Raw genomic sequence first — 71240 nt, forward strand, 5'->3', positions numbered from 1 at the left:
TCACTTCAGAACCCGTGCTGTTGCTGGCTGGCTCCGGCGCTGCACCTCTCTGACGCCCATGCTGTTGGACATTTTTTATTATGTATTTTCTGGCCACGTGTGTTGCTTCTTCTGTGAACTGTGCCATGTGCTCCATCCACCCATGGGCCTGTCCTTAGTCCTTTCTGTTTCTTGGCAGTTATGCCTAGACTCGCAGCGAACCTGAGGACACAGGCGCCTTTGACCTCCGGCTGTCGTGGCCGCTGGTGGGTACAGGAGGGGTTTCTGGATCTTACGGTGCTCAGGAGCAAGTGAACCTCTTCGAGTGCTTGTAGGTTGACGACTGTAAGTTTACTAAAAGTTATCAAACTATTTTATGCTAAAACAGGTGAGTCATATGATACGTCAATTACTCCTCAATGGTATAATTAAAGGAAAAATTAAAGGGTAAAAACCCTACTCTGTACTTTTTATTTTTTGTGGTTCTGGCAATTGAACCCAGGGGCATTCTACCCCCGAGGTACACCCCAGCCCTATTTTATTTGAAAACGGGGTCTTACTAAGCTCCTGAGGGTCTCACTAAGGTGGTCCTCCTGATTCAGCCTCCCATATACTGGGATTACAGGTGTGCACTGACCTTGAGTTCCTTCTCCAGTACCTGAAAGAACTCGGTCAGCAGGGGGAGCTGTTAGCAAATCTAATGTTCAGGTGTTTGGGGGTGGGGCTTCTTACACTTTCCTTCAGAACTATGTCTTTTTTTTTTTAATTTTAGTATTAGGGATTGAACCCAGGGCATTCTACTTTCAAGTGACATTATCAGCCCTTTTAAAAAAATTTTTCTTTTGCTGGGCGTTATGATGCATGCCCATAATCTCAGTTCTTGGGAGGCCGAGACAAGAGGATTGTGGGTCCAAGGCCAGGCTCAGCAATTTAGCGAGGCTCTCAGGCCTGATTCAAAAAAAAAAAAAAAAAATAAGGCTGGGAGTATAGCTCAGAGAGAGAATGCTACGGGTTCTACCCTCAGTACCCCTGCCCCACAACACACACACACACAATTTTTGAAACAGTCTCACTAGGTTGCTGAGTCTTGCTAAGTTGCGGAGGCTGATTGAACCCGTGATCCTCCTGTCTCAGCCTCCCAAGGACTGGGATTATAGGAGGGCATCACCACGCCCGGCTGAGAACTGTGAATTTCATTATTTATGGTGCCTGGGATCGAACCTATGGCCTTGTGCATGCTGTGAACACTCTGCCAGTAAGCCACAGCCCCAGGCCCGGAAGCCTGACTGTATCAGTATTATCACCGTCGGCAGTCTGGGGCTCTGAGCAGAGCACTTCTGTGGGCCTTGGGGAGGAGGAGCGCGCGGAAGCAGAGCCCAAGACCAGCACAGTTTCTCTGCTTTCTCCTGATTGATCTAAAAAAATTAATGCAAACACTACATTCTGCTCCACAAAATAGCCAGCCTTATTTTAATGTTAAAGTGATGTTTTATACTGGGCATTTAAATTATGCATATCCTGCATCTCTCATCACCCCACCCTGCTCTAACCTTTGGGTGTAGTTGAAGCCCCGGGAGGATTCACAGTTACTGCGAAGGTGACGTGTGCTCAATCTCAGGAGACCCAGCCATCGGGCCCCCCGGGCAGCCTGCCTCCTCCTTATCCTAGTGGGGTACATTCCAAGACGTGGCTTGGATGCCTGAGGCCGTGATAGTACCAGACTCTGTACGTAACTGTCCTCTGGGACTCCCAGGATTAGTTCCAGGGTACTCCTCCTCACCCACGGACAGGAAACTGCACGCTAAAGTCTCTTAGATAAAATGGAGTTGGATTCGCATGTAACTCATGACATTCCGGCTTTCCCTCCCTCCCTCCCTCCCTCCCTCCCTCCCTCCCTCCCTCCCTTTTCTTTCATTTTTGTGGTGGTGCTAGGGATTGAACACAGGGCTATTTTTACCTTCAAGTCCACCTCTGGCTCGTATTATTCATATTTGGAAACAGGATCTTGCTACATTGTTGAGGCTGGCTTTGAACCTGAAACCCTTCTGTTTCAGGCTCCCAACTTACTGGGATTACAGGCATAAACCACCACGACTGGCTCCCTGTATACTTTAAATCATTTTTAAACTACTTACAATAGCTAATGCAGTGTAAATATTATACAACCGGTGCATATATTGTACTGCTTAGAGAAAAGTGGAGACGAAAGAAAGTCTGTTCAGCATAAGCATGATTTTTTTTCCTGTGGGTGTGGACCATGTGGACACCAGGAGGTGAACTATATACTATGTTTTTCCTATCCATCCACAGCTATGATAAAGTTTATATCTTAGGCACAGGAGGCTATTAACAATGATAAATAATTATAAAATAGACCAATTAGGACAGAATGTTATAGTGAGTTATTTAAAACTTTAAAAAATATTTTCTTCGTGTGTGTTTATTATATATATATATATAATATATACATAATATATATAATATTATATATATGTTTATTGGTGCATTTTCTGTCTTTTTTTTTGGTACTGGGGGTAGAACCCAGGGGCTTTCTACCTCTGGGCTATACTCCCAGACATATTTCATACTTTTTTTGGAAATAGGGTCTCACTAAGTTGCTGAGAGCCTCACTCAGTAGCTGAGGCTGGCTTCGAACCTGTGAGATCTTCCTGTCTCAGCCTCCCAAGCGCTGAGATTACAAGCATGCGTCACCACGCCCAGCTATTTAAAACTTTTGAGTTGTTTACTTCTGGAGTTTTCCATTTAGTATTTTCAGACTATAATCTGGGCATGGTGGCACACGCCTATAATCCCAGTATTAGGGAGGCTGAGACAGGAGGATCGCGGGTTCACAGCCAGCCTCAGCCACTTAGCGGGAGCCTCAGCAACTTAGTGAGACCCTGTTTCCAAAAAAAGAAATAAAATCGGGGTCGGGGTATAACGTGGAGATAGAATGCTTCTGAGTTGCATCTCCAGTACCAAATAATAGTATTTTCAGACTGCAGCTGCTCATGGTAGCTCAACTGAAGCCTAGAAATTGAAACCAGGTAATGGTTCTCTCCGTAGACAACTGGTAACAGCCGGTAACACCTCCTCGCTGAAGCACCGTCTCTCCTGGCTGCGCCCTTCTTGCCCATCTCTCCCGGAGCCCCAGGCTCTTCCTTGTCTCTTTCTTTCCCTTGTTTATTTTCTTCCTTACCCTTTTCTAACTCTCCAGAGGCTGTTTTACTCAGTGTTTTGGTATCAAGTACTTTTATATACAAATGACTCCCAATTTACCTCTCCAGCCCTACCTTTCCTCCTGTAGCCCGTGTCTATCTACTTAGATGGTATTTTCACTGGTGTTTGCAATAACCAGGCCACCTCCGCTCCACACATCTAACGCAGAGCTCCAACGAGCCTTTCTTTGGGCTTTTTCATTCATTGTGCCGGGTGCTCAGTGAGCCCTACAGTCTGGGTCTTGAGTTTATTTCTTGGATTTTCTTATCCTGTTTTTTGACTTCTCCTGGAAGTCTTCTGATTCAGATAGTTTCCTAAATGGATTCCCCAATTTTCTTGTTCATTTATCTTTTGGTCCCACTTTCTGTGAGAATTCCTGAACTTTATTTTATTCCTGATTTTTCTTTTTTTGTTTTTGCACTGGGGATTGAACCCAGAGGCATTCTACTTCCAAGTTATACCCTCAGCCCGATCTTATTTCTTATTTGGAAACAAGGTCTCACTAAGTTGTAGAGGGCCTCGCTAAATTGCTGAGGCTGGCTTCACACCTGCAATCTTCATCTCAGCCTCCCAAGTACTGGGATCATAAATGTGTGCCATCATGCCTAGCTCATCCCGGCTTTTATTTCCGGCCAGCTTGTTCTCATTCTGTTGTTGCTTTTGTGACAACATTCTGTTCTTGTTTCATGGATGTAATACTTCTTTGCCTGTCAGAGGACTTAGGTTATTGTTCTTTGATGTCAGCTCACACATTCCTTTTACCTGGAGGTATTCTGCAGGACTATTGAGGGCCTTTGGATTCTTCTCGTGACCTAGAGGCCTCTCCTGTCTAGTTGTCTCTTCTCTTGGTTGCTCCTCTTTTCTGTGGTTGTCCATTATTATTTTTGCTGCTGCCAGGGAATCATTACATCTGTCTCCCCAAACGACTCTTTGCTCGCCAGCTACTTAAAATTTGACTGAGAGTGACTGAAGGAGATCACACTGCCTGGTGATAAGTAAAATGAACTCAAAGGAACTCTACGCGCGTGTGGATGTGGCTCCGGCTCTGTCTTTCCCGCACAGCGGGTGGTAGGTGCTGCAATTCAATTGCTCTTCCTGTGGGGCCTCAAGAGTCAGCTTGAACGCCCTGGTGGTCTGGATCTGGGGTGCTCTCCAAGAGCCCCAAGGCCCAGGTGTGGAAGGGTCAGAGGTGGGGCTTCTAGGCATTGAATTGGATCGTTAGGGCTTTGGCCTCATTAGATAGGTAGATGGCTGGATGGAACTGGAGGAAGCAGGTCGCCGGGAAGGTGTCCTAGAAAGGTATATCTAGATATAAAATTGTAAATCAGTACAACCATTATGGAAATCAGTTTGGAGGCTCTTCACAAAACTAGGAATGCTCCGCCATATGACCCATCTGTAGGACTCCCCGATATCTTTCCTCAAGAAGCAAAGTCAGACAGTTAGAGTCGAGCATGCACACCCATGCTTACAGCAACACATCCACGGCAGCCAAGTCCTGCTGCCAGCGTAGCCGCCTGCCAACAGGTGAATGTGTGGACACACAGCGGCGTTTTCCTCAGCCTTAAAGAGCAAAATTATGTCATTTGCAGGGAAATGGATGGAACTAGAGAATATTATGCAAAGGGAGATCGGCCAGTCTTGAAAGCCAAGGGTCATATGTTTCCTCTCATTTGTGGACGCCAGGGAGAAAACAGGAAACAAGGACTTTAAACAATGCAAAGACATGAAGGGTGAGCCAGGGAAGAGGGAGGCCTGGGGAAGAACCGTTCAAATGATGCTCCAGAAACACGTGAGCCTATTACCGCTGGTCACACAGATGTGGGTGGGAGGGAGGGGCGTGGGGCGGGATGTGGCAGAGAAATACACAAAAAGCCGTGTGCACGTGTGCTTTTAGCACGTGGAACCTCACCATGATGGACAATCGCAATGTGCCAATAAATCATAATAATAAGCCGGGCGTGGTGGCGCACGCTTGTCATCCCCGCGCTTGGGAGGCAGAGACAGGAGGATCGCGCAGGTTCGAAGCCAGCCGCGCGCGGTGGCTTAGGAGACCCTGTTTCCAAATAAAAATGTAAAAATAGGTCTGGGAGTGGAGCCCCGAGGTAGAAGGGCTTCCAGGAACCCCAGTACCACCAAAAAAAATTGTAAACAATAAATCATAATAAAATGAAATTCCATAACAAAAGTTCCTAATTACAACAGTGAGCTGAATGCATTTTGCTGTCAAGCAAGAGACTTTTCTAGCTGGCTTTTTTTTTTTTTTGGTGCTCAGGATTGAACCTAGGGCCCCGCATGCTTGACAGGCACGCCACCACGGAGCTACGTCCCCAGCCCTGTTTCATTATTAGCCAAGGAAGTGGGCAGGCTCAGGCCCGCTGCTCTGATGCTGCTCCAGGTTCGGCTCGACCCTTGGTCCCTTCTAAACCGCCAGCACCCAGCCGGACTAGATTTTCCATTTAGCCTCTCTCCTGTGAACTGGACACACTCCAGGCCAGCCAGCCACACTTGATTGGAGCTGATCAAAAATACGTGATCGGTAAGAGTCAGCTAGGGCCATGTTGAATTTCTCTAAGCAGAATTCATTCCTTCATTATTAGGATTAAAGGATTCCTGGAATTGGGTCCTAAGGCTGCCTTGTGAGCTTCAGTAGGCAGCCACGGCCTGCAGGTCAAACTTGGCTTGAAATTGTGCTAAATGGTTTAAAATCCTAAAATCTGCAATGTCAGATGGAATAGTTTTAAAAATCTCATAAATAAATGTGGCGATTCACCATTCCCTTTTACTTAAGTGACCTGCAGGCAGACTTAACTGACTTCTCATATGATTTTTTTTTTTTTTTCGGTACTGGGCATTGAACCCAAAGGCATTCTACTTCTGAGCTACTGTTCCAGTCATTTTTTTTTTTTTTGAAACAGGTCTAACTTAGTTTTGGGGGTCTTGCTAAGTTGCTGGGGCCTTGAACTTGCAATCCTTCTGTTTCAGCTTCTCAAATTCTATTAATTATGTTTCCTTCAATATTTTTTCTCGCAGTGCTGGAGCTTGAACCCAGGGCCTCACGCGTGGTAGTCGTGCCCTCTTCTACTCAGCTAATCTCCCACCCATTTAAACTTTTGACCTCTTCCCCGCCCAGATTTGTATAAGTTAAAGTCTATCCCATAAAGAGCTCTAAATAGGGAGACCTCTCAGGTTCTTAATAAATAGCAATAATATCTCAGACATTTCAATTAATTTCATATCTTAAAATCCACTCTTAAGCTAGGCATGGTGGTGCACGTTTGTAATCCCAGCATTCGGGAGGCTGAGACAGGAGGATCGCGGTTCGCAGACAGTCTCAGCCACGTAGTGAGACCCTTTGCAACTCAGTGAGACCCTGTTTTAACATAAAGAATCAAAAATAGGGCTGAGGGTGTAGCTTGGAAGTAGAATGCCCCTGGGTTCCATCCCTAGTACTGCCAAAAAAAAAAAAAATCATTGTCAGACACAAATAAGTCTTTAGATAGTAGAGACGCTCATTCTGACTATGGGAAAATATTTCTAGTGACAAACATAAATTATTTCTCTGGGAAGTCCAGCCATCATGAACATTTTGATCTTAGTTTACAGCTTGCCAGAAGGCACTGAGTATCAGTATTGATATGACACATGGAGAAAAACCAAATTGGCCCGTGGGCGGTGGAGAACCATCGTCATGACAGAGGCTAGCTTTGGAATCGCGAGCTCACACCCGACGGAGGCGCAGCTGGCGCTGGATTCAGCCCTGAGGGGTGAAGTGACAGGGGTCCCTGGGAGACACAGGCTGCCAGCCAGAAAACGTGTCCCCGTGCTGTGGTCTGCAGCCATCAGAAAACATTTTATTTTCAGATAGGACTGACTTGAGCAACTTTGTTCAAAGTGTTTAGGGGAGGGCTGAACACTAGTTAAAAATTTAGAGAAGCAGCCACATTGAATTCAGAGGTGAGGCAAAGGTCCAGTTTGCTCCATCCATCCGTTCATCCATCTCCACCCGCCTCCCACCCACCTACCTATCCATCCTTTTTTTTTTTTTTTTTTTTTTTGCAGTTTGGGGATGGAACCCAGGGGCATTCTAACTCCAAGCTATACCTCAGTCTTTTTTTTTTTTTTTTATTCTTTATTTTGAAACAGGGTTTCACTGAGTTGCAGAGGGCCTCGCTAAGTAGTAGCTGAGGCTGTCTGCGAACCGCAATCCGCCGGTCTCAGCCTCCCAAATGCTGGGATTACAAGCATGCGCCACCACACCTGGATATCCATAATTTTTAATGTGGCACTGGGAATTGAACCTAGGGGCATTCTACTCGAGCTATACCCCCAGCTCTTTTTATTTATTTATTTTTACTTAGAAACAGGGTTTTGCTAGATTGCTGAGGGTCTTGGTACCACACTGAGGCTGTCCTCAGACCTGTTCTCCTCTTGTCTCAGCCTTCCAAGTATAGTTCCCAACTACCCATCTTTGATTTTTTTGTTTAAATTAAATCTTGAATTTTTCCTTCCTTCCTTCCTTCCTTCTTCTGATTGAACCAGTGGCTTTCTACCTTTGAATTACACCCCAGCCCTATTTTTTTATTCTCTATTTTGAAACAGGGTCTAAGTCACAGAAAGCCTCACTAAGTAGCCGAGGCTGGCTGTGAACCTGCAATCCTCCTATCTCAGCCTCCCAAGTACTGGGATTACAAGCGTGCACCACCATGCCCGACCCCGAGTTTTTGGTTTCTCACTTGAAAATTTATACATAGAAAAAATATCACATTATAGATATAAGTTATAAAGAATTAAAAAAGACGTTTCAGCTCTACTCTGCTCAAGCACGTGGCTTCAATAGGATGCTGCTCCTGCTGGTCCACTTTTTAATTTAGAATTAGCATGAAGCTGGCATGGCGCTTCACACCCCTAACCCCAGTACTTGGGAGACTGAAGCAGGAGGATTGCAGGTTTGGGTCCAGCATAGAGTAACTTAATGAGACCTTGTTTCTATATAAAAAATACAAAGGTGTGTGTGTGTGTGGGGGGGGGGGTTAGCCCGAGGTAAAATGCCCTAGGTTTAGTTCCTAGTACAAAAAAAAAAAAAAAAAAAAAGAGGTGCCCCTTGTCCTGGGGAGTTGTCAGGAAAACCTGGGACACATTAACCCGCTCTGTCGGGATGGCCGTTCCCATCATGTGAGGACAGGTTCTCTGGTGCTAATGTTTACCTGCAGTATTCTGAGGGTCCACTGAGTGACCGTGGTGGGGACGGGAGGACAAGAGTGAGCCAGAGGCAGCGCCGGCGCCTCGATCCGCGAGTGCAGAGGCCCCGACTCCTCGTCACGCGGCAGGGAACGGAGCCAGCAGCAGGCACGCACGCGCACACGCACACGCACACGCACACACACGCACGCACACGCACACACACACACACACACACGCTGGGACCAGGAGCATTCTTCTTCCAAGCTCCGCCCCCTGCCCTATTTTATTCTTTTATTTTTGCAACAGGGCCTCACACGACGTTGCCAAGGCTGGCTTCACACCTGCGATCCTCCTGTTTTAGCCTCCCAAGTACTGAGATTACAAACGTGGGCAGCCACACCTGGCACAGAAAGCATCTTTTGCGTTTGCAGCTCCGAGTGGTCAGTTACCGTGTGCCAGATGTCTGGCGCGGTGTCACTCGCCTTAGGTAGGTGCTGTGGCCAGCACCATCTCCCAGGTGAGGACGCGGAGGCACAGCCAAGCCGAGTGCCCTGGCTTTGCACGCCTGGGCGTGTTCTAGAGTGAGCCGTCTTACCCGGTATGTTTGGCCTGCCCCTAGTGGAGGGCTACAGCTACTCTGATGGCCTCTTGAAGTTTTATTTCCTTTGGTCCTGGGGATTGAGCCCAGGGACAGTCTACCTCTGAGCCAAACCCCCTACCCTATTTTATTTTTATTTTGAAACAGAGTCTTGCTAAGTTGCCGAGAGTCTCACTACTTGCTGAGGTTGTCTTCAAGCCTGCGATCCTCCTGTCTCAACCTCCCAAGTACTGCGATTACAAGCGTGCACCACCAGGCTCTGCTGGGACTTTCCCTTCTAAAACCTGCTGCTGGTGGACCGTTCCTGCTCATTTGTGAGAACAAGTCAGAACAATCACTATGTTAAAAATCTCCACACCTTGCCCATGGGAGTGCCATCTTATTCCCATGGGGACCTTATTCCCATCGGGATCTTATTGCTTCTAAAGTGAAGCAATAGCTTCACTTTAGAACGACCACTGGGTTAACTGGAGGTAACTTATGAAGGAAGAAGAAAAGGTCGGGTGGAAAAGGACAGACAAGAAGGGCAGCCAGTCCAAACACAAATGTTTATTTGGTGATACTCTGTATCAGGCAGTGCTCTGCATGAACGACATATAGTCCCTTTGAGGCACCCGCCACTTAGTAGGAGACAGATACAAAAAGCAAGTGACGCTGCAGTGAGAGAGCCTCCACGGAGAACACCAGGGGCAAACCTGGCTTCTGGGAGGCTGGAGAGGATCGGAGGAAGCCAAGGGATGGAGACTTAGGCCCTTCACAACCCAGACCCTGTTAAAAAAAAAAAAGACTAAAAAATAGGGCTGGGGGTGTAGCTTGGAGGTACGTGCAATGCCCTTAAATTCCACCCCCCAGTACCAAAAAATAAAGACAATTTATTCCCCAGATTTCCACTTTTAGGGTCTCCGTGGGTTGCCTGTATCACCGAGCCGGAAGTTACTGCTCTCTTTGGACCTCCTGACATAGTTCTTTCAGTTTCTCTTTAGTGACTGCTTTCTCCCCTGGCCCCACTGGATGTAAGAGATAAAAAAAAAAATTACCTCATTGTTTCTAATCTGGGGGTATTTTTATTATCCCACAATCCCCTTCAGTGCTCAACTCTTTCAGAATAATCACTATATTAAAATTCCCACATGGTACCCAATTTTGGGGTCAACTTAATGCTCTTGGCACTCTGATGAAAATAATGGTCATGTCTTTATTTATTTATTTATTTATTTATTTATTTATTTATTTATTTATTTATTTATTGTACTGGGGGTGGAACCCAGGCGCTTTTCTACCTCCGGGCTATGCTCCCAGACCTATTTTATATTTTATTTGGAAACAGGGTCTCACTAAGTTGCTGAGAGCCTCACTAAGCAAGTAGCTGAGGCTGGCTGAGAACCTGTGCGATCCTCCTGTCTCAGCCTCCCGAGTACTGGGATTACAAGAGTGCGCCACCGCACCTGGCTTTCATATCTTTATTTTAGTAAAAATGGCTTAGGTAGCAGAGAATATGCATTAGAAAGGGACACAAGAAAGATAGCGCAGAGATCAAAGAGAAAGACAACACGGCAGAAAGAAGAAGATATGCTTCTGGTGAGAGAGGACTGGACCTGACATGGACTTTTTACTTATTTTTATTTTTATTTTTTATTGCTAATTTTTAGGATTTCTAGTTGGAATATTAATATACCTTCAGATATAACATTTGGAAATATTTTTATCCCATTCTATCAGTAACTTTTATTTTCTTTTAATTGTGGCACTAGGAATTGAAACCAGAGGCATTCTACCTCTGAGCAAAACCCCCAGCCCCATTTTTATTTTTCATTTAGAAACAGGGTCTCACTAAGTTACAGAGGGTGTCACTGATTGTCGAGGCTGGCTTCGAACCTGTGGTCCTCTTGTCTCAGCCTCCCAAGTACCAGGATTATAAGCGCGCGCCACCACGCCCGGCTCTGAACCATGGACGTTAGGGTGGGAAGGAGGAAAGCACAGACATTCAAAGACAGAGTCATTCCAATTGGTTCAAACCTCTTAACCAAGCAGATTCATCCTCATCGAACACTAGGTGTCTTAGTCCATTTTTTCCATTGCTAGAAGAGAATACCTGAGATAAGTAACTTTTATAAACAAAAAAGTTAATTTGGTTCACAGTTCTGATATGTGGGAAGTCTGAGGGCCCGGCGGCATCTTCTGATGAAAGATGTGTGCTTTGTCCCAACTTGGTAGAAGGGCGCTTGAAGGTCAGGCAAAAGCAGGAGGAGGAGATGAGACCAGGAGCGTCCCACAACCCAGCCGCCTCCCGCTAGGCCCCGCCTCCCGGCCCCGCCAACCCGGAGACCAGCCGCCCAACACGGGAGCCTGGGGGCACGCGCCCGAGCCACGGAGTCAGGTAAGGGGAGCGGCTGTCTTGTAGTCTGTCTCGTATCAGTTTAAAAAGTGAGGATTTCCAGGCAAGTAGAAGAGAGGCGAGCAGGACAGCCACCCCCCAAGCTTTTAAATACCGGGGCTCGGAGGCACCGGGCACGATCCGAGTTTTCAGCGGCTTCATGGTCCTGTCCCACTGGGTCAGAATGGCATGCCTGGCTCCATCCCACTTCCCGGGGCCCACAAGGCGGTACTGGTAAGGGGTACAGGGTCCAAAGAACACTTCCCAAGCGAGCCTGGGGTCCCGGAGGAACAGAAGTGGGATGCTGGGCTTGGCGCCGATGCAGGAGGCGAGCTCGTCCAGGTAGGTGATGAAGTTGAGTTTGTCTTGACTGGTGTCCTTCATCACGCCCCTGGCAGCAGGAGAAAAGGGCCGGCTTGGCGTCACTCCTGCCCCGGCCCACAGCTCCCAAGTTACAAGACCTGCTCTCTATCCGCCATTTGCACCTTTTGTATTGTGTGGTGTCAGAGATGGAACCCAGGGCCGCTCTACTTCTGAGCTACATCTGCAGCCCAATTTTATTTTATTTTTTGTTTTGAAGCGGGGTCAGGCTAGGTTGCTGAGTCTCATTCCTTGCAGAGGCTAGCCTCGAGCCTGTGATCCTCCTGACTCAGCCTCTTAAGTACTGGGATTCCAGGTGTTTTGCATAGCTTCTTTTTCAGAACCCAGCTGTGTCTTGGGGATACATTTCCAACTTGTGTATTGCTTTTTTTTTTTTTTTTTGGTGGTACTGGGGTTCCTGGAAGCCCTTCTACCTCCGGGCTACACTCCCAGACCTATTTTTGCATTTTTATTTGGAAACAGGGTCTCCTAAGCCAGCGCGCGGGGCTAGCTTCGAACCTGCGCGATCCTCCTGTCTCTGCCTCCCAAGCGCGGGGATTACAAGCGTGCGCCACCACGCCCGGCTTGTGTATTGCTTTTTTAGGAATGGATTTTATGATAACAGAATTCTTTGTTGGGGGGTGGGAGAGGACAGATTTATTGGCAAGTTTTCCCTAGAGTAATCTCTAGTTCATACCTTTTAATGAGCTGTTCCTTCTCAGTGGCGTCTGCCATCAGTTCCTGGGATGGAGGTATCTCACAGAGTCCTACGAGAAAAGTCAGAAATCAGACTCAAGTCACACCTAGCTTTTCCTTGACTGAATTCTCCTCCCTCTATTCCTAGTCTCTCAGCGCTCCGATTCAGAACTTCGCGTGAGAGCCAAAGCTTGGCGTACAATCGGGCTGCAAAGAGACAACAATCCCTCTTTTTATGTCACCAGGAGACCCTGGGGCCAGACCGTGAGCCGGACACAGCCACGGCCCACCGCAGCCTGCGCTGGCACCAGACGACCACACGTGCGCCCGAGCTGGGCTGCCGGCTCCGCGCTGCCCGTGCTCTCTCCCCACTCACGCCCACACCGCACAGGGGCGCGGAAGCGGCTGGCTGCCTAAGTGGGAACCTGGAGGTGCCTCTTCTTCAGACCTGGCTTCGGCACATCTCCAAGTTTCTTTTGTGTTTTGTTGTTAGCACCAGGGGTTGAACTCAGAGGCGTTCCGCCTGCAAGCTACACCTGCAGCCTTATTTTATTTTATTTATTTTTTATTTTTTTGGTGGTACTAGGGTTCCTGGAAGCCCTTCTACCTCCGGGCTACACTCCCAGACCTATTTTTACATTTTCATTTTGGAAACAGGGTCTCCTAAGCCAGCGCGCGGCTGGCTTCGAACCTGCGCGATCCTCCTGTCTCTGCCTCCCAAGCGCGGGGATTACAAGCGTGCGCCACCACGCCCGGCCAGCCTTATTTTATTTTGAAACAGGGCCTTGCTGGGTTGCTGAGTCTTGCTCAGGTTTAAGGCTGGCGCATACCCGCGATCCTCCTGTCTCAGCCTTCCAAGTACTGGGGTTACCGCGTGCCCGGCTCAGGGCTGAGCTCTGAAAGAGGGGCTCGCAGGGCTAGTGAGCTCTGGCTTCAGGGACCCTGCAGAGGTGACTGGAGTGCCTCGAGCTTGGCAGATGTGCATAAGCATTTTTTTTTACCCACACTATGCATTATTCCAACATCTTTCTTTGGCAGCAATAAAAAATTCTACTTCTAGCAATAATTGGAATTGAGAGGAAGTATACAGGCTAGAGTAGATTAGTGTGTGCGTGTGTAGGAGAGAGAGAGAGACAGACAGACAGACAGAGATGCTGGGGACTGAACCCAGGGAGAGCATTCTACTTCCAAACTACACCCACAGTCTATTTTATTTTTTATTTGGAAACTGTCTTGCTAAGTTGCTGAGAGCCCCTCTCAGTTACCGAGGATGGCTTTTTTTTTTTTTTTTTTTTTTTTTGGTGGTACTGGGGTTCCTGGAAACTCATCTACCTCCGGGCTATGCTCCCAGACCTATTTTATACTTTTTATTTGGAAACAGGGTCTCTTAAGCCAGTGTAGCTGGCTTTGAACCTGCGCGATCCTCCTGTCTCCGCCTCCCAAGCGCGGGGATGACAAGTGCCCACCACGCCGGCTCCAAGGCTGGCTTTGAACCTGTGGACCTGCTCTCTCAGTCTCCCCAGTACTAGGATTACAAGTGTAACCTACACCCGGCCTAGAATAGATTCATGAAGCTTCCATCATAAGTTCAGCAAATCTGAGGAATCTGATTACATTCTGTTCTCCAAATTTACCCCCTCCCCAGAGGGCCGTCTCTTCTTGCAGCAGATGGAGTGACATACGCACTCACATGATGTCAGTACACACACGCGGCTCACTGCTCACTTAATGTTTTCTAATGTTTGCGTTATTTCCCCTCAAACATGTTTGATTTTAGCTAAATGGTCGGGAGATTCAGTTATGACCGGGTGTGATGGCTCACAACCCACAATCCCGGTATTTGGGAGGATCACAGATTTCAAAGACAGCCTCGCCACACAGAGATTCTCAGCAACCCAGTGAGAGCCTGATTCAAAATAAAAATGAAAAAGGGCTGGGGTGTAGCTCAGAGGTAGAATCCCCCTGGGTTCAATCCCCAGCCACACACACACACACACACACACACACACACGCACACACACTCTCAGCTGGTCATGGAGGACGTAAGCAGTCGGGTACCTTTGAATACTCTCGTGGCCCACCGTGCTTGGAGCTCTGTGCCGGCCAGGATGGACCCGCTGAGGCCAATGAGCCCGATGACAGCCAGCGTGGCCCGCTCCAGGCCCGGGGGAAAGACCCGCTTGTACAGGAACAGTTTCTTTGCGCAGAGGCTCCTGAGAGGCTCCTCAAGAAAGGGAAAAGAAAAGGTGTAGCCCGTCGTGAAGATCACGGCGTCGATGTTGGCTTCCACGGTCCCGTCGTCAAAGATGGCGGAGGTCTCCGTGAGACTCTTCACGCTGGTTTTAATGGTAACGGTTCCACAGAGGATGCAGTTTGGCAGCTCGTCGTTCACGATGAATTTTGGTTTTTTCCTGGGACACAGCGGACAATATTCACTCTAGTTACGTCTGTGAATTGTCTAGCAAATGCGTCCCTCAGTTGAGGGGGGGTGACCTGCCAAGCCAGGGTGCGCACTGGCCGGGGCGCTCAGGGTGCTAGCACGCGCTTTCCTTCCCCGTCCTCAGCAGGCCGGTGGGAAATGGCAAGTCCTCCTCTCTCCTGACTCAGTTTGCAATGCTCTCTCTCAGAATTAATTTTGTCTCTTTGTTTTCTTTTTGGTACTGGGGATTGAGCTCAGAAGATTTCTACCTTTGAGCTACAACCCTAGCCCTATTTTATTTGTTTGTGTTGTTTTGAAACAGGGTCTCACTAAGTGGCAGAGGGTCTTGCTACGTTGCCGAGGTTGGCTTCAAATCTGCCATCCTCCTGTCTCAGCCTCCCGGGTACTGGGATTACAGGTGTGAGCCACCCACCAGGCTTCACAGTTTTCTTACAGTGTCAGGGTACAGCATACAAAACCATTTGCTGATTCGTTTGGGCCTTCATGTCATTGGAGCTTCCAGAAATGACATTATGCAAAGGGGAAATTGGCAAGGAACTCTTTGAATAAAAGAAAATTGGAATCTGCCAGGTATGGTGGTGCTGTACTCTCGGTACCTGGGAGACTGTGACAGGAGGATCGCAGATTTGAAGCCTGCCTCAGAAACTTAGTGAGGCCTTGTTCAAAATAAAAAGTAAAATAGGACTGAGGGTGTACCTTGGAGGTAAAACACCTTGAGGTCAATTCCCAGTAAAACACACACACACACACACACACACACACACACACACACACACACCACAGAGTCAAAATCTTACACTGATAAATATTTTCACTGTGAGCATCATTCTACCAAATCACAGAAGACATGCTGTTTTTGTGAAATTTATATATAAAATCATCCTTAACCAATGTCTTTTCTTATAAGCTAAAATATATCTTAAAGAATACTTGGGTCAAACATATAAGAAAAACCACATTTCATGACTTTACGTGCATTTCAGTTTTCCCCTTCTTTGCCAACGCACAACTTTCTAGGGAGGTGTGTTAAAATATATTGTTTCAGGAATTGCTGTTCTAGATGGGGGCTGCTAACCACTCGGCCAGGAAGTTAATGTCATTAGGGCCCAGGAGAGCCGAGCCCTGCACTCGCCGGGCGCAGGCGCTGCTTTTGTAGCTGGCGGTGGAATGGCGGTTATCCCTCATTATCCTCCAGCTTCAGGACTTACTACTTTTGTTATTAGACAGACGATGCTCCAGTTTCATGGAATGCGGCAGTACCTGATGGGCATTGTTTTTGGAAAATGCCTTTCTAACAGGACAAACAAAGGCAACGTTATAATTATTAAACATCCCGAGTTCTGAATAATATAGAGTGAGAAATATTGATTTAAAAAATTTCCAGCCGGGCGTGGTGGCGCACGCTTGTAATCCCAGCGTTTGGGAGGCTGAGACCGGAGGATCGTGGTTCGCGGACAGCCTCAGCTACTTACGCCCTTTGCAACTCAGTGAGACCCTGTTCCAAAATAAAGAAATAAAAATAGGACTGGGGATAGCTTGGAGGTAGAATGCCCCTGGGTTCCAACCCCAGTACCACACACACACACACACACACACACACACACACACACACAAATTCCTATGAGAAACACAAATGAAGACAGCAATTACATACTTTCTCACCTTAGTTAGAATGTCTTATTAAACAACAACAATACACACACATATCAAGTGCTATATTCTTTTCTAGTCTATAGATAAGAATGTAAATTGGTACAGCCATTATGGAGAACAGTATAGAGATCCCCCCCCCAAAGCTAAAAATAGACCCACCAAAGATGCAGCTATCCCAGCTGTGAGTATGTACCCAAAGGAAGTGAAATCAGCAGACCAAAGATTAATGGCACATGCTAGTCAATTGTTAGATTAAATGAGCCATCCTTAAATTAGTAGTTACTGGATTAAGCAGCACACAGCCTGCTTATTTTGGCACTGCTCAGCGCAGCTAAGATACAGAATCAACCGAGAAGCCCAGCAACCGGCAAAGCGATGAACACTGGAGCATCGTTCGGCCACAAAGAAGAATGAAACTGTTATTTGCCCCCAGGCGTGTGGCACGGGAGGATACGGTGTTAAGCGAAACCAGCCAAACACTGAAAGACAAGTAGCACGGGGTCTCTCAGGCTGAGGGTAAAGAATGCGCGGCTGAGGGTGCAGGGAAAGGCGGTGCTGAGGGAGGGCTGGACCACAGAGGATGGATAGGATCAGGGAACGCTACAGGCTTGTCTGGAAGTAACACACGGGACTCTGTTTTTGTGCTACTAGGGATTGAACCCAGGCGCATTCTACCTCCAAGCTACATCTGCAGCCTTATTTTTATTATTTACTTATATTTTTTCATGGTATTGGGGGTGGAACCCAGGGGCTTTCTACCTCCGGGCTACACTCCCAGACCTATTTTATATTTTATTTGGAAACAGGGTCTCACTAAGTTGCTGAGAGCCTCACTCAGTAGCTGAGGCTGGCTTTGAACCTGTGCGATCCTCCTGTCTCAGCCTCCCAAGTGCTGGGATTACAAGCATGCGCCACCATGCCTGGCTTTATTTTATTTTTTATTTTGAGACAGAGTCTAAGTGGTGGAGGCCCCTGTTAAGTTTCTGAGGCTGGTCTCGAACTTGCAATCCTCCTGTCTCAGTCTCCAATGCCTAGGGCTATTTTAATTATAATTAATATATGTCATTAACATTATACTTAATATATGTCAACAAAAAATAAAGGATCTAAATAATATTTTCCTATGAAATAAAGGAAATCAATTACCCCTTTGCAATATTTAATCCATAATTCTCATGGTTTAGTCTTTTATTCATTTGCCTCTCTTGAGTCCAGTTGAGGAGGCGGGATGGTAGCCACTGCATCATGAAGTTATAGCATCTTCTTGTACTCATCATATTTAGAGGGTAGCCCCCGCCTGCAGAGCGGCTGATAACCCATGTGCCAGTTCTGGTACTGAGAAGTACCTAAAAAGTAAGGCGAGAAGGGTTAGTTACACGCCTGTTGTTTCACAGTATTTTTCTTTAATAGGTTTCAAGTGGTTTTATAATATTCCGCTATTCTAACAGAACGGTTATAAATGTGTTCATACATCTTCATATGACTGTGTGTCCCTAGGGCTGTCTTCATTCCTGAAAAGCCCCTGCTTTTCACAATGTTTATAGCGTAATATTTGTAGATCTGTAGTATTGGTCTGGCAATATTTTATCTGTAGCTAATACAGAACTCAACATGAGGGTTTGGAAAAACAATTTTATTTTTTATTTTTTTATTTTTTGGTGGTACTGGGGTTCCTGGAAGCCCTTCTACCTCCGGGCTACGCTCCCAGACCTATTTTATATTTTTGAAGCAGGGTCTCTTACGCCAGCGTGGCTGGCTTCGAACCCGCGTGATCCTCCTGTCTCCGCCTCCCAAGCGCGGGGATTACAAGCGTGCGCCACCACGCCCGGCTGGAAAAACAATTTTAATCGAATCAAATACAAGTCTCTTCTTTCTAGAGCTAATCAGTGTCCTGTCATTTATGCTAATACAGAATAGATTTGTAACTTGTGACTACAATTTAACTTCCTAAAACCATCATGTGCGCTTCCTGGGCAAAGTAAGAGCCGCCTTCATCACAAAACAAGAGAAGCATCTGATTTCTACTAGACCTCTCAGAGACATTCAGAAAGCAGTCTCCCCTTTCCACCCTTCCAGGGGGAGTTTGCCAGAATTACAAAGGTGACTCTAGGAGAAAGGTAACTGTCCAGTTTACCCATGTGGCCTTGTTCCTGAAGGGACACTGCTGAGGAAGGCCCTGTGGCCTGGCATCCAAACACTTTTCCTAGACTTGTTTTTGGAGACAGTTCAATTCTGTAAAAAGTGGCTTTTTAAGCAGTTCACAGGAGCCCAAGAGTGGCTTTGAGGATTTTCAGGAATTGTTTTCACTTAACAGCTAATTTAGGAACTAGCCAAAGTATTTTTTTTTCTTTTAGCAGCAGTAGGGAGTGCATGTTATGTAAGCACTCCACCGTGGAGCCACACACAGCTCAAATGTTTTTAGGTAGAGGTGGGCACAGCTTCAGAAGTGGTGGACCAGCTGGGCATGGTGGTGCACGTCTGTAGTCTCAGTACTTGGGAGGCTGAGAAGGGAGGATTGCCGGTTTGAGGCCAACCTCAGCAACTCGGCAAAACCCTCAACAACTCAGTGAGACCCTGTTTCAATACAAAAATAACAAGGGCCGGGGGTGCGGTAGAACGCCCTGCGCAAAGAGGTGGTGTACCTTTGCTGCTGTTCGACTGAGCTCTACCGCAACATCTCCTCCCGTGTTGCCAAGGCCAACCACTAAGACACGCTTGCCCTGGAAGGCTTCTGGGGTCCTGTACTCTTGACTGTGCAGGATCTGGCCTTTGAACTCATGGATTCCTAAGGGGGGAGAGGATCAGACAATCTGTAACACTGAAAGCTGTAATTCCCCAGCCCTCAGGGACAGGGTCTCTGGGAAAGGGCCATCCTAGGAGTATGGCAGCCCTGTGCCTCTGCCGCTGGCTTCAGGAAGGAGAAGACACGCGTGACACTCCCCTTCTCAGAAACGCAGCAAGCCCAGACACACACTAAAAGCAACTTGCCTGGCCGGGCGTGGAGGCGCACGCTTGTAATCCTCGCGCTTGGGAGGCAGAGACAGGAGGATTGCGCAGGTTCGAAGCCAGCCGCGCTGGCGTAAGAGACCCTGTTTCCAAATTAAAATATAAAATAGGTCTGGGAGTGTAGCCTGGAGGTAGAAGGGCTTCCAGGAACCCCAGTACCACCAAAAAAAAAAAAAAAAAAAAAAAAGCAACTTGCCTGGTTAAAAATACTGGGCGTGGTGGCATGTGTCCGTAATCTCAGTGTTTAGGAGACTGAGATAGGATCACAGGTTCAAAGACAGCCTGGGGAAGTTAAGGGGATCCTATTTCTAAATACAAAGTAAAATGCAGCTGGGGGTATAACCTAGAGGTAGAATGTTCCTGGGTTCATTCCTCGGCATCCTCCCCAAATATGGATGTATATGTTACTCTATATACTTATTCCATATGAGTGCTCCTAATTACAGCTATTATACTGGGAAATTGAACTCATTGCAAACACTGAGAAATAATGAATATCCCAGGCAATAAGCACATTATTTCTAGTTCAACATTCTAACACCCTCCCTCCCTACATTATTATATTCAACGACAATTTCTGCTGACTGCTATATTCTTACATCCAACTATGTATTTGACGGCTTTAGGATACTAAATAAGCATCTTGAACTAAAAAAAGTCACTGATGTGTGCTATTTTACCCAGTAGATATATTCTTAAAGAATATGATCCTAATACTGCACTGAGCAAAAGATGAGAGTTTATGACCACTAGATCTGTCCTGCAGGAAATGCTAAAGGGAGCTCTTCAAACTGAGAGAAAGGGACTGATGAGTAGTAAGAAAACACCAGACACTCACTGGTAGAAGTAACCACACAAGCAAATTTATTTATTTATTTATTTTTATTTATTTATTTTTTTGGTGGTACTGGGGTTCCTGGAAGCCCTTCTACTTCCGGGCTACACTCCCAGACCTATTTTTACATTTTTATTTGGAAACAGGGTCTCCTAAGGCAGCGCGGCTGGCTTCGAACCTGCACGATCCTCCTGTCTCTGCCTCCCAAGCGTGGGGATTACAAGCGTGCGCCACCATGCCTGGCCACAAGCAAATTTAGAATGCTCTAATATAGTAAGCATAGTTCAAAAAACATTCAAATTTTTGATATGAAGACTAAGTGCTAAAATAAATAAAAATAATAACTACATCAATCTATTAAGAAATAGGCAATATAGACAGATGTAAAATAGGATATCAAAAAATTTAAATGTGGCCAGGTATGGTGGCACATGCTTGTAATTCCAGTACTTGGGAGGTGGAGACAGGAGGATCATAGGTTTGAGGACAGCCTTAGCAAGTAGTAAGACTCTTGTCAACCTATTTCAAAATAAAAATAAAAATAAAAATAAAAATAAAAATAAAAATAGGGCTGGGGGTAGAGCTCAGAGACAGAATGTCCCTGAGTTCAATCTCCAGTACCCAAAACATAAATAAATAAAAAATTAAATGTGGGCAGTAGCAGAGTGCAATTGCAGAATGCTAAATTAGCATTTCTGTTTTTTCTTTTCCTATTTTTTTCTTTTTCTTTTTTCTTTTTTTTGGTGGTACTGGGGGTGGAACCCAGAGGCTTCCTACCTCCGGGCTATACTCCCAGACCTATTTTGTATTTTATTTGGAAACAGGGTCTCACTAAGTTGTTGAGAGCCTCACTAAGTAGCTGAGGCTGGCTTTGAACCTGCGCGATCCTCCTGTCTCAGCCTCCCAAGCACTAGGATTACAAGCGTGCGCCACCACGCCCATCCTGTATATATCATTTTTGAGAGTGGCATAAAGTTGTCTATTATCATGGGGAAGTATTTCTAGTTATAACCCAATACCATTCCTTGCAGAAGAACACCAAAGACGAGGTGTGGTCTCTGGTGACCTGACTCACCAGGAAAGGACTCCAAAGGTAGATGAGGACTGAGGAAGTGCCCGGTGCAGACCATGACTGCATCAAAGACAGCTCTGTCCCGCCGGCCCTCGGTCTCTGTGACAACATCCCACTGACCGCTTTCGGGGAAGTCGGGGCGCTTTGTGACGCTGCACACCGTGGTCTGCGAGAAAAAGACAAACGCTCACTTCCTACCTGAGCCTCTGACTTTCACCCGGTGACCTGTACGTGCCCACGGTGACCAAGCCCTTATCAATAGCAGGTCTGCGAGCATCAGTGTGTTTCTTTCCCAAAGAAGCTAAGTAAGGTGTGAAAACCCTCGGCGGTGGAGATATACGGACCAGGACCAAATGCCTGGATGCTTTTGTCAGGAGGAAGAAACAGTCGACTTTTATGCCTGATGCCAAGGTAATGAGTTATGATACCTAAGGTGTTAGAAAAATTTAGAGACGTGAGCTTTCCTCCAGTATAATTTCTGTGACTCAAACTTCTAGCCATTTCTTTTTCTTTGTGGTACTGGGGGTTGAACACAGGGACCTTCTATCTCCGAGCTTCACCCAAGCCCTATTTTATTTTTATTTTGAAACAGGGTTTTGCTAAGTTGCTGAGAGTTTCACTACTTGCCGAGGCTGTCCTTGAACCTCTGATCCTCCTGTCTCAGCCTCCCAAGTACTGAGATTACAAGTCCACTCTATTATGACTGGTTCTAAAATTTATTCTAAAATATGAGTCTGGTATTTAGAGGATGAGTCAGGAAATCTGGTGTTTGAATGATTTAGTTCAGTAAAACATGAGCGACAGAAGAAATGCAAAGACTCGATCCCCTGCCTTATAGGGTCAAAACTAAGGAGAATCTCACGCATCACATTTCCACCAGAGGCAGCCCTCCTTCATCGACTTCCCATAATCCCACGCATCTTACCTTAAAGCGAATGTATTTCAGGAGGTCAAAGTGCTCAACATATTCTTGGAGATAGTTCCAAAATTTCTCATGGCTCATGAAATTGGGATAATCTTCATGGAAAGGGAAGTCACTGTAACATGACATCTCCTTGCAGACATTAGTCACGAGCAGCCTGTAGACCCTGGTCATCCCGTCCTCGGAAGCCTCCTGTGGTGAAGGCACAGTGAGCTTGGAGGGGACGGAGGGGACAGGAGGGAGTGGACAGGGTAAAGGGCTTCTCAGCAGTTACTGTTCTACCCGGCATCTTAAGGGTTCCGGGAACCTCGGCACTGGTCCTGGTGCTGGGACGAGAAGTCATTAACAGGACTGGAACAATGAAATACAATGTCTTCCTCAACCACACAGAAGCTAATGAAATGTAATGTGGCTGCCGAGACCATGGACGCAGGGCCCTTGCCCTGCATTTCCTTCTCCCCATACCGTGGCTGCCCCCTGCACGCATGCGCGCTCTGCACACCTTTTTTGCCTTTCTTCAGGGATGTAGGGCATCTCTTACTGATTTTTTTGGTCATCGTTTTCTCTATGTGTGTGTGTTGGTGCTAGGGCTTGAACCCAGGGGCATTCTAAACTCTGAGCTACACCCCCAGCACTTTTTGCTTTTTATTTTTGAAACAGGGTCTTGCTAAGTTGCTGAGAATTTTGCTAACTTCTTGAGGCTGGCCTTAAATTTACGAGTCTCCTGTCTCCACCTCCCAAGTGCTGGAATTATAGGTGTGTGCCACCATGCCCAGCTCTCTGTATTATTTTAGAATAGGACAAAGAAATCAAACCAGCTGTGGGGTCAAATAGCGAGAGCTACACTAACCCAACCCGGTGTGTCCTTTCTACATGGATATGTGGTAGCCTGTTGCGGATCATAGTATACTAGAAAAAAAGGTGCTTTTATTTTCCTTTTTTTTTTCTTAATAAACCGTAGCCCTACGGTTAGGAACCCATTTTATTTCCTTCACCATCCATCAAAGAGAGATGCCACCTCTCCCATGAAGCAAGCCTGCCTTCCTTCCTTCCTGCTGCGTGGAAGCTGTTTTCTCTCCCCTGAAACATGGAAATCTTGGGCCTGCCTGGACCCCATCTTCTGACACCCCACCACTGGGGCAGATCTGTCCATCCCATCAAATCCCCGGCTCCTCCTGGTAACAGGGACCGTTCCTGGCCAGAGGCAGGAGATGTTAAATCACATTCAGACCTATGTTCTGGGGCTCACGTCACCTGAGAGCTGGCTGGACCCTGAGCACTGCCCTCTAGGCAGCATATTCTGCTTCTCAGAAGGACTGGGCAGTTCCTGGGCTCTTTCTGTTTTGATAATATGACAGCCACTCCCCGCCGCCACCAGATCCTCCGAGGCCTGGGATCACTCCTGCAGGCTCTCTTCCCTAAGACCTGGATGAGAGCTGGGGGGCAGCGCTCTGCGCCCTGATGCCAATTCCTGTCCTCTCTAAGGTGTGATCTACTCTCTTCACTCAGGCTGCTCATCTGACTGAAGGACACTCGGGTACTTTGTCTTAGAACACGCACGGCCTGGAAATCACCCTCAGTTTCCACCTCCCAGCACCTAGAGTGCTCCTCCTTTCTCTCCTGAGTCCCTGACACACTCTGGCCGTCTCCAGCCCCTCCTGCCTCAGGCCTCATCCCGCACACAGGGACCCTGGCACCAAGCGCACATCGTCATGGCAACGAGCTTTCCCGTGCTCCATCACCAGGACGGACAGAGGCCGCTGGGCCTGCCCAGAAAGAGAGCAAGTGGCCAGGTATGATCGACAGAGAGGGGGGAGCAAGAAACACGCACAGAAAACTTCCACAGTCCCCCGAAGTCATTACTTCTCTCAAAGCAGGTGGGTTCCAGGTCCTCATCCAGGCAGCACTTGATGCAGGACAGGCCGCTCACGCCAGCTCCGATCACTGCCACTCTCTTGGCCATGGTGCGCCCTGTAGAGGAAGCCAGCCAGAGCTTCTTTTAATTTATTATTATTATTATTATTATTATTATTATTATTAATTATTTTGCAGTACTGGGGATGAAACCCAGGGGCATTCTACTTCTGAGCTATACCACCAGCCCTACTTTTTATTCTTTATTGTGAAACAGGGTCTCACTGAGTTGCAAAGAGCCGCCTCACTAATTAGCTGTGGCTGTCTGTGAACTGTGATCCTCCTGCTTCAGCCTTCCAAATGCTGGGATTACAAGCATGCACCACTATGCTCTGTTTTTATTTTTATTTTGTGTGTGTGGCCCTACGGATTGAACCTAGAAACATTCTATTTCCAAGCCACACCCCCGGCCCTATTTTATATTTTCTTTTGAAGCAGGGTCTCGCTACACTGATGAGAGTCTCACTACTTGCTGGAGCCGTCCTCAAACCTGCGATCCTCCTGTCTTAGCCTCCCAAGTACTGGGATTACAGGCGTGCATCACCATGCCTGGCTAAGCAGAGCTTCTTTACATGACAAGGTTGACACAGGACTCAACTGGGCAGCGCATCTTCGAGTGGAGGCAGAACCACGTGTTATTACAGATGCAGGCTCAGACACCAGGCTATGTGGGGTAAGTTCCGATATCACCACTGGCTATCTCTGTGACCTTGGCCTCTTCGTCTTCTCTGTGACCTGGTTTTCCATCAGCTAATGAATATATAAAGAAACGTGGAATAAAGAAAACATATGTAGAATGGAATACTATGCGGACATAGAAAGAAATCCTGTACTTGCGGCAAGAAGGATAGAAGTGGACGTTGTGACGCTAAGTGAAATAAATCAGCCACAGAGAGACAGATACGGCATGATCTCGCTCCTATGCGGGATTGAAAAAATTGATCTCATAGCCGGGCGTGGTGGCGCACGCTCGTAATCCCAGCATTTGGGAGGCTGACGCTGGAGGATCTGGATTTGCGGCCAGTCTCAGTTACTTAGTGAGGCCCTTTGTGACTCAGTGAGACCTTATTTCAAAATAAAGAATCAAAAATAAGGCTGGGGGTGGAGCTTGGAGGTAGAAAGCCCTGGAGTTCCATCTCCAGGATTCAAAAAAAAAAAAAAATATATATATATCTCATAGACTTTGAGGGTAGAATCGTGAGAGTCCATCTAACCCCAGTTAGAACAGCAGTCGTCAAGAATTCAAACAGTCATAAGTGCTGGCGAGGTTGCAGGGAAGCAGGGACTCTTACATGCTGTGGTGGGGCTGTGGGCCTCCTCTTACACTCCTAGTTTCTCTGGAAAACTAAGAAGCTGCCAGGAAAATGGACTTTTTTTTTTTTTTTTTTTGGTGGTACTGGGGTTCCTGGAAGCCCTTCTACCTCCGGGCTACACTCCCAGACCTATTTTTTATACTTTTTTATTTGGAAACAGGGTCTCATAAGCCAGCGCGCGCGGCTGGTTTCGAACCTGCGCGATCCTCCTGTCTCTGCCTCCCAAGCGCGGGGATTACAAGCGTGCGCCACCACGCCTGGCAGGAAAATGGACTTTGACACCAGCAGGTTGGGTCTGAACTTTGTCTCTGCTGCCGATGTGTCCTATGACCCCAAGAGAACTACTGAACCATGCTTAGCCATATTATTTGTAAAAAAAGAAAAATATCTACATTCAAGGCTTGTGTGAACATTGAACAAGGTGATATTCACACAGCAGTGCCCAGCACTAAATATCTACTCAGTGTTAATTCTCTACTCCCCTATTCATCTCTGTCCTTCCCTCCTCTGTCTCTAGAAAATTCGGCTCGTGCAGGTAGAATTTACTAATGATTTTGGAAAGGCGCAGGTGAACGTACTTGTGGATTCCTTTGGGCTGAGGAGTAGGAGGTCTAGCCAGCTTCTAATCAGAAATAAACGTCCTTCACCACCAATAAGAGCACTTGGCCACGAGGTGAGGTCTGGAGTTGATGGATGTCTTCTGGGCTCTGTCTCTGTAATGACACAAAAGAAATGCTTGTTACGTAAGTCGATTAAGTGGAAAATATGCTGAACTAGGTATAAAGGCCCATGCCTGAAATCCTAGTACTTGGGAAGCTGAGCCAGGAGGATTTCAGGTTCGAGGCTGATCTTAGTGAGACCTTTAGCAGCTTAGTGAGACCTTGTTTAAAATATTTATATATATTTACATATTATAAAATAAAATAAAATAGGGCTGGGGGTGTGGCTCAGAGGCAGAATGCTTCTGGGTTCAGTCTCCAAAACAAAACAAAAAAGAGAAAGAAAAATAGGCCGAACCACAGACTGGCAGCAAATGAGTTCATTCAACAGGTGTTCGCCGGGAAACCCCAAGCGGAAGAAGCGAGCCCAGCCAGGGGCCCTGGAGATGATCAAGACTCAAGGGAAGGACAGTAATAAAGCCTGAGAGATGGGAAAAGACGCACAGCGGGCCTCGCGGGACGCTGCCCTGTGGGGGCAGGCCGACATAGAGTGACCACCTGGCAAGACCTTTGTCAGTGGCCGGCCGCAGGGACAAACCCCGCAGACCCTCTGGCCCTGTCCAGCGTGGGGTGTGGGATTAAAAGGGACTGGGTGAAAACACCCGTCTCCTAAAGACCCATCAGAAAAGGTACTGACAGTAGAGACAATTGGGAAGGTACACCTTGTAAAACTAACCCATGCGTACAGGCCATTCATTCTGCCTGCGCCAGTCCTTTCAAAACATGTTTCATGGAGGTAAGGGAGGGTCGGGAGCGAAGCGGGAGCCGAGAGAGCTGAGTTCTAATTCCTGCCTGCCTCTAACCAGCTGTGTAGCCGTGGACTAGCTTTTGACGTCTGTGTTCCCGCGTCCACATTGGTCAGAGAGTTAAAGTCGTTTTCTCACTCTTTCTTTCTAGCTTGAAAGGACTGATTTGTGTCTGAAACCCAAGTAATCGGTGCCAAAAAACCCTTCACAAAACCATCACCCAAACCAACACCACCACCGCCACCACCAACAACAGAAAATGAGAAACAGGTGTGAATTCTAAGGTGCGCGGACACTGTGGGCTTGTTAGGTGAGGACACTGTAAGGTGTCTGCGAGCGCCTTGCAGGCTACAAAGAGCGCCACACAGCTACTTTGTTGCCCATATCTAGTCCCCCGGGGAAGGAGCCCTCATCTAGCGAACTGGACTTCTGTACAGCGGGGATCCCGCCCAGCCCTCACTGGCCAGCAGTCACTTTTGAGACAGGGAGACGCGAGTGGTTTGCTAGTCACAGAATCAAGTCTGAGTGGAGTCTGGGACTGGACCAGCTACCGTTTCTTCACTCTGCGCTGCTCTCTGTGCCAGTCCTCCATCACTCCACCTGCGCTGTGTTCCAGGCATCCCAACGCCTGGCTCTCCTGTCTCATTCCGGGATAAAATCAGAGCTGAACCTCCAGCCCTGGAAAGCCCCACGATTCTGTTAATTCTCCCCGACATCTTCCTTTTCTGAGGGTCCCCCTGCCCAACCGTGTAATTTTGTTTTCTTTACACTTCTCTTCCTTCCTGACCCCTTATCTCTGCCGCTTACTCAGGAAGTTCCAGAAGGGAATCACATTCCTTCTTAAGGAACATCCAGTCCCTGTAAAAACAGTTTCTGCAAACATTTCCCCCCCCCCCCAAAAAAAAAAAAAGATGGACACTTACCTTGTTATCATAGAGCAGATAGTTTGACTTAGTTTTCAAAGTCAGGTAAGCCAGATACGGTTTTTTTTTTTAAAGCTTGAAACCCAGACTTCCTTGTTCTAAAAGACAAACTGAATTCTAACTTTGCCGCAAGTTTCCCCTGTCTAAAACAAAAGCCACTTGTTTATTCTGTCATTATTCTCTAGGGTAAAGGAAAGTGTGTCCCGACCCAGGAGCTCTGCACTTCCGCGGCTGGGGGAGGATTCCGTGACGAGTCCGAGCGCAGCGTCTGCATTGGAGAGGAGCGGCGACTCCCACCTGCCCGCCCCCTGGACGGCGGGGCGATGGTCAGCGCGGCTGCGGCCATCGCCGCTAGAGGGCGCCAAGCCACAGCCTTCCCCGCGAAACGGAAGCTCTGGAAATAACTCGTTTGAACCCCGACTCCTTAACATCAGTCCCTTGAACCATCATAGGAGCTGTCAGCAAAGGGGCAAGTCATCTCGGCGACTGGCGCCTCATGGAGTTCTTCCACGCCTAAAGTTTTCTAAGTCCCAAAGTGGTGTTTTTTTTTAAAAATACAGCATCTCCCAGGAATTCAAGGAGTATGGATTTGGTCAGCAGAGGACGCTGTTAAAATGCGTTTGAGAAAACTTGAAAGGGTGCCGAGCCGCTCCTTTAGGGCCCACGAGAGCAACTGTAGCCGGTGTAAGGTGTGAGTCACCCCCCTACCCCACAGGGGGCAGGGCTGAGAGCTAGGAGGTGGAGCCTGCGATTCCGGGGACAGACCTCCCGCCCCGGAGGAGGGAGTTCAGAGAGGACCCGGAGAGGGAGGGAGGCATTCTCCCGCCGGCCACCGGCCCCCGCGGCCACGCGGGGGCTGGGGGTTGACCCCCCACGAATAAAGCCTCTCGTAATTTATTATGGATCTCGGCGTGTCTCTATGCTAGTGGGGCACCCCGCATTTTTCTACAATTTTACATTTTATTCCGACCTCTTTGACTCAGGGGTGCAGAAGGGCTTTGACTAAGGGGTTGCAGAAGGGCGTGGTTTTTGCTCATCTAGCGGCTTCATGCTGATATTGGGCGACGTCAATCAAGGGCCCCAGTCAAAGGCCCCAGGTCGGGAGAGGTCGGAATTTGAGCCGCCGGAAGGGAGCAGGTGGCTGTTGGAGTTGGAGGTTACCCTGGAGAGCTCGGTGACCGGTTTGCTTTGAGGAGACTAACAGGCAAGGTGCTGTTAAAGAAAAAGAAAATTGTGAGAACGGAACCCAGGCTGGGCAGAAGCCCTTTTAGACACAAGGCAGTCACTAGATCTACTAACTTAAATAGCAACATTTTCCTGAGGAGAACGTCTATCGCCCCTTTAGCAGTTTTTTATTAGATCAGAGTTATTAATAGCAGCAACTCCCGAAGCAGACCCACACCACTCTTTTCAGCATTGAGTGAGTATGGATGTGTCTGGTTAAACACCTGTCACTGCCTTGGGAGCATCAGTTACCCATTTTAGAAGTTTAATACTTAGGCAATTTGGCATCCGAGGAGGGAGAGCACCATAGTATGTACACAAGTAGACCTGCTAAAATATAAACATCAAAGAGAGTTATGTCGAGAGAAACAAAGTTTAGAGGGTCCCAACACCGTGCAAGAGAATTTGTCCCTGGAGCTGTTGTAACAGAGCCCTTTTAGATATGGCCTAAGCTGTGGGCAGAGGCTGGAGGGCTTGCCTCATCATCCTGAACCGAGACTTGAGAAGGAAACTAAGGCCTGAAAGATCGAGCAGGCCACCAAAGAGGAAACTGGCTTACCCTGTACCTGCAGTTACCCTGGGCCAGCAAGGAAGATGGAGGAAGGAGGACGAGGAATTCCAGGAGCTGTCAGTCCTTGGTCAGACCAGATAGGGCCAGCGGCGGGTCCTTGTCCAGAAGGGTAGACCCCCTGTAGTGAGGTACCTGAGGTCCACCGCTTTTTAAAGGACATTCGCCTTTCAATGGCCATATACTCCACACCTGAAGCAGGCTCCTGGAGGTGGTTGTCTTTATTGTCGTCCTCTCCTGGGTGGCGCTTGCCACCCGGAGGGCTGACCTTCCTCCTCCGGCCTCAGGGCTGCAATCAGGGCCTGGGACTGTAAGTCCGCCATCTGACGAAGATGGAGAGCACGCTCTGCTTCGGCCTGTTCCTCTCTGGAATTAAAGACTTTAAATGCCATGTTCATCAAGTCTCGAATAGGAGTCTGTGGGCCATCCTCAACTTTCTTTAGCTTTTTTCTTATATCAGGAGCCGCTTGCCCAATGAAATGGGTGGCCAATATGATCGAGCCTGCCTCAGAGGATGGATCTAGACGGGTATAGCGCGTAAGGGCCTCTTGCAACCGATTAAGAAAAACTGCTGGGTTTTCATTTGGACCCTGGGTGATTTCCCTGAGCTTATCATAATTAACCGCCTTATGGGAAGCATCTCGCATACCATCAAGAAGACATTGTATCATATAATTTCTCATTTCTATTCCCTCCTTTACATTATAATTCCAGTGGGGCTCCTCAGATGGAATTGCAGCCGTACCAATAGGAAGCCCTGGATCTGTTAAATGACTCTGGTCAGCCCTCTCTCTGGCTGCCTTCAGGATCCGATCACGTTCGTCTGGAGTTAGAGAAGAGGTTAGAATGACATGCAAATCCCGCCAAGTTAGATCATATGCCTGCACAATATGCTGGAATTCCTTGATAAAACCAGAAGGATTGGAAGAAAAGGACCCCAATCTCTTTTCTAGTTGAGTGAGGTCAGGAAGGGAAAAAGGAACATGGACCCGTATCACCCCTTCTGCTCCAGCCACTTCGCGAAGTGGGGCCAGGAGAGAGGAAGATGGGGCTTGTAACCCAGCTGGGTCAGACCCCGGCCCCCATGTTTTATTGCAAGATGGCTGCTGTGGGTCTGCAGAATTGTAAGCCTGTGACCCAGAATGGCCACCAGGTGGCGCCGGTGAGTTGCCACGTGGTGTCCAAGATGGCGGCTGTGACTGGCGGGATACTCCAGCCTGCATGCCCTGGGCAGCAGTAGAGCCGGTAGAGGGAGAAAACAAAAAATGCAGCCGCCAGAAGGGCTGTAAATATTCGAGGTCACACCATTTTGCTGAACGCGTGCAATATTCACTGAGAGCCATCAGCGTCCTAGAGTCTAGCGTGCCCACGGCAGGCCATCGAATGTCATTGGCTAAGTTATATGTCGGCCAGATCTTAGTACAAAGAGAAATAAGTCTCTCTGGGGACAGTTCCCCTGAGAATCCCAGAGCCTGCAGATTAGATAACACACGGCCCAGCGGGGATTGAGAATCGATCTCAATCTTAGATGGCTGACTTCCCCCCATGAGTTGTAAGTGGGCGAGCGAGAACAAAGGCAGGAAACTCCAGCGTCCCAGGGCCCTGCCTAGTTCGGTACAGAGTAGGTGTGACCGAGAAAAGACGTCTCTTGTCTCTTTCACACCTCGCAACCGTCCTGGACGGTCGGAGAACTGGAGGACACCGGTACCGGATTTTACAGCAGTCAGTCAGTCAGAACCCTCCGAGTTAGGCAGAACCCACTTAGTTCCTTAAGAGGAAGCTTACCGCCGAGAGAGGCTGCTGTGGAGATCTGGCCTGAAGATGGCTGCGAAAAGTTTTTTAAAAATGGCCGCCGACTCCTAGGATTGGTTAGGAATGGAAAGTGGGCGGGAATAAAGATGGCGGGGCCTCCAGCGAGGCCATGACGTGGGAGGGGTCAAATATGGAAACATGGCGAACCTCCAGCGAGGCCGTGAGGGGGGAGGGGTTAAAGAAACATGGCGGCACCTCAGTGATTACACGTGGACCAAAGATGGCGGGCTTTCCCCCACAGTGATGCCCTGTGGGTGCTTACCGAAATGGCCGGGTCCGGGCAGCGGGGTGGGCGGGCAGAGGGTGAAGGGCGCAATCAGCAGAGAGCCGGCGCAGGGGCCTGCGCCGCGTGGCAGGCAGGGGCGGGCGGGTCTAAGCACTCCAGGCGCAGAGAAGGAATGTGCAGCACAGGCTGGAGTTGGCGGGCCGGTGGGAGAGAGGTCCGCGGGGCCGCGGGCCTGCCCCGGTGATGGGAGCGCGCGCGCCGGCAGTGCGGCCCCATCCTCCGCGGGCGCGGTGGGCGCGGCGCCAGGCGCAGAGAAAGCCAAGGCGCGCCAAGTGGCACAGTCTGGCCGGGTCCGCGGACGCCGCGCGGGCGGGCGGCTGGCGGCTCGGGGCCGCGGGCGTGCTCGCCGCGCGGCTCGGACCGGGGCGCAGCTCGGCCGGTCGCACAGCCCGGGCTGGGGCGCGGCCGGGGCGGGCGGCGTGAGCGCCCAGAGGCGGCTCGGCGTGCCGCGGGCGGGCGGGCGGGCATTCCGGCCCATCCCAGCGGAGCCGTGTACCTTTTTTCAGCAGTTTGCAGAAGTCCGCGGGCCGGGCGGGCGGGCGGGCGCGCAGAGAGGGGATGGAAAGTCCGAGTCCAGTAAGCGCAGGTCCAAGTCAGGTCCCAAAAGTCCAGTACGAATTTCGGCACCAAAATGTAAAATTGTAGAAAAATGCGGGGTGCCCCACTAGCATAGAGACACGCCAAGATCCATAATAAATTACGAGAGGCTTTATTCGTGGGGGGTCAACCCCCAGCCCCCGCGTGGCCGCGGGGGCCGGTGGCCGGCGGGAGAATGCCTCCCTCCCTCTCCGGGTCCTCTCTGAACTCCCTCCTCCGGGGCGGGAGGTCTGTCCCCGGAATCGCAGGCTCCACCTCCTAGCTCTCAGCCCTGCCCCCTGTGGGGTAGGGGGGTGACTCACACCTTACAGCCGGGTTAGCAGTGAAGTAACATTACGCAGCCATCACCTCTATTTCCTCCGCCGAGTTATTAGAAGCGAGCACAGCAGATCATGCTAGGTTTTGTGTCCAAGGATGTTTTCCAGCATGGCTCACTGGGCATTTCTGGACCAGGAGTCAGGGAGGCCCCATAAATGAAGGCCGGAGGCCGGATGAGATCCGATGAAAGCACAGCCCGTCTACTCAGCTCAGGGAAATGTCGCCATTGAAGAGCAGTGGTCAGTATCACTGGGCTTCAGGCTCTTCTTCACAGAAGCTAAAAATCCAGGTGTTAATATAAGTCTTCCATGGCAACAAACTGATTTTTTCTTTTGAGAAAATACCAAGTAACAGTGGAAACTCAAAGGAATAGTTCTTAGTGAATATCGATGTATCCCTCACCCACATTCTTTTTCTCCCCCTCTTCCTCCTCTTTCTCTTTTTTGTTCTGAAACAGGATCTCACTAAGTTGCTGCAAGGCTTACTAAATTGCTGAGACTGGTCTTGAACCTGCAGAATATGTGTTGTGTGTGTGTGTGTGTGTGTGTGTGTGTATACACACATATATACATTTAGTCCCCAAGACCATATATATATGTATACACACACACACACACACACACACACACACACACACACACACATATTCCCCAAGGCCACATCCCCCGGTACCTACCTTCTCTAGACACATGCTATCTGCCTAAATGAGCACCCAGGAGATCTGTTCATCCAGCCGTGGATTTTCCCAGATGAGCTCAGAACCCTCGCACTCCAGTTATTTCGCCTCAGAACGTGTTTGCGTTGCCCGCACCGGGGCTTTTGCAGGGCATGTTCCATATCCAAACCAGAAGAGAGAGAAAAGGATTTCCAGAATGCATCTAGATTACTTGAGCCTGATAATTTTTCACCACAAATTTCTTTTCTTTTTCTTTTTCTTTTTTTGTGGTACTGGAGGTGAAACTCAGGGGCTTTTCTACCTCCAGGCTACACTCCCAGACATATTTTCTATTTTATTTGGAAACAGGGTCTCACTAAGTTGCTGAGCGCCTCACTCAGTAGCTGAGGCTGGCTTTGAACCCGTGCGATCCTCCTGTCTCAGCCTCCCAAGTGCGGGGATTACAAGCGTGCGCCGCCATGCCTGGCTTCACCGTGAATTTCTATGCTATGAAGTGACCGATATCAGAAGGAACTTGAGAAATGAAAGGCTGCTGGGAGTTAGAGCAGACGGGATGGAGAAGCGAGCTCTGCCTGCCGGTGCCTCCAGGGCTCACTCTCGCCCGACACCGCTGCCATTGCTTCCCACCCTCTCCCTACCCAGCGCACAGCCCTCTCCAGGAGATGAGGCTTGGCCACTAAGCCTGTCGGTGAGGTGAAGAGGAAGGTAGGACCTTCTCTGGCTCATCAGATGAGACTGAGGTGGGCACGGGCCAGCTGGGTAAAAACTGCCTTTGGGATAGTTTTTGCTTTTATTTTTCTTTTCCTCTCCTTTTCTTTATCCCGGTTTCCTCACAATTAAAGGCCTCTTGCCTGTCTTCCTTCTCTAGTGAATTCCAGCTGGATTCGGTCAACTCCAGAGGTGTCAGTCCCAGCCGCCAGCTGGACATGGTGGTCTAGCGGGTTGAGATGTCGCCGTGGGTGCTTATGCTTAGCTAGTGTAGGAAACATAGCCAGAACTGCACTGCTGCGAGCTTAAGCAAAGTTTTATTATTATAAAGGTAGAAAGAAGGGACAGAACAATCAAAGCACCACGTCAGAGGGACGCAGTGGGGCCTCGAAAGTAGCACACTGAGGTCTCTGAACTCATGTTTATAAGAATTCATTATTTCCTTCCTCCCATCCTGCTTAGCCAATAGTCCGCTTTCCCGCCCAGAGCAGGTGCAGGCTGCCGGTTATCTTCTGGTGAAAGCCTTTTCTGCTAGCCTTTCTGTCCGTCCTCACAGGGACAGACAGGTCTGGCGTCACTGGCCAAATGTGTCAGGTACTGAGCAAGTCAGGCGCTGCACGGTAGAAGCTTGCTTTGTTCTTGGTTTATTTTTAAAGCTCAAAGCACGTATTGCCCACCTGGGTCCTTGGTGAGCGCTCAGCTCGCTCTCATCTCTGTCTGCTGGAAGTTACTTACTATGTTGAAAATTGTTTTGTAATGAAGAAAAGAAAGACACAGGAATATAGTCTTTTAAAGTATGGAGGTTTGGGGAGTTATAACTGTTTTGTGTTATTAGTAATTACCATCGGGCTAGTATATCTTGCTTTTTACCTTTTAGCTTTAGTCTAAACTGCTGTGAGTCTATGTAATTCTTTTTTTAAGTGTAGGTGTCTGTGTTTTAACATTCAGTGTTCAGCTGGGCTAACAAGCCAACTTTTAGCTGACCCAGGTCAACCCTGGCTGTAGCCCTTGGCTGACAGCTTAGAGACAGAGAAAAGGATTGTTTTGTTTTGCCTAAGTATGAAAGCTTGTTCTTATTAGCAATTAATACTGCCCTTATTAGCAACCAATACAGGCTCCATCCCCATCAGTGGTGCTACCTACAGTCCTACTACTCTGGGGGCTGAGACAGGAGGCTTGCAGACTGGAGGCCAGCTGCAGTCATTTGGAGGGACCCTCCACAACTCAGTGAGACCTTGTTTCCAAATTAAAAAAAAAAGTCTGGGGGCAGCGTAGCTTGGTGGTAGAATGCCCCTGGGTTCAATCCTCAGTGCCACGCAAAATGAACCCCCCCAAAAGGGCAGCTGCCTCTTGGGGGCCAACTCTAGGAGCAGGTGGAGGGTGCTGTCTGTGCAGTAGTTCTGACTGGGGCTTTAGTGTGCCGGCTGGAGCACTGCTACTGCTCTGGGGGAGTGAGCAGCCTCAGGTAGGCCTGCTCGTTGGGGAATTCTCCAACTCACTGAGCTTGCTTATTCTCATTATTATTATTTATTATTATTTTGGTGACGGTCAGGTATAGAGTGCCCCTGAAGGGCTCATGTACTGACGTTCAGGGTTGATATGGTTCAGTCATGGGTTGTACCCTCATCAGTTGATAAACCCATGGTAGTGGGCAGTGGGTGTGGCGGCAGAGGCGGTCCCGGGGCGCGTCCTCGGGGACTCTGTAAGGTTCCTGACCTCCCAGAGGTGAGGAGCAGACCCGCGTGCTCACCTCTCTGTCCCCACCATCATGGCCGGAGCTCCAGTGCTGCACCTGGCCGAACGTGTCTGTCTGCCTTCCTTTCTGAGTCGTATGGCGACATTTACTGGGCGCAGGCAGGGAGAGTGTTGACTGCGGCGCGGTCTCTTCTCTTTCGGTGCTGGGGGTTGACCCGGGTGTGGGGCGGGCCAGGTAGGTGCTGTACCGGGAGCTCCATCCCCGCACCCTCCAACGCTCCAGCCATTCCTCGTGTGGGTTTTATTCTTAAACTCATCCTCTTTTCTTCCCCTCATCCATAAAAACAGAACAAACCAGACCACATGAGATAGTTTCTAGGTTTCTTTCTTCCTTTATGTTTAGCCATCACAAGAGTACCATTTCAATGAAACCAGTCACTGTGAGGTAGGGGTTTTAGCCGAGATCTATGAGAACAGTTTTCACTGGAAAGAGAAACGGCCGCTCAGAATGCCGTAAAAAGCAGCATCCTCCTAAGCCTGGGGCTTCCTGAGCCACCCTGTGCACCGAAATCCTCATCCTCCCCTGCTATCGTTGGTCATAAGGGAGCTAGGAGAAGCTCCGGAATGTCAGGGGTTCCCTGGGGAGGAGGGGTGCCTCCACTCTCAATGTCGCCGTTACAGGGGAGATTGCACCTGCAAAGCCACGTAGAAGAGCTTTGACTTACAGAAAAACCAGGAAAACAGCCCCAAGTAAAGCCAGAAAGCCAAGGAGCTTAAGGGCGCCCTCAACGGGTGACGGGGATTCTGGTACGATGCGTGTCCGGGTGGCCTGGAGCGTCCGGTCCCACTGCATCAGGATGGCATTTCTGGCCCCTTCCCATTTTCCTGGGCCGGTCAGGCGGAACTGGTAAGGTGTGAATGGGCCAAAAAAGACGGCCAGGGCCAGACGCGGGTCCGTCAGGAGCAGCGACAGCAGGCTGGGCTTTGCGCCAATGTAGGTCAGGAGCTCGTCGATATATTTGATATAATCCGATTGTAATGCCTTACAGTAGCACAAGCCAAACCTTTGTAAAAGGAAGATGGGGTGGGGAGGGGGAAGACAGAAAGAAAGATAAAATAATGATCATCTTAGAATAAAAGTGTCCCAAGCCAATAAAGGCTGCTGAGAAATTTGGGGTGTTTTCTGTGCTCTCTCTTTTCTATCCATAGCAATCATAAGAGAGTGATGAGCCGGGAGTGGTGGCGCACGCCTGTAATCCCAGTACTTGGGAGGCTGAGACAGGAGGATCATAGGTTTGAGGACAGCCTCAGCAAGTGTGAGACTCTCATCAACCTAGCAAGACCCTGTTTCAGAATAAAATGAAATAGGGCGGCCGGGCGTGGTGGCGCACGCTTGTAATCCCCGCGCTTGGGAGGCGGAGACAGGAGGATGGCGCAGGTTCGAAGCCAGCCGCGCTGGCTTACGAGACCCTGTTTCCAAATAAAAATATAAAATGGGTCTGGGAGTGTAGCCCAGAGGTAGAAGGGTTTCCAGGAACCCCAGTATCACCAAAAAAAAAAAAAAGAAAAAGAAGGAAAAAAAAAAAGAAAAAAAAAAAGAAATAGGGCTGGGAGTATAGCTTGGAGGTAGAATGCCTCTGGGTTCAATCCTTATTACCACAAAATAAAATAGAGAGGGGGGGGACTCATTCTATTTTCTAAAACTCAGTTATTATTTTCGTGCATAATATGAAGAGCACAGGAATCCCTAGGCTAGGATCTCCGTATTGCTGGTCTCAGGCCCCAAGACCACCGGCCAACCTAGGTGATGAGATTTCTACTGTGGTGCAATTCTAATTAGCTATCTCTTCTACGGCATTCCACAACCAGATCAAGCCCATCCCAGGGCGAGGATGAGGAGGAGCCGCCCTAGAGAAAGGCTGCCGGAGCTCAGCGCTGACATTCCTGCTCCAGCTCAGCGCTGACATTCCTGCTCCAGCCTTGAGCTTTGGGAACAGAGAAGAAGCAAAGCTGAGATAGGAGAGCCCTGGGCCTGGGAGCCTCAAACGGACCATTTAGTGTTCAGAGTGAAAACGGATACCAAGCCCAAACCAGAGATACGAGGACGGTAAAACCGATGGAACGGGAGGTGTTGTGACATTGGGAGCTGGTGTGGGGGCCGCGACCTCCCTTCCCGTGGCCCTGGGCCGGGGTGGCGGCCTGAGCGGAGCCCAGGGGAAATCTCCCCTCCAGAGAAGGGGCCGGCGGGCTTCCTAGGATAGCAGAAGACTCCCCAGCGAGCGCCACGGGTGTCATAGTCACGACTCCAGGCCCGGAGGAGTGTGGCCGGGTGGAAATACAATTTCATTCATGGCCATTGTGACTTGAGTTTCACACGCTTTTTCTACATTACAAAATCCCTTTTCTTCTACAGACGAAAGCCCAAGCCAAGTGGGTGGACGTGGCGCACAGGCCGCGGCGGGCTGTCCCCCGTCTCTGAATAGCTGTGTGAATGGGCCGTGGAGCTGGCCCGATCTGCTCAGCCAGCAGCCAGCCGGCCTCCACCCGACGTCGCCAACCGTGGGTGAAGTGTGGCGTCATGCGCCCAAACGAGCTTCCTACTGTGTGTGTGTGTGTGTGTGTGTGTGTGTGTGTGTGTGTCTAGGGATTGAACTCAGGGGCGCCTCCAGCCCAATTTTATTTTTTATTTGAAAACAGGGGTCGGGCGTGGTGGCGCACGCTTGTAATCCCCGCGCTTGGGAGGCTGAGACAGGAGGATCGCACGGGTTCGAAGCCAGCCTCAGCTACTTAGTGAGGCTCTCAGCAATTTAGTGAGACCCTGTTTCCAAATAAAAATATAAAATAGGTCTGGGAGTGTAGCCCGGAGGTTGAAGGCCTCTGGGTTCCACCCCCAGTGCCACACACACACACACACACACACACACACACAAGAAAACAGGCTTTCTCTAAGTTGCTGAGACTGGCCTCAAACCCGTGATCGTCCTGTCTCAGCCTCCTGGGGCTGGGCTTACAGCTGTGCACCCATGCCCGCCGGGTGGCCGTGGGACTCTGTGCCTGGCTTTCTGCTGGCCTCTCCTCCCTCTCAGGATGCAGGGCGGAGCCTCGGAGCCCGCTTACCCGCTGTGCTTGTTTTTCCTCCTCTCATTAACATCCTTTATCATGACACTGGGCGGCGGTAAGGAGTTCGTGCCTGCAAAATACACACGCAAACATGCAAAGAAAAACGCACGTTAACTTCAGGGCGAGGTGTTTACTTGCGGAGTAGGATACTTCACCACTGCTTATCTGCCGTCTCTGGGGCCCGAGACGCATCTGTTCCTCTGGCAGACATGTTAGGCGCTGAGCTGGGTGTGGCAGCTCACCCTGTCATCCCAGTCCTGGGGAGGCTGAGACAGGAGTATTGCAGGTTTGAGGACAGCCTCAGCAACCTGGCAAGACCCTGTTTAAAAACTAAAACTAAAAGGGGCTGAGGGTGTAGCTTGGAGGTGGAATGTTCCTGGGTTCCATCCCCAGTAGCGCCCCGCCCCCACACTGTTGGCGGCACAGGTGACAGGGGGTGCTCCGGATAAAGCCAACAGCTGGAAAGATAAGGGCCCCGTTCATCACACGCTCTCACTGGCTCCTGGCTATAGCAGAATCTCAGAGCTGGTTTGAATTTCATCGCCCCATAAACTGAAGGTTTGAGCTTTAATTGAACCATTCGATGATTTGGTCCAGAATAACAGGAAGACACAGCTTGTGTTTTCTGACAACTGGTCTATTGTTTGTGCCAGAAACGGTCCCAGTCCTCCTGAGCGGATCATTCCCTGAACAACAGGAGGGACCCTGCTTTGAAAGACTCTGGTGTTTAAGGGGGAGCTGGGTAATACAGTCTCAAAACATCCAGTAGCCAAACTCACGTGAGAAACCGGAGCACAGCCCCCACGGTTCCTCCGACACGTACCTTTCAGGACACGAACAGCCCAGCGCGCTTGCGTCTCTCCCGTGGGCACCATGGAGCCGTAGGGTTTGATGAGGCCAATGACGGCCAGGGTGGGCTTGGGGAGGTGCGCGGGGAAGATGTACTTGTACAGCGACGCCTGGCCGTCCTCCACCTTCACTACGGATTCGTCGAGGAAGGGGAAAGCGAAGGTGTACCCCGTGGCGAAGACGATGAGGTCGACGGGCTCTTCCTTCGGGCTGTTGGTAAACACGACGGAGCTCCCCCTCACCTCCTCTACGCTCGGTCTGATGGACACCTTCCCCGTGATGATGCAGCCCGGAAGCTCGTCGTTAATCACGGGCTCCCTCAGCTGGACCCTGCGCGGAAACACGGCGGGGAAGAGATGGCGGGTGGAGCCCTCAGCCTCTCTCCTGCCACCCTCCCTCTCTTCGTTCTGGGTCTCTTGTTCAAGGGTTCCCAGTCTTGGGAGAAGTTACTCCATGGGAGGGGACTCAGGAATGTCTAAGGCTCATAGGTAGGCTTCACTATGGCGGTGTGGAAGCCGCCGGGGCCGGGGGCGAGAGCTTTCTCTAGCTCCTGTTTCTCCCAGTGATTTCTGGTTTTATTTTGTGTTTTTTTTCTTCCCGATTTTCAGCATGTGGCCAGCACTGTCATTCCAAAGATTGCCGGATGCTGGAGGGCGACAAGGGGAAGCCGGAACTTCTTCCTCCGTCTCACCCGCACTGCTGGGAACTTTCTCCAGGCCCCTTCTCTTGAGGTGAGGGGTGTAGGCAGTGATGCTCAGGGGACCAGGGCAGAGCCATCTCTCTCTGGCCGTACCTTTGGAGCCACACGACCAACACTTGGTGGGTTGGTTTTGTGTTAACTGAGCCGAGCCATTTGGAGCTTATGGGAAAAGCACAGACCTGGTGTAGTAAAATGCAAACAGGTGGAGAGAGGGAGCGGTTTCTCCCGCAGCCATTTCTACTTAACAGCTTGGCAAGTCATAGGGCCCCAGAGGGCTTTCTCCACTCATCGATACAAGAGCCGCCCGAGGGCCATCAGGTAGGATGGAGGGCATATGGAATGGTATACAGGGAGGGGCCTTGGACATGGCAAAGGGTTAGCTACGTCAAAGGGACACAGTTCCTCAGTCCTGGATATCAGGACTATGATTATTAAGGAACTTTATCCAGATTAAATAAAATTGATGGTGGTAAAAGCTGTCCCCCTTAAAAGCCTATTAGTAGAAGAGAGAAGATAAGAATCAAGAGGACAGAAGGGAGATGTCGGAGAGGAAGAGATGGCGAGATGTAGGCAGAAGTCGTGTGAAGAGCCTGGAGCTGTGGTGCGTGCCTGGGAGGCTGAGACAGGAGGATCGCAGGTGTGAAGTTAGCCTCAACAATAGAGCGAGGCTCTCAGCAATGTAGCGAGATCCCGTTTCCAAATGAAAAATAAAGAAGGGCTGGCATTGTGGCTTGAAGGTAGAATGCTCCTGGGGTCAGTCCCTAGCACCACAAAACAAAAACAAAAAAACAAAAGAGAAGTCCATGTGATGGCGGGGACTGCATGGCCCGGATGGAGCCTGGACCACTGACCCATGCCCGTCCAGAGCGAAATCTGGTGGGAGACCAGACAGGACCTCCAGGCTGCAGTGTCACTACTGATGGAGTCTCACTGTGTACACTCAATGAAAGAGGAGCCAGGCTTTTGGTTTTTGTCGATGGGATGAGTCACAGGCTGTGAGTGACGGGACCAGCTGAGACCCGGGCCATCTGGCAAGGGTTAGGAGGCACTGCGTCAGACGGATCGTGGAGGGCGGCTACAGGACCCACTCCCGCCAGCACACAGAGCGGTGCATGGGGCTTCTGTCACTAGCCAAGGGACAAGTCACCTTCTTGTTGGCTGCAGCCCAGGACCGTGCCACCAGCTGAAGTCACAGAGATGACGCGCTCAGAAATGAGCCCAGACTCAGCTAAGCCTCAGTCTCCCCCCAGGAAAAGGGGGCCATAGTAATGCTCAGCGTAAGGAATTGTTCTCAGGGCAAAATCCAGAACTGCGCCCACAGAGCACCCGCTCTGCTTATCAAGTGGGTTAGTATGATGTTTTTGCTTGTTTTTACATTCAACCATATCGCCCAGTGAAATGATATGCCCTTGGAAGACGCGCCATAGTTACCTGTCCCTTGGTATTAAGCCATAATTTGCGTGATTGAACCGGCTGTTCATCTTCTTTGCCACCAACCATGTCACGATTGGAGTTGGGAGAGAATTCATGACCATGCTCCGAAATCGGGTAGTGAAGACCATGTCCCACGGGTACCCCGAGTCAAAGACGCGGCTGATCACCCATCCCCCCGCGGTGGTGCTGAGGAACACCTGCAAGCGATTGGAGCCAAGAAGCGCAGTGAGTGGATGGCACCCGTGGGTCCCTGCGGCTGCAGAGAGAACATCTCGGTGCTCGTTTGGGGTAAGGTTTTGGAGATGTAGAGGATTAAAACACCCTAGGACATGTTATTGTGCACGTACTGTCTGCCAGGCTTGGGCCACTACAGCAAGGTCCAGGGGAGCGTGACGTGCCTTTTGAGGAGATGCTGAGTGGGTGACAGTGATTTTGTTCACTAAAGTTGTAAAGACAGGGTGTGTCAGCCATGGAGTGTTACCTACAAAGGTTATGTGCACACAGACCATGCGCTTAACGGGCGGTAAAATTCAGCAATGCAATTAGTTTTGGGGTTTTATTTTATTTTATTTTTCTGTGGAACTGGGGATTGAACCCAGGGGTGTTCTACCTCTGAACTACAGACCAGCCCTTATTTCTTTATTTTGAAACAGAGTCTTCCTAAGTGGCTGAGGACCTTGCCAAGTTGGCCTCAAACCTGTGATCCCTCTGGTCTCAGCCTCCCAAGAACTGGGATTATAGGCATGTCCCTTCATGCCAAGTTTGTTGTTTCTCTCTCTCTCTCTCTCTCTCTCTCTCTCTCTTTCTCCCAAATTGGCCATTGGAGTTCACCAGCTGAGTTACCTAAACTGATAGTTATTTTGAATAAGGGATTTCCCATACCATTGTTTAAAACACACAAAAACATAGTGAGCCAATCTGCTTGTTGGCACAAAATGACTGATTTTGTAGATTTTCTCTGCCATCACACTGGGCCCTGGAGTTCACTGCCGCCGTAGCAGTATTTTTGTTTGACCCTGTAATGCTGGGACCAGCAGACAGCGCTGGAGATGTGCTGGCCAGAGCCTTGGGCTCATCAGTGAGCTGTCTGCATTGAGCCCGCCTCACCGTGTCGTGACGTCCAATCAGAGGTGACATTTGTCAATATAAATTATGATCTAAGCTGAGAGGAGTTTCTTTGTTGATATGGAAATGATTAGGTCTATGCCAAAGCATGTTTTCTGATTGAAGACATTTCCAAATGGTGAGAAAAACAGAATAACGTGTTGCCTATGTGTGGTGGTCGTAGTGGATAGATCTGTGCTAATTATTATTCTTATTTTTGGTACCGGGGATTGAATCCATGGGCATTCTACCTCTGAGCTACACCCACGGTCCTGTTTTATCTTTTACTTGGAAACAAGGTCTCGCTAAGTTGTTGAGGCTGACCTCGAACCTGCGATCTTCCTGTCTCAGACTCCCAAGTCCTTGGACGACAAGTGTGTGCTGCCACGCCTGGCAGCGCCTTTCTCTTTCTGCAGGATAACGCCACTGAACTGCTAAGCTTCTTAACCATTACTCAGGGAGTCAATCATCGGATCCCTGTTCTCGAGCCCGAGGGGACGCCGCCCGCTCCCACCCGCTCTGTCTGCACCTGCGTCCGCTCTTGCGCTCACCGGTGACTTATTTACCCTGGTCTTCCTGGCACCTGTGTTTCCCAGGATTCTGCGCTCCAGGGGAAGGGGCTGCGTTTTCGTTGCTGCCGCGATCCCCAGCGTATCCCCAGCGCTCGGCACGGCAGAAGCCAACAGCTCCTCGATCCTAGACTGCTGTGGCTCTGGGTGAGTTTATCCCATCATTGGGAAGATGACAGGGGCGATGTAAATACTACGCGATACTTAGCAATGCTAAGACTTAACCAGTGCCGACCGCGGAGCGCGGATTCTGAACACGTTCTGAACCGGGCGGTTGCTTAGTGCTGGGCCGAGGAAGTGGAGGTGAAAATGTGGACGGGACGGGATGGAAGAGGGGAAAGGTCGCTGCAGAGGAGACGCAGTGCGGGCCCAGGGAGCCGAGGCCCAGGAACCCGAGCGGGCTGCTGCCCAGGATTGTACAGATGACCAAGGAGGGGCTAAAATGGCAGATTTGAACCAGATCCCGGGGAACTTTGATACGCGGAGAATACACCTGCAATTAATTTTTTCTAGTAAAAGGAGTTATTAGTTTCTCAATATAACCGTGTCACAGGGGAGCAGGCTTTTTAGAGGATTTGTTGTTTGGGGTGGGACTCTGCATGCATTTCTTCCTCCCCCCCTCCCTCTCTTGCTTCTGATTGAACCCAGGGGCATCCTACCTCCCAGCTACACTCCAATCCTGTTTTATTTTTTTATTTTTGAAACGGTTGCCGAGGGTCTTGCTGAATTGCTGAGGCTGACCTCAGACCTCTGGTCCTCCTGTCTCAGCCTCCCAGGTGTTGGAATTCCAGGTGCGGGCCCCACGCTCAGCTCTCTCCATGGATTTCTGAGAGCGTGAGGCTAGACTGTGGGCAGGGCACCGGGGTCAAGGGTGGCGTTAGGAGCAGGGGCTTGAGCCAGAGACGTGGGTTCGAGGCCTGGCTCTTCCACAGCTGGTAGTATGACTTATTTGACCTCTCCAGGTCTTGGGCTCCTCATCTGCACTCAGGGATACTAGCAGTACCCACTTGGGTGGTGCATTTGAGTAATCAGATGAAGTAAGGCAGAAAAAAACCATTCAGCCTGAGTGGGAGCCAAGAGGGATTCCCACAGATCTGGACGGTTCCTGCAGTATCACCGGCCGGACGCCGCGCCGGCCGCGGGCGGTGGTGGACGGGATGAGGGCGGGGACAGTGGGCGGGGAGGCGAGGGGCCAGCGGGAAACCTCAGCGAAGGGCAGAGTCTAGAGACGCCTGCGTGCGGAAGCTCCGGGGGCCTGAGAGAACCAAGAAGTCAGAGGAGTTGGTTCTGTCGGACCGAAGACAAGGGGGATTCCCAGTAAAATTTATGAACACTTGATAAAAAAAAAAAGTCCTCAAAAATCTGTTGTGTGTTGGGCATTTGTATTCCTGTGTGTACCTGTGTGATACTAGAGATTGAACCCGGGGCATGCTACCTCTGAGCTATACCCCAAGACCTTTTTACTTTTTGTTTTGAAACATGGTCTTGCTAGGTTACTAAGTCTTGGTACATTGCTGAGGCTGGCCTCGAACCTGCAATCCTCCTGTCTCAGCCTCCCAAGCACTGGGATTACAGGTGTGCACCACCGTGCCTGGCTATTGGTATTCATTTTCCCCTTTGTTTCCCCAGTGGCAAACACCGTTCGCTTGAGACACACGCACACGTTAAGCTAAAGGTCTGAGTGGTACCTTTTTGGCCAGCCGGCTGGCCTCAACAGCAATGTCGGTGCCAGAATTTCCCATTCCAACCACAAGGACTCGCTTGTCTTGGAATAAGTCTGGACTCTTGTACTGCCGGCTATGGAGGTACTGTCCTTGAAAGGAATGGATACCTACGGAAGAAAACAAAGCCAAACCGAGGATTTATGGAGCAGGTGCACGGACATGACACCCCTTTGACAGAGGACTTGGGTTTTCTTTTACTAGGACTCTCAAGTTTTGAGGAAATCCCAAATGGGTTGTTGTGACTTTGCGGAAAGTTAGCATGCATTGTTTACCTAATCGCTCCCCGTAAATGGTGGGTAAGGAGGAGTAATTACTTCACCTCACTAGTTGGGCCTCTGTGTTGACTTTCTAGCTGATTAACAGCTGAGCGAAAATACTGAGGTGTGAAGACAGTAAGCAGTGAGTCATTACCACTGAAGGTTGGTTGGACTCAGTGGGGATAATATTCTCTTTTTAAAAAAATTTTTTTTGGGTGGTACTGTGTTCCTGGAAACCCTTCTACCTCCGAGCTACACTCTCAGACCTATTTTATATTTTTAATTGGAAACAGGGTTTCTTAAGCCACTGCGACTGGCTTGGAACCTGTGCGATCCTCCTGTCTTCGCCTCCCAAGCGCAGGGATTACAAACGTGCGCCACCACACCCGGCTCCTGTTCTATTTTTTTTTTTTTATTTTTTTATTTGAAACAGTCTCACCAAGTTTCTGCGAGCCTTGCTAAGTTTCTGTGGCTGGCTGCCAACCTGGGATCCTCCTGTCTGTTTCCCAAAGCACTGGGCTTACAGGTGTGCACCACCACGCCCGGCTATAGAAATACAGATTGGACCCTGGTTAATCCTAACCACGGTCCAGAGCGTTTAGAATTTGGCACGGATACAACAAGTAGAAATGTTAAATCTGTACAGGAACCTGATGTGCATCAGAGAACTGAGTAGAAGGAAGATAAGCCCAAGAGACTCATGGGATTATCCCTGGGTCCCTAGGAAGAATCCTGTATTTCCAGGTCCCTGGAGGACCTTAGACTCTATCAGGCTGTTTTGAGTCACAAAGGACACGAACGAGGCTCTGTGTGATGGCGTCTCCTATAGACTAATATTTTCCTTTCTTACCTCATGGAGGACACAGTAAGAACCTATATCAGGAGGTGGTGGCTGTGTTAGGAAACACCAGAATATATACAGTTAAGTCAGTAGTCATTTTGGGAAATTGCACGTTTATTTTAATTGTGATACTTATCATCATTGTGGTACTGGGATTGAACTCGGCATGCTACACCTCCAGCCCTATTTTTTTGTTTATTTGGAAACAGGGTCTCACTAGGTTGATGAGTCTCACAGCTTGCTGAGGGTGTCCTCAAAACTGCAATCCTCCTGTCTCAGCCTCCCAAGTACTGGAATTACAGGCACACACCAACATGCCCGGCTCTTATTGTGTTTTACTAAGACTTTTTGAAACACCTCCTTTGGAATTTCTTCTGGAACTTGTGATGTGTGTCTTTTAAGTATCTTCAGTAAATCTGAATTTTCGTCATGGTTAACAGCCATGCCGGGGAGCAGGTGCAGACGGATCGAGTCTATTCTCTGCCCGAAGGCAGGCGGGGTGATGGGATTGGGGCGCTTCACTCCATGCTACAGAATCTTGGAGCTTGAAGTCAGCTCGACGGCCATTCAGCCAGGATTTCGTACTGGCAGTGACCTGTAAGGCAGAGCCTAAGGACTGTAAGTCTCAGGAGCCGTTTTGCTTGATTTGTGACACATATGGTTGGGTACAGAGATGCAAGCCCTTCAGTTTATAGGCGAAAGGTGGAGGGGTGGGTGTATGGAGGAAATACACCAAGTGAAGTGTGCGGGTATGTTTGCTATCACTTTGAACTTCATGATATTGTATAATTATAATACTAATCAAAGTATAAAAAGAGAAGTTTGTGAATTGGGAAGCTCAAGATGATAAGCTCTAGTTCACTGGTGTTTATAAAATTGATACTTCCCAGATCCCAAATTCCTCCTATTCAAACTGAGCACATTAGCTTAGTGGCTACCATGGCAAATGCTATCCAATCGCACGTGACTTCTGGTGCACTTGCTAGGGCATGCCCAGGACCGTGGCCGGGACGTCTATGCATCTACTCAACACAATTACTGCTATCACTTCAGGTCATATGGAGACTGCTTTCTCCCTTCGACTGTAATAAAGTGATTCGTAGCCAGGTGTGGTGGCGCACGCTTGTAATCCCAGCATTTGAGAGGCTTGAGACAGGAGGATAGTACAGGTTCAAAGCCAGCCTCAGCTACTTAGTGAGGCCCTTTGCAACTCAGTGAGACCCTGTTTCAAAATAAAGAATAAAAAATAGGGCTGGGGGTGTCACTCAGAGGTAGAATGTGCCTGGGCTCCATCCCCAATACTGCAAAAAAACAAAAAACAAAAAAAAAAGATTGTGCCTTTTTTTCTTTTTTCTTTGGTGGTACTGGGGTTTCTGGAAACCCTTCTATCTCCGGGATACACTCCCAGACCTACTATATATATGTATATGTGTGTATGTGTGTATATATATTTTTATTATTATTATTATTTTTAATTTGGAAACAGGGTCTCTTAAGCCAGTGAGGCTGGCTTCGAACCTGCGCGATCCTCCTGTCTCCGCCTCCCAAAGGCGGGGATGACAAGCGTGCGCCACCACGCCCGGCAAGATTGTGCCTTTAATACAGACTCCGTATCATAATACCCACGCCCCTATTCTTAGTACCTAGTGTAATACACTGTCGGCAATGTATAAATTGAGTTTTCACGGAACTTCCTTGATCTTTGGGGTGAGCCTGTTCCAGGTCCTCCTTCCTGGAGGCCTGGAGTGGCTGGGCTCAGGGCTGTGCTGTGTGGTCAAGAGCTCGCTTGGAGAAGGGGGAGAGGGCCCGTGGGATGTGTCCAAGCAGAGGCTGTAGAACCTCTCTTAACCTGTTGGAGAATGATTCCCTGCACTGGGCAGAAGACCGAATAGGTTCTCTTCAACGCAGTTGGTTCTGTCGTATGAAAATTCTCAGGGCCCGCTTTGTCCTCTCACAGTGTTTGAGTGACAGATCCAGGGACAGACCCAGGACCACGGAGGCGCTCGAGTTCATTGTGAGCTGAATCTCGGGCTCAGTCCAGGCCACATCAAGATGGTCTGGAGAAAAGTTTCTCCGGGTTTTTGACTTTGAATGCTTACTGCAAGTGGAATAAACCAAAGGACTGCATTTCCTATCCCCCTGGGTGAAATCCATTTGAAATTTGGCATTGATTACTAGGAATAATAGTTGCAAAAGCCACATTAAGAAACTGAGACCCAGAGCTGTCTTAACTTGCTCCCATGATTAATTTCTCTGTGAACTATGAACACAGTGGCATCCTCTCGGATGGAGCCAATTGCTACGCCTTCTATGAAACAACCATGACAACCGATGAGAAATCCGATGTTGTTTCATTTATTTGTAAATTGACCTTCGAGGCTCTAAACTCAGTGTTGGCGATGTACAGCTGCTGCCACAGCTGTTTCGGAACTCGCCGTTTCGGAAGACCCTCCAGGCGCTAAGCTTAGGGAGGGCCCGAAAGCTCGGGGAGCTAAACCCGCGTAAGTTGTCTGTTCTCCACCCACAGGTTGCTTGGAAGCCAAGAACTGGCTGGTTAGAAAAAGTGTTGGTTACGGGGAAAAACCCCCCAAACCTGCTACCTTATAACTTTAACCACTTAATGGAACTTATTAGAACAATCAAGCGTTAGCCTGGGTCCCGCGAGGTGGTTTAAGGTCATCTGAGTGAGAGGCGTACCTGGGAAGGCGTCCAGGGGCAGATAAGGGTCGGTGAGGAAACCGGTGCAGACCATGACGGCATCGAAGATAGCTGAGCTGGGCTTCCCTTCGTGCATGGTGACCACGTCCCACTGGCCAGAGACTGCAAAATCTGGGCGTTTTTTGACACTGCAGACTTTGGTCTGAGAAAAGAGTCACAGGCATAGTTAGCAGCCGTCAAGCTTCTGTTAAGGGCTTGTGAGCTGGTGTGCCGGAGGACTGGTCAGCTCTGGGGCACAGGACGGGCGTGTCGCGGGATCCCACGCAGGCAACCTGACCGACTTCTAACTTCTTAGATGGAGCATTCTGAGCCTGGAGCTGTGGCGGGTGTGTAGGAGAAATGTGACAGATCCACAGACTTCAGTGACTGGCTCAGACGTTCACAGCCAGTGCAGAACCAGGGTTATAACCCATGTTTCTGATGTCTTTTTTGTTATTTTTTCCATCAAAGAATCTTATTTCTCACAGGGCCCTCTCATTAACAATAGTTTTTTAAAACAGGTATATGGATATAGATTGAAAACACTATTTGTTTCTAAGAATTTTAGCCGGGCGTGGTGGCGCACGCTTGTAATCCCCGCGCTTGGGAGGCTGAGACAGGAGGATAGCACGGGTTCGAAGCCAGCATCAGCTACTTAGGCTCTCAGCAACTTAGTGAGACCCTGTTTCCAAATAAAATATAAAAAAAGGTCTGGGAGTATAGCCCGGAGGTAGAAAGCCTCTGGGTTCCACCCCCAGTACCACCAAAAAAAAAAAAAAAAAAAAAAAGAATTTTATCTTATGAAACCTTAGCTATAGAATATGGTGCTGGAAGATTCTCAGATCTAGAGAGCTATTAAAAAGTGCGAACCTGATGGGTGCGGCGGGCATGCTTGTCATCCCAGCATTCGGGAGGCTGAGACCGGAGGATCGCGGTTCGCGGACAGCCTCAGCTACTTAGTGAGGCCCTCTGCAACTCAGTGAGACCCGGTTTCAAAATAAAGAATAAAAAAAATAGGGCAGGGGGTATAGCTCAGAGGTCAAATGCCCCTGGGTTCCATCCCCAGAACCGCAAAAAAAAAAAAAAAAAAAAAAAAAAGTGCGAACCTTATGGCCTGAAAATTTGGGGAGTAGTACAGATTCAGATAGCCTATATATATATTTGTTACTTTTGGTACTGGGAGTTGAACACAGGGGTGTTCTACCTCTGAGCTACACCCCCAGCCATATTTTATTTTATTTTATTTTTGCAGTACTGGGGATAGAACCCAGGGGCATTGTACCTCTGAGTTACAGCCCCAGTCCTATTTTTAAGTCTTTTTTTTATTTTTTGAAGCAGGGTCTCACTGAGTTGCGGGGGCCCTTGCTAAGTAGCTGAGGCCATCTGCAAACCAAGATCCTCCGCTCTCCGCCTCCTGAATGCTGGGATTACAAGTGTGCACCACCACGCCCGGCCTCTCAACTATATATTTTATTTATTTATTTATTTATTTATTTATTTATTTATTTATTTATTTATTTATTTGGTGGTACTGGGTTCCTGGAAGTCTTTCTACCTCCAGGCTACATTCCAAGACCTATTTTTATATTTTTTATTTGGAAACAGGGTCTCTTAAGCCAGCGCGATCCTCCTGTCTCCGCCTCCCAAGCGCGGGGATTACAAGCGTGCGCCACCACACCCGGCTTTATTTTTTATTTTAAAACAAGGTTTCTCTAAGTTGCAGAAGGCCTTAGAGGAGCTGCTGAGGCTAAGTTGCTGAAGCTGACCACACACCTATAATCCTTCTGTTTGAGCCTCCCATGTTACTGAGATTACAGGCATGTACCACCATTCAAATAGTCTATATTTTTTGTTCTCATTGAGTACATATATGCCCATTAATACTAGGTTCTGATTCAGTAAGTTTGTTTGTTTTGAAGAACTAGAAATGTAGCCCAGGGCCTGGTGCATGCTAGGCAAACAGCTCCACCTCCAGTTCCAGGAAATAGAGTTATATCTAATACAAGTCAAATTTAAAAGTAAAAATGATTCACTAACGAAGAGATTGCTGGTTTCCTTTTCAGTATTTTCAAGCTTTATGGTCTTCTGTCATCCTTCCTAACGGGTTTGCTATTGGGTTTATAGAATTCAAAATGCCTGCCGAGTTTATACATTTGCCTTAGCAAGTCTGTCTTTGAGGAGGACTGTCATTAACCTTGCCAATCTGGTTTTTTCTTTTAATCTCCAGAGCCCAGGGGTCTGCTATAGAGAAGTAACAGAAGATAGGCAGGGCGATACTCCTGACTACAAACTGATATGTGTGTCTTACCTTGAACTGAATGTATTTCCGAAGGTTGAACTGGTCCGCATACATTCGGAGATATTCTAAGAATTGAGAATTTGGCACATAGTTTGGAAAATCTTCTGGGAATGGAAAATCGGAGTAACATGACATCTCCCTGCTGCTGTTGGTAACCACAGACTTGTAGAGACTGGCTCTGCCTTCCTCAACATGATCCTGTAGAAACAGCGCACATGATACACGGTCATGTGTGCAGACACACACACACACACACACACACACACACACACACACACACCCCGATGGTGATTTTTTATAGAAATCTCAAATATTGACTAAATACGAAATACATACTACCTGCCTCCTTCCTAATGGAACTTGCTATTCTGTGTTTGGGAGATGATGAACATTCTAAAATACAGTTATATAATGGTCCCCTATACATTGCATGGTAAGAATTTCTGTTTCATTCATTATATATTGCCAGTTACACCTGAGATGCACTCACCCATCCACCATATCACAGCAAAGTATGGAAGAATCTAGAAGCAGATGCCTGGAGGCAGTTTTTGGATGGGGAACCACTGCCAGGTTCATGGAGTTGGGTTTCATGGAGTGCTCGCTCTTGGGGTCTGAGGAAGTCGCATGCGGGGGTTTAGGAGCGTGGGTCTTTATAGGAAGGCCTGGGTAGTCTACTGAGAGTTGTAAAAATGGAAATGATCCACGTCACATTTTGGAATGACGATTATGGATCTACAAAGGATGACTTGGGGCTGGATAATAAAGATGGAAGCCAGTTGGAAGCCTCAATTACAACCCGTTTGATGGCTCTCGAGGTGATAGCATCCGGGACCCAGGGAGCTGAGATTGGAGAGGACGGCAAGGTGGACATCACAGGATGGCAAGCCTGGTGGGGTCTAGGAATGGGGGAAAGGGGAGGCAGCAGAGGTTTCCAGGCTGAACCACCGTGGGCAAGACACACGCTAGCTGACTTCCAACCTCAGTTTTGACTTGAGTCACTAGTATACGTCAACACCTCGTAAAACTACCCCAGGGCAAATCATAAGAAGTTTTAGTATGTCTTGGCTGTCCATTGCATCTGTCTCTGAGTGATTTAATGGAGGTGTGCTTCTAATTTCACTGGGATGATCCTTACTATTTTAATATTTTATTTATTTTTGGTTCTGGGCATGGAATCTAGAGGCATTCTGCCTCCAAACTATACCACCAGTCCTTTTGTTTTTTATTTTGAAGCATGGTCTTCTTGGGTTTCTGAGAGTCTTGCTACATTGCCAAGGCTGTCCGTGAACCTGCTCCATCCTCCTGTCTCAGCCTCCTAAGAACTGGGGCTGCAGGCATGCACCGCACGCTCAGCTTAGTTTAATATGATGAACCATCTTAGATACATAGGGTTTCTTTTTCCAGCAAAATGAAAAGTTTATTTTTTTTTAATCTAGGCGAACAAGTAGATACGCGAACATAAACCTAACACTCACACACGAAGAGGGCTTATTCTGTTTCCCTGGTGGGTATAAATCTAGATCTACACAGGATGGGCAGCAACCACAGAGAATAAAAGCATAAACATGTCTCTATAGTTTAAAATCAGTGTTACGGCTCTCCAGTTGATGAGTTCACCATACCCCGCGATGGTGAGAAACCGAGAAGCAGGGCCAACCAAATGAACCTGCAGCCGTACCGACTTGAGCTGGCGCCCCTGGACTGAGCACAGTTAGGAGGGGCTTGCGAGTGCGCGCTGGGCCACTTTAGGGCGATGCTTTGACATTGTTCAGTATCCAGGCACGTGGACTGCTTTTCTGTGGGCAGGACACAGACCGTCCTGCTTGAGTCTGACCTGTGTGCCCCTCACTGAGCACACGCAATAGAATCACAGGACTGTGTGCCAGGTTTTTGGCTGAGTTTAGAAGTGTTAGCCCAAGCCGGGCGCGGTGGCGCACGCTTGTAATCCTCGCGCTTGGGAGGCAGAGACAGGAGGATCGTGCAGGTTTGAAGCCAGCCGCAAACGCTGGCTTAAGAGACCCTGTTTCCAAATAAAAATGTATAAAAAAAATAGATCTGGGAGTGTAGCTCGGAGGTCGAAGGGTTTCCAGGAACCCCAGTACCACCAAAACAAAGCAGAAACAAAAACAAAAACAGAGGCCGGGCGTGGTGCACGCTTGTAATCCCCGCGCTAGGAGGCGGAGACAGGAGGATCGCGCAGGTTGGACGCCAGCCGCGCTGGCATAAGAGACCCTGTTTCAAAATTATAAAATAGGTCTGGGAGTGTAGCCCGGAAGTAGAAGGGCTTCCAGGAACCCCAGTACCACCAAAAAAAAAAAAAAACAAAACCCAGAAATGTTAGCCCAAAACTAACGTGCTTAAAATCTGAAGTCATTTAAAGTCATCAAAAGATAATTTATATGTAACTATAAACTTACAGGACAAAATATTTGAACTGACTACTGATAAAGAATTGAAGATAAACACTATATAATATAATTTCCCTTTGGTTCCCCAGACCTATTTTATTTTACTTTTTTGTAAAACAGTGTCTTGCTAAATCGCTGAGACTGGCCTTAGACCAGTGATCCTCCTGTCTCAGTTTCCCAAGTCCTGGGCTTTCAGGCGTGCGCCACTGTGTCAGGCAAGAACTGAAGATCGATTTAAAAAATTCAGGACTATTAAAAATCGCTTCACTTTGAGTAGCAGCTTTTAATAAACAATCTTACTGCCTCCTGCTTTCCAAGACTGCTGTACAGCCTCTTCTTCCAGTCCAGTCGACGTACTTCTGTGAGGCTTGTTTTTCTGCTTTGGGTACTATTTAGCAATACTGAGAAATAGCTTCAAATGACGAGCTCCCCTGCAAAGAGCATTGTCCTCCGTCTAATCCAGATTAGGCACGTTGACAAGCAAGAAGAAAGATTGTCACGTTAAAAACCTTACATATGAGCAGGACACGGTAGAGCATGCTTGTAAGTTCAGTACTTGGGAGGCGGAGACAGGAGGATCGTAGGTTTATGACCAGCCTCAGCAATTTAGTGAGGTCCTCCTCAACTTAGTGAGACCTTGCTTTTAAAAAAATAGGGCTGGGGGTATAACTCAGATTTAAACCCCAGAACCAAAACAAAAGCCATAAAAGCACATACAAAGCCAAACCTAAGTTATAGATGGTAATACTGTGTATTCGGAGTGTGTCTATAGGTGGTTAGTATGGAAAACTATGATTCCACACGTTTGTTTGTCTAAAAGGCACAAGTCTAAGAGTGAATTGCTATATTAATTGCCTGTATACATACTTTCAAAGGACAGTGTGTCAAACTGGGCACAGTGGTGTATTCCTATAATCTCAGTACTTGGGAGACTGATACAGGAGGATTGCAGGTTCGAGCTCGGCCTTCGCTACTTAGCAAGAATCCCAGTAACTTAGACCCTGTTTCAAAATACAAAATAAAGTAGGGTTGGGGGTGTAGTTCAGAGGTAGAACACCCCTGGGTTCAGTCCCCAGACACACACACACACACACACACACACACACACACACACACACACACTTTCTCTCTCTCTTACAACAAGAAACAACAACTACACAAGAAATCTCTGTTTTGCAAAAGTTAGGATCATTGTAAAGGTCGGAAGAAGAAAAGCTTCCAGGAAACACTGAGCCTCTTGTGAAATAATGCGTCGCAGATGTCAGCTGTCGGCAGACCAGAAAGGAGTTAGAAAGGGCATGGAGCCGCAGGGCGGGATCCAAGACTAACTGGGCTTTCTCCTCCACCTCCCCCATTGCTTCTCTGGGAAAACACTGCTGTGGGAGGCCCCAGCAGCACTTCCCGGTGGTGTGCCTGGGCCTGGGCCCGGGCCTCCCCACAGGGCTGGCCTCCATTCCCAGGCCCTCTGGACCTCGGCCACCCCCTTCGCAGCAGACTCTCCCCCGGCCCTGGGCGCTGCCAATGGCCCAGGCGCTCCCACCCACCGGGAGCAGCGCCCTGGGAAGCGATGGGGCCACCCCGGGGGCTCTCTGTCCTCACAGAGGGCAAACGAATGGGAGCCCGCGAGGAGGGGGGCCTGGAGGAAGAACCGGCGGGGCCCCGGGGTCTGCTTTCTGGTCTGCCTTGGTTTTCACCCACTGGGCGCCCGGGCGACTTCAGGCCCCACCTTCAGGCTTTGTCTGTTCTTGGGCTGTGAGACTTTGGAAGTGCATGCAATGTGATTTTTTTCCCCCTTTCTGCTGTTAGGGATTAAATTTAGGGGTTTTACTTCTAAGCTATACCCCCAGCCCTTTTTATTAAAAAAGTTTGAAATAGGGTCTCGTTAAGTTGCTGAGGACCTTGCTAAGTGGCCGAGGCTGGCCATGAACCTGTGGTCCTCCTGTCTCAGCCTCCCAAGTACTGGGATTACGGGCGTGTGCCACCGGGCTGGCTACGTTTTCATTTTGCGATGACAGAGGGAGCGACTTGATAACGGTGCCATTTAACCTTGGCCACCGCTCAGCAGTTCTTTCAGTCATCTGTTATTAAAATTTCCTGTCACATTCCCATGACATGTTTTTAGGACTTTTCCAATGACCCAGCTGTGCACACCACCTCTCTCTCTCCTCTCCCCCCAACAGCAGGCACCATGTTTTCCAGGGAGAATAGCGGCCCGGTGTGGGGTGTGGGATGTGGGTGCTCTCGCTCCTTGACCCGCACTTCAGAACCTCCCTGCCCCAAGCTCTCTGCCCGCGTCCTGGGAAGGCGCCCAGGCCCTCCTCCCTCTGCCGGGACCTAGACTGGTCTTGTGTAGTCAGTCATTTCCCCCACGCAGAGAGTTCCTCTTCGCTTCAAACATCCTCACCTCCACACACACACCCCCCTCCACACACACCAAGCATCAAGAAGGACCATAACAGACTCCGTCATTTCTCTCCTTACTTATTGCTTTTCAAATTGGATCTGAGCCTCCTGCCCTGAAGCCAGGCCACCCTCCGGCCCCGCCCACCCTGCTCACCGCTCACCCCGTGCACCTGGGCTGCTTTTACCCTCTGGCCCTGCCTGGTACCTTTCCTTGACTGAGTCTCGCCCTGGCATCTTCTGCTCAACCTCTTCTGCCTGTTGAAACCTCTCAATGCCCCGGGGCTCACTCTTCCATGAAGCCTTCCTCCCCTGCCTCCCACCAGGGACTAGAGCCGTCTTGTCTTGTCTTTTTTTTGTTTTTCTTTTCTCTTTCTCTCTTTCTTTCTTTCTTTCTTTCTTTCTGTGGGTCTGGGGATGAAACCCAGAGGCATTCTAACTCCAAGCTAAACCCTAAATAAATAAAAATAATTTTATTTTGAAACAGGGTTTCACTGAGTTGCAAAGGGCCTCACTAAGTAGCTGAGGCTGTCATCGAACCGCGATCCCCCTGTCTCAGCCTCCCGAATGCTGGGATTACAGTGTGCGCCAGCACGCCCGGCTCAACCCGATTCTTTTGATTCATAGACTGAGCGCACTCTTAGTACTAAGTGCCTGTGACCAACTTAGGAGCGTTTTCATCTGGTGTCCCAAGAGGCCAACTAGCTTGTGGTCTCTGGACTTACTTCTTGCTTAACTGAGATTGCCTTGGCCAGATAATGCTTCTCATTTAAGGCTTCTCATTTAGGGCAGTTTCATCTTTCAAATCAACTCCGAGTTCTGACTGGGGAGCTGTGCTTGTCTGATTCCTGTGCTAAGAAGGAATCTGAGGCTCTTTAGGGGAAACTTGGCTGTAATGTTCTCCCTGGGCATGGCAGGGGAGCTTGGACACGGTATCTGGGTTCTCCCATCCTGTCAGAGCATCTGTCCTGTGAATCACGGGACCAGATGTGCTCTCTCAGGCCCGTGTGAGGTCTCCTTGGACAGGCTCCAGGCACAGGTGCACCGATGATGCCGTTTGGTGCACCTATGATGCCCTTCTTTCTGTGAGCCAAGGTGGCCTCTGCTGGAGGACGGTGTCCACACTGGCAGCCCTGGCTTCTGGGAAGCTATTTTCTCGGAGTTAGAAAATGGTTACTTTAGCCTCAAATTCCACCCTTCTAGAACAGGGGGGTGCCAAGCCTTTCTCCCACTTCTCAGGGGCTCTGGGGCTCTCAGACACCTTCCTGTGAGCTCTCTCCTCCGCATACTTAAAGCTCATGGGAACTGTTTTGCCTTGAAAAATAAAAAATAAGAGCTTTGGGGAGATGTGCTGCAGAGGCTTCCGGACTGAGCCCTGGGGCTCCCCAGCACTTTGTCGGCCTGGCTGTGGGGTTCCGTGACCCGAAGCAGGGCTGCTGTGACCCCGCCGGCCAGTCCGGGGAGGGCTTTACAGTCCCCTCTCCGGTCCACACTGGAGCCCTGGAGATTTAAGAATATCGCTTCTCTTTTGCTTAGTGAACAAAAAGAAAACTCACATTCTTTACCTTTTTAGAAATTTTTAGCACCGGGGATTAAACCCAAAGGTATTTTACTGACTAGCCGTGACCCCAACCCTTTTATTTTGAAACGGGGTCTTGCTAAGTGGCTGTGAATCTCGCTAAGGTTGCTAAGGCTGGCCTCAAACCCGCAATCCTCCTGTCTCAGCCGCCCAAGGACTGAAGTTACAGTGTGCACCCCTGCGCCCAGGAAACAGTCTTTACTTCTGATTGTAACTTAAGGACTGGGGTTGCGGGAGGGGGAGATTGCAGAATTGTGGGGTGGGTGGAGCAGGGTCCCCATTGCAGAACCCATCCTATGCCGAGCCCCCTGTGTCCCTTTGAGGCAACTGGAACAGGGCCAGAAAAAAGATATAAGTCAAAGCAGCTCAGTTTTGCAGGCAGAGGCTGAAATTCCTGCCGCGTTGCCCCAGCAGCGGCAGTCTCTGGGTCCAGTGCCCACCCTGCTCTGGACGCCCGGTCTTGCCCGTCTCTCTATTGTCTCCGCCCTTGGGGGGGTATCTTTGGAAACTTTTCTTCCTCTTGGCCCTGGGGAAAGTTGACGAGGCTGCTGACACCTCTGTCCGGGGAGCATCGCCTGCACCCAGTTTCTTTTGTTTTACACTTTCGAGGTCCACTCTGACACCCCTCCCCCGCCTCTGGACAGTCATCCCCACCACAGCGCACCCACTTACGGTGTATCTCCACAGCCCCCCAAGGTCCTCGCTCCTCTCGAAGCAGGTGGGCTGCAGCCCCTCTTCCAAGCAGCACTTGAGCGAGGCCAGCCCGCTGACGCCGGCGCCCACCACCGCCACGCGCCTGGCCATGTCCTCCTCCTGGGGAACCAACCGGAGGAGCAGAGGTTTTATTCGCAGAGCCCCACCCCTCCCCTGGCTGTTCCGAAGAACCAGGGAAAGGGATTGGGAAGATGAAGGGGCGGCTGGGCTCAGCCTGAGCGCTCTGACAAGCCCGTGTCAGCGGGGGACGCTCCCCTCCGCTGGAGCTGGTGCCTGTCCCGTCCGTCCCATCCCGTCCCGTCCCGTCCCGTCCCTGAGGTTGTGGCGGAGGCTGCAGCTCCTGGCACGGAGGCTGAAATCGGACCCTTCGGAGGCCAGAGTGCGCTGGCTCTGGGGACGGAGCGCCCCACCTCCCCTCTGCACACTCTAAAGCCAGGCTGCAGGGGACTCTGCAGAGCCAGGCAGCAGCTGGCGGGTGGAGCTGGAGCAGGAGCTGGCGCCTGTGGCCACCACGCGTGCTGCCTGCGTGGTCAGCCCTGGGCACGCGGCCAGGGCCCGGCGGTGCTGCGGGGACACGTCCTGTCGCCGGTCACCAGGGGCTGGACCCCAGGGAAAGAGGGCAGGTGGCTGCGGTGGGCTTTGGGTAGGCGCCAGAGGACGCCCCTCCTCAGTCTGAGCGGCTTCACCTGGGGGGGGGCGTGACCGTGAAGAAGGGCTCTGTCAGCTGCTGCTGTGTGACCTGGAGCCAGTTATCTGCCCTCTCTGGGCGTGTCTTGTGAATAGAGGGTAGAGTCATGGCTGCTTTGCCACATGCTCGGCGTCTTAGAATAGTTCTCCGCTCATAGTAAGTATTCAGTAAATAGGAGCTGTCATAACTCTAAAAGCAGTTCCAAATTTAGTTCCCTCTCTGCCATTCATATCAGCGGTGCCTCCTCCTTCCTCCCCCTCCCTCTTCCTCCCTCTCCCCCTCGTCCTCCTCTTCTTGGTACCAAGGACTGAAACCAGGGAGGTTCTACCTCTGAGCTAGAATCCCCAGCCCTATTTTATTTATTTTTTTATTTGGAAGCAGGGTCTCACTAGATTGTTGAGGGTCTCTCTAGGCTTCTGAGGCCAGCCTCAAAGCTACAATCCTCCTGTCTCAGCCTCCCAAGCGCTGGGATTATGGGGCTTGCGTGCTACCATGCCTGGCTGCCTCTGACCTTTAGATGCTACATTCTATACTATTTCTGGTCAACAGAGAGCACATTTCACACTGAATGAAATGATGATGGGTGCTGTTTCCTAACATGTTCTTAAGATGATGCCCCAAAGCCGTTTCCCCTGCACATTGGCTCTTTCCTTGCTTCAAAGTTAAGTGGCCTCAAAGCTGGGTCTGTCTCCATGTCTCCTTTGTGTTCTTAGGACAGGGAGCCTGAGGAGTCCCCCAGCCACAGCCCTCCGCTGATTTATCCTCCACGGTCTCCCATGTCTACGGGCAGCACTTGGAACATAATATAATGGGTATTTAACAGACATTTCCTGAACACACAGCTCTTTTTCAAGTGTGTGTAGAAGTGTTACAGGGCTGGTGGCTTCTTGTAATAGCTGAACACGGCTCCTCAGGGAAGAGCTGGCCGACCCAGATGGGCACCATAGAATCAAGAACCTTATATATTGCTGGGTGTGGTGGCGCACGCCTGCAGTCCAGTACTTAGGAAGCTGAGACAGGAGGATTGTGTTTTTAAGGCCAGCCTCAGCAACTTAGCAAGGCTTTCAGCAACCTAGTGAGCACCTGGTGGCACACAGTTGTAACCCAGCATTTGGGAGTCTGAGACAGGAGAATCTTGGTTCGAGGACAGCCTGAGCTACTTAGTGAGGCCCTTTGCGACTCAGTGAGACCCTGTTTCAAAATAAAGAATAAAAAATAGGGCTGGGGTGTAGCTCGGAGGTAGAACACCCCTGGGTTCCATCCCTAGTACCAAAAACCAAACACACAAAAACCAAACGTTAGCTAACGTCCCCCTCCCTGGGCAGGAGAGTAGGACGCAGTGTATGCCCAGGCGTCCGCAGTGTGGCTGCCGGTCTCGGCACATCTGTTTCTACTCTGTTCTATTACAAACCAGCTTGGTGACCGAGGAACACCGCTCACTGCCTCTGGACCTCTCTTTCTTTATATGCAAGAGAGAAGAGAAGGCTAGTCATTTTTGGGGGACATAGTAGGTATCCAATAAAGAAATCCATTTTAATGGGGAAAAAAGGTCTTAGGAGAAAAAGGCGGAGCCTGCAGCTGGGCGCAGAGCCTGGGAGGCCCCCCAAGCCTCAGGCGTGAGGGAGCGGACGCCGGCGCCCTCTGCAGGACAGCAGGGGACACAGCAGGTCATTCTAGGGGAGGGCTTAGCCTTTGCCCAGAGCTGGGTTGAGAAAGGGGCGCGGTTTCTCTAGCAGCTTCACTGAAACCCGAGAGGAAGTCAGCAGGGAGGTGTGGAAGCTCCCCTGGAGAGAGGCTGGTGGAGGTGTCCTGGACAGGAGGGGGGGGGGCAGGGACCCGGGAGCCTGCGGCCTCAGGCCCGCACTTGCTGGGCAGTGCTGCAAGGAAAGCAGCCCCTGGGGTTGCTGCCCGGGCCAGGGGAGCCCGCAGGGCCTGGGAGCTGGGAGCTGGCTCTGCAGGCCTCCAGCTAGGAACGGAACTGCCCTCGCTGGCTTTGCAAAAGAGCAAATAAGTCATGACCCTATATCCAAGGGCCTGACACCTTAGTGTAAGCGTCTGCCTTTACAGATATCAGAGAAAAGGATTCCAATTATGGTCAGTGTCTGATGTACGATTTCAGTTCCATATACATACTTTCTTTTCTTTTCTACCCCCCCTCTCGTGGTACTAGGATCGAATCCAAAGGGGCATTCTACCTCTGAGCTACACTTCTAGCACATTTTATTTGTAGTTTTGAAACAGGGTCTCACTAGGTTGCTGAGTCTCGCTAAGTTGCCGAGGCTGTGATCCTCCTTTCTCAGCCTCCCAAGTACAGGATTACGGCACAGGCTCCCAGGCCTGGCAATATAAGCACTTCCGACATTTCACACTCAGAAACTGGCTTCATTCTGGCAGTCTAATGACAAGATTTTGGAGATATCACCAGGAGACGGACGGTCCCCATAGAAGGTGGGTCCCGTACCCTATTAGGTCCTGTCCTCAGGTTGTGTGTTTCATTTCTGATTCAGACATCAGACGCTCGGTGAGGGGTTTCTGTGTGGCTCAGCCCGAGGCTTGGTATCGCAGGTACGTAAGATGCATCAGGCACGACACCTTCGCCAGAGCATCAGTTACCTGGCGGAACCTCAGGCTCTAAACAATCAGTGCATTCTGAGTATGGCCTAAGCCAGAGGGCTGTCTGATGTGCAAGCCGTAATAAAGGCAGGAAGAGGGGCCGCTGATTCTGACTTGGGGTGGTGAGGAACTGGTGGAGAGGAATACTATATACTCCTGCTTCTGAAGGCATGGCAAGGACTTCTGTGAACAGAGAAGGGGAGGTGGGTCCCCGTGGGCAGAGGGGCTCCCTGGAGGTGTGTGTGACCCTGATTCCTTGGCCAGCTCGCCTCTTGCTTGACTTCTAGAGGAACTACGGTGTGTACTCCCCAGAGAGGGCGGCAGTATGTGGGTGACGGACTTGGTCGTACCTGTTAGACTTCTGTCTGCATAGAACTCAATGCTCAATGTCTGCCCCAAGTAGGGGATTTTATTTAATCAATCAATCTCTCTCTCTCTCTCTCCCTCCCTCCCTCCCTCCCTCTCTCCCTCTGGTTGGGCAAATGAATTTATTCATTACCTTACACGCTTTTCGATTAAAGAAATTAACTGGGCAAATATTTTCTGGTAGCTAATATTCTGGGTTAGAGAGTCCCACTTCAAAATGACTCCCACCGAATGTGTAACGCAGAGAGATCTTTCAGAGTTACGCAGCAGCTGGCCTCCTCTGAGCAGTAAATTCTATGGGGCTCTTCAGGGGTCTTTTGGGGAGGAGGGCAGGGTGTGAGCCAGAGACCTGGGACTTAAGTACGGTATTGGTTGTCAGTGACATGACTTGAGACCAGCAATGCAATGTTCCTGTGTGTCAGTTTCCTCCTCCTAGATAAAAAGTTGAAAGTATAACTGCTCTCAGGCCTTGTAAAATTTAATGAGCCAATGTATAAAAAGGACATACCACCTGGTATGGTGGCAAACACCTGTAATTTCAGTGCTTGGGAGGTTGAGACAGGAGAATCACGGGTTCAAGGCTGACCTCAGCAACTTGACAAGACCCTCAGTAACTTAAGTGAGATCTTGTTTCAAAATAAAAAAAAAACATAAAATGGCTGGAGGTATATAGCTCAGAGGTAGAATGCCCCTGGTTCAGCTCCCAGTACCACATACAAGAAAGGCTCAGCTAAGCTTTGCAACAGATGTTTTTATATCTTCATGAGATTTTCTTTCGGTTTGATGTTTTTTGGCTATTTTATACAGTTACGGAATATTAGCAATGAGGGCTATTGAAGAAAATTAACACTCCACATTATAGTTTGGAATTACAGAGTCCCCTAGACTTCATGCGCTGGAGGCAGCCATGTTGGGGGCAGGGCTTGGCTGCTAGGGCGGGCTCTCTGGGGCCGTGGCCAAGGGCGGCTTGCGTGCTGGCCCTGCCCAGCTGTAGCTTGTCTCTCTGTTTCCCACAGTGATGCCCGGAGGACTCGTACCCCCAGCTCCTGCTTGGCATCTGGCCTAACATGGACTATATTTATGGACTGAACTCTCCACAACTGTGAACAAGTAACTTCTTCCTCTAAGTTTTGTGTGTCAGCAGTGAGAATGCTCACTGACACAATACATATCTAGAGTTGTACAAAGTGAAAGAAAAGAGTAGAGAAATATAAGAAAAATCATGAAAGTAAGGGGGGAAACGAGGAAAGGGGGCAGGAAACGGGATTCAAGATCACCCCGAAGGGTTTTCCTTTCTCCTTTTGATTCAGATCCTCTTGGTGTGTCAGGAAGGTCTCATTGGAGCTGTTCCCCACAGTTGGAAAAACAAACACGAACCAGGCAGACAATGTAAATACTGCCACCACCAGACTGGGTAAAAATCAGTGCTCCTCGTCATGCATTCATGCTGATAATATATGAAACTAAGTGACTTTAACTAATTAATTAATTTATTTTATGGTACTGGGGATTGAACCTAGGAACATTCTACCTCCAAGCTACACCCCAACTCTATTTTTATTTTGAAACATGTTCTCACTAGATTGATGAGAGTCTTGCTCTGTTACTGAGGCTCTCTGTAAACCTGTGGTCCTCCTGTCTCAGCCTCCCAAGTGTTGGGATTACAGGCATCTTCCATGCCCAGCACAAAGTGATTTCTTTAGAAGAAGTTTTGCCCCTTTTACTTTTAAATTAAAAATAATTTCTATTTAGCAGCTGTTTTATTTTTTAGAGTGTCTGATAATACATTAAAAGTTATTACTGATGCAATAGAGTACATTAATATTGTTGATTGTCACAGTATTATTTTGCATGCAAAGGCAAAAACAACAGTTAAAATGTTATACTCTTTATGTGGGTACTCTTTGTTGGAAGTTTGAAAAGAAATATTATTTTAATAAAGAAAGCCTCATCAAAGCTGACTAAACATACAAGAAGTAAGTACTAAAAATTAAGAAAATTAAACCAGTAAGAGACATGTCAATAAACAAAAGTGAGTATGTCAGAAATGGCAAATAAAATATGCCACAAAAAATTGTCAAATGGGCTGAGAAGTCATGGGTGGTTGCACAAAAATTGCTAGTTTTTAACCACGAGGTTCACAATTACTATTCCCCCCCCTTGTTTTGTGTCCTCAACTTCAAAGAAGTAAGATGCAAACATGAAATTTACTCAAATCATTTTGAGTGTCTACTTCCATTTACTGAGATAATAAGGGTGTTGGGGGGGCTCAGGACACGAGGCCAGGGCTGTCATTCCCAAATCGCAGAGGTGCCTGGAGAAAAGTATGGGAGTCCTGGGTCTGTGGAACACTAAATGTTAGTTCAGGGCATTTCACAATTTTAACATGTTGCAAGGCTGTGGCGCCCTTCGGGACATCTCATCTTTGCAAAGCAGATATGCTCAGTTCCCACGATGGACGGCTAGCATCCAAGGAGACTGAGGAGCAGCAAGACAGGGAGAGACCACGTCCTATCTGATTCCCTGGTTTGAGAAGCAGCACAGCGCTCAGCACATACCTAATCCCATCACTGAATGATGGTCATTCATGGTGAAACAAGAGTATAGTGTTTTCTTTAATTTGTGTGTGTTATTTGTTCCAACAACTACTAAGTTGTTAGAACATAACTACCTAAGTTGTTTGGACTTGACCACCCAGCAAGAGGAGCTTCGGCCTGGGGGGTGTTGTGAAGGAATTACTTACATTTTAAGGGTGCTATGAGCTTAGAAAGTTTGGAGATTTCCAGACAAAGGGAATACTTTCTGGATATTGTTTATTGATTTGGAGCCCTTATGTATTAATGTCAGGAAATTATCTTCTATTGGAGCTCAGCGTTGGATCAATTAACCAGAGTTTCTTTCTAGTGCAACACACACACACACACACACACACACACACACACACACACACACACACACGAAATCTCAGAATACTGGTGGGCACAGACTGCAATCCTTAAGTTGTCTGTGGCATTTGAGGTGTAATCAATAATTAGAGACAGCCGGGCGTGGTAGCGCACACTTGTAATCCCCGCACTTGGGAGGCGGAGACAGGAGGATTGTGCAGGTTCAAAGCCAGCCGCGCTGGCTTAAGAGACCCTGTTTCCAAATAAAAATATAAAAAATAGATCTGGGAGTGTAGCTTGGAGGTAGAAGAGTTTCCAGGAACCCCAGTACTACCACCAAAGGAAAAAAAAATCAGAGACAGCAGGTTCAGCTGGCTGGCGGTTGAGGGCGGTGGGTGAAGGTGCCCACTCAGCCCCCAGGACATCGGAGCACATGCTGGCGGGGCACTGGGTGGGACAGAACTGTGCTCTGCGGGTTTAATTCTCTAGCAGCAGTCGCCTGTTCCTGATACGACCACCAGATAACAAAGATTCTGCCAACCACAAGGTCCTAGCAGGTTTCCCAGGGCAGAGGAGAAACTCTAAGGAAAAAGCAAGGTTGGAGACTCGGCGTTCTCCACCTATTACACAGAAGCCGTTGAACTGGCCATCTAGAAACGATGACCAAAGCCTTGACATTTATAATCTTGTGAATTCTGGTGTGAGTGGGCTTAGCAGAAAAGATCTGACAGCAGCATGAAAATCGAGAATCTTTGACATCATGCATAGAATGGGCTCTGAAACACTTTTTAAAATAGAAAAAAAAAATGGCTGGGCATGGTGACACATGCTTGTAATCCCCACGCTTGGGAGGTGGAGACGGGAGGATGGCGCAGGTTCGAAGCCAGCCACGCTGGCTTAAGAGACCCTGTTTCCAAATAAAAAAGTATAAAAATGGTTCTGGGAGTATAGCCCAGAGGTAGAAGGGCTTCCAGGAACCCCAGTAACACCACCAAAAAAAAAAAAAAAAAAAGAAAAAGAAAAAAAAATGATGACTAGGATAGCTTAGTCAAATTTCAAGTATGTCTTGCTTCTCGTCCCCCTTTTATGCCAAGTGCCAGCATTTGATAGACAAACTTCTCGAGCCATTGTCTCAGATCACTGATGAAAGCTTTTAAAAAATATGGTCAAAACTGCCTATTACCAAAAGTGAGCTGGAGAGTCAATGCAGTCCCTCTAAAAATACCCAGGACATTCCTCACAGAACTAGAAAAAACTGTCATAAGATTCATTTGGAGGAATAAAAAGACTCGGAGAAGCCAAAGCAATTCTGAGGAATAAGAGCAACACTGGACACATTGTGGTGCCCGGCTTCAAACTATACTTCAGAAACGTGGTAACAAAACTGGCATGGTATTGGTGTAAAACAGACATGTAGACCAATGGAATGGGATGGAAGATACAGAGACAAACCCACACAGATACACTTATCTGATCCTTGACAAAGGTGCCAAAAACATATTGGAGAAAAGACAGCCTTTTCAACACATTGGATCTTGGAAAACTGGTTATTCAAATGTGGAAGAATGAGACCAGACCCCTACCTCTCAACCTGTACAAAAATCAACTCAAAGAGGACCAAAGACCCTAAGAATTAGACAAGAAACTGCAACAGCTAGAAGAAAACACAGAGTCAGTATTCCATTAGGTGGGCACAGGAAGCAACTTCCTCAATAAGACCCCTAGAGCTCAGGCAATAAAAACAGGAATTAATAAATGGGAAGGCATCAAATGAAAAATTCTCATGTCAAGAGCATGAAGAGAGAGCCTGCAGAATGGAGGAAAATCTTTGCCAGCTGCTCCTCCGACAGAGGATTAATATCCAGAATATATAAGGAACTCCAAAACCTTTTCACTAAAAGATTAAACAATGAATCCAATAAGTGCACAAATCAACTAAACACGCATTTCTCCAAAGAAGAAATACAAATGGCTCACAGATATATGAAAAAATGTCAACATTTTTAGCAACCAGGGAAAGGCAAACCAAAACTGCATTGGGATTTTATTCCATCCCAGTTCGAGTGGCAGGTCCGTTGAGCATACCGATAATAAATGCTGGCGAGGATGAGATGCGTCTCTGTTCTATGAAACCAGCCAGGTCCTTGGAGCTGGCAGAATTATGTCATTAGTGGGGCTGAAAATTAGGACAGCTACTATGGAAATCAATATAGAAGTTCCTTAAAAGATTACTTGAACTTCAAGACTCCACATGACCTGGATCTATCAGTCCTCAGTATTTATTCAAAAGAACTAAAGTGATAATACCGTAGGGACACATGCGTCCCCAGGTCTATAGGGCACGAGTCACGATAGCCACGTTCTGGGAGCATCCTGGGTGTCTGTTAAGTGAATGGATAAAGAAAATGTGGTTTGTACACACATGGAATTTTACTCAGCCATGGAGAATGAAGTTGTCACTTGCTGGAGAATGGACGCAACGGGAGGATATCGTGCTGAGTGAAATACACCGGACTCGATACTGGGTTGTGTGTTTTCTCTCACATGTCGAAGCTGGACAGAGGGAATGCGTAAGAAGAGGATCCATGAAAATGGGAAGAAGACCAGCCCACCAGAGAAAAGCGATGGGGGAGAGAGGAGGTGCAGGCCAGGGGTGCCCTGGGAATAAAATTGACCAAATTATGCTTTGTGCATGTATGGATAGATCACAGCGAAGCCCATGTTTATGCATGCTACGCCAATAAATCAAGAAAGCCGGGTATGACGGCACAGGCTTGTAATCCCAGGACTTAGAAGGCTAAGACAGGTGGTTACAGGTTTGCACCCAGCCTGAACAACTTAGTGAGGCTTTCTGCAGCTTACTCAGACTGTTTAAAAAAAATAAAATAGAACCAGGGGGTGTAGCTCAGAGGTAAACACCCCCAAATTCAATCCCCTGCACCAAAAAAAGAAAAGAAAAGAAAATGACTGATTTCCCTTTGTATTAGACCCAAGTTTCCTCCTTTGGTTTAGCTATTGAATAAATAATCTTCCCAGCAGCGTACTTACCAGTACACACAGAAGGCTCAGTATCTGGCTTTGGGGTCCCGGTGCTTCTTTACAGGGGTGCGGGATGGCTTCCTAGGGTTCCAGGGTCACAGGCAGAGGCAGCTGTGTCTGTGAGGCCACGCTACCTGTAGCACAACAAAACAGAAATCCCAGCTCTGCCTTCGCATTCAAAGGAATCGGAGGTTATGTCTGGTTACTTACTTTATGCACTTGTAACTCCTTGTGCCAATGGTCCTGCCACCATTAGGACGCTGGATCTAGCAGAAATGAAAATATTCTGAGCCAGAAGAGCCCGCGAGTCCCTACCACACAGGGCAAACCTGCTCTAACAGACCAGGAATGTTATGCAAACTTTGGAACCTAAGGCTAGCCCTTGTTTATATTTTAACTTGCTGATTAATTGCAACAGTGAAATGCTGAGAGAAACACCGTCCAGTGACATGCACTTTAGACTCATTCCTCTGCCTGCAAACTATGAATTTAGTTTGGGAGGTCAGAGCCATTCCCATTACTCAACAATTTCCCTCTCCTAAGGGACAAGATTGGAATAGGACAATGGTGTTAGTAGCTGCATCACCAAAGTTCACTTTTAAGAGGAGTTTTGATCCATTTTATATGTAGAGAATTTTTTATTAAAAAAATCACATACTAGCTAGGCGTGGTGGTGTACACTGGTAATCCCAGTACTTGGGAGGCTGAGACAGGAGGATCGCAGGTTTGAAACCAGCCTCAGCAGCTGAGTGAGGCTTGCATCAACTTAGTGACACCCTGTTTCCCAATAAAAAATAAAATAAGGCTGGGAGTATAGCTTGAAGGTAGAATGCCCCCGGGTGCAATCCCTAATACCACATTAAAAATCACATATTATTTGTATTATTAAATTTAATATTTAATTGAAATTATAAGACGTTTCTCATTTTTGTTTCCTCAATTTAAAATAGGCGTCATATCTGGGTGGTTAGCTCAGTTGGTCAGAGAGGGATGCTAATAAACGTGGCATAATTAGGTCTGCTTGACAGAGTTGTGATAGTTAGGTGAGGTCGTCTGCGTCCAGAGCCCTGTATGCAGTAGACACTGCGTGCAGCCATCGTGGCAGAGATGATGGTGATGACAGTTGTGATGTCGCTGTCAGGCCAGTTCATTGATCACCCACCGCTTCATAATACTGAAAGGACTCCCGCAGGCACTGAGGGTAAACCCAGGTGTGTTTGGTGAACTGAAACAGGGAGAAGGTTCTGGAAGAACACATCTTTGTCTTGATTTCACTACTGTACAACCCCAGCCCTTGGCCCTGCATCCGGAGGGCCTTCTGAATCCCTGGTGCTGGTTCACTGGGCTCACCCTGGCCGTCCTCAGCTTGCTCACCACTTGGCAAGGACACAGCTCTGTTAACTCTTTGAGGTCAGCTGCCTTCCCTGCAGCTGTGAAGCTCATAGTACTCAAATGACTTGAAACTTATTATTTTAATCCAGAAAGTATGCTTTCAAGACTACTAGTGCTTTAAGGTGTGTGTGTGTGTGTGTGTGTGTGTGTATTTTATTTATTTATTTATTTATTTATTTATTTGCAATACTGGAGATGGAACCCAGGGTCATTCTACGAGCTACACCTGCAGCCCTATTTTTTATTCTTTATTTTGAAACGGTCTCACTGAGTTGCAGAGGACCTCACTAAATAGCTGAGGCTGTCCTCGAACCTGGATCCTCCTGTCTCAGCCTCCCAAATGCTGGGGTTATGCCCGGTTTATGTGTGTGTTTAAAACCAACAGATGTTTGGCCTTGTGTTGGGTATGCCTTGAGAGCTGGCGCACCACTAGTTCCAGTTAGCTTGACGTGTTTAGAGTGCACACCGGGGAGGTCCCCAGGCCCTGCCAGACATGTGGGCAGCACAGGCCTGTCAAAGGACTTTACAGTGTTGGCTGAGCAAAGATACGATTGCTTTATTATGGTGTCTTTTCCTCTAATGAGTCAGAGACTTGTAGTCATTAGAAGCGAGGAGACTGGCTTTTGGCTCCTTCACCTTCTGCCACTTTTAGGGCTCGTTGTTAATTAGTTGTACTTTAGACCATTGGATGAGGAAGTCTGTGTGACCCTCATTCAAGTAGATCTAAACCTTAAGAAGCTAGATCGGTAGACAAAAATGCCCTCCAGGAAATACTGTGAACTTTGGGCCTTCTGGGAACTGTACTTCCTGCCCCTGGTGGCTGGTTGGGAAGGAGAGGCTGGCCAAGTCGCAAAGAACTAGGAGGCGAAGGAGCCGTGTTGTTTCTGGTAGCGCATGTCTCCAGCAGGAGGTGAGTCAAGACCCCTACACATCGAGGGCATGCTTGGTCTCTTGTGAGCACACCCCGCAGAGTGGGAGCACTGGAGGAGAGGCAGAGTGCACCGGGTCTGCTCAAGGCCAGTTATTGTGCTGGGGCTATGTCTTGCCTCTGCCAGTGTTAGAGGCAAGAGTCAGTAATTCACATCTCCACCACCTGGGGACTGGAGCAAAGTGGCTGCTTTCTTTTAGAATTTCTTCAAATGTCTTTGTAGCTTGATGAGAATTTTGTGGGAAAGCATACAATCGTGAGTTAGAACTACCATATCACTTAGGGGTTGATCTCACCTCTGCCTAAGGAGTTTGCAGTTCTTGGGGAGTGCTTACCTGGTCTATTGAGAATAGTGTAGTCTAGCGGAGGAAGCAGAAGGATGCTGACTAGGGATCCCGCCTCCTTAGATGTTTTTTTTTTAATCTGAGTAGTGGGACAGTCACCGTGGTGGTCCTAACACACAAGCTGTGGTCTAACACACAACGTGTGCCTCACACGCAAGGTTGTGATTAGGGTTAGGTGAGATGATATTGGCAGAAATTCTTTGAAAGTGCTACAGAGCGGAAGCAGCTTGGCCTCAGAAGTCTTCATTTGCCCTTCTTGTTCACCTCACTATCCCCAGACATAGCACCGTGCTTAATAAATTTCCAATGAATGGATGATTTGCTGGCCACATCTCCTTGTTCATGGGGGATATCTAAGTTTATCCATGATGTTATGAGTCTTGAGAAAGGCTGGTCCTTTATGTAACATGCAGACCCCTTTAAGAAGTATTTCTAAGGTTAGGTAGCCCG

General features: G+C 48.8%; 2 protein-coding genes across 3 annotated transcripts; both read right to left on the reverse strand.

Moving 5' to 3' along the window:
- Nucleotides 1-11270: 11270 nt before the first annotated feature.
- Nucleotides 11271-24301, reverse strand: FMO4 (flavin containing dimethylaniline monoxygenase 4; the record flags this gene model as incomplete). The annotated part of the gene is made up of 8 exons (XM_080698785.1): nucleotides 11271-11745; nucleotides 12412-12481; nucleotides 14469-14821; nucleotides 17650-17849; nucleotides 19146-19288; nucleotides 21420-21582; nucleotides 22342-22530; nucleotides 24170-24301. The coding sequence occupies 8 exons, from the start codon at nucleotides 24299-24301 to the stop codon at nucleotides 11271-11273; spliced, it is 1725 nt and encodes a 574-aa protein (XP_080554911.1).
- A 12257-nt stretch (nucleotides 24302-36558) lies between these two features.
- On the reverse strand, nucleotides 36559-58625 carry FMO1 (flavin containing dimethylaniline monoxygenase 1; the record flags this gene model as incomplete). Of its 2 annotated transcripts, XM_080698386.1 has the most annotated exons (8): nucleotides 36559-36901; nucleotides 38955-39027; nucleotides 39781-40136; nucleotides 41938-42137; nucleotides 45302-45444; nucleotides 49133-49295; nucleotides 51441-51629; nucleotides 58494-58625. In XM_080698386.1, 8 exons carry the CDS (start codon nucleotides 58623-58625, stop codon nucleotides 36559-36561), a joined length of 1599 nt encoding a protein of 532 aa, XP_080554512.1. The 2 variants fall into 2 exon arrangements, with proteins under 2 accessions (XP_080554512.1, XP_080554513.1); XM_080698387.1 differs by lacking the exon at nucleotides 51441-51629.
- Nucleotides 58626-71240: the final 12615 nt, after the last annotated feature.

Source organism: Muscardinus avellanarius (assembly GCF_963383645.1).
Source record: "Muscardinus avellanarius genome assembly, chromosome: 7".
NCBI lineage: Eukaryota > Metazoa > Chordata > Mammalia > Rodentia > Gliridae > Muscardinus > Muscardinus avellanarius.